This window comes from Solanum stenotomum, chromosome 6 (genome assembly GCF_019186545.1).
Source record: "Solanum stenotomum isolate F172 chromosome 6, ASM1918654v1, whole genome shotgun sequence".
Lineage (NCBI taxonomy): Eukaryota > Viridiplantae > Streptophyta > Magnoliopsida > Solanales > Solanaceae > Solanum > Solanum stenotomum.
In genome coordinates, this window is record NC_064287.1 from 39260521 (window position 1) to 39326093 (window position 65573).

Genomic DNA, 65573 nt, shown 5'->3' on the forward strand with positions numbered 1-65573 from the left:
GGGGGGGGGGGGGGGGGGGGGGGGGGGGTCGAGGTTAAGGGTGAAAAAATGAAATTTTGAAATTGAAAATATTTTTAAAAACAAACTTAAAAATTTTTTGGGAGGGGGTGTGGGTGGGGGTAGGGGTAGGGGTGAGGGTGGGGTAAAAATATTGAATTTAAAAACAAACTTTAAATTATTTTTTTTTGGGGGTGGTTGAGGGGGCTGGTTTGAGGGTAGGGATCAAATAAATTGATTTTTTCAACAATTTTGTTTTTAATTAGAAGTTGGAAGAGAGTTTTGAAAAATGTTTTCCTTAAGTTTTGAAGGGAAGTCATTTTCCTTAAATTTGAGGAAAATGAGTTGATTTGGAAAACATTTTCCAAAACATTTAACCCAACCAAACATGAGAAAATTGGAAAACATTTTCCGAAAAATGTTTTCCTTCATACCAAACACACCCTAAGGCTCTATTTGAAAAGTCATTTTTACTCGATAGTACTCTCTCTATTCGATATTAACTAAATTGTGAGGTAATATACACTTATTAAGAAAAACATTCAACGACATATTTAAAACTATATTTTCTACTAGGGGAAATGCATAAGTATCCCCCCAGCCTATGCCCAAAATCCCTGAGACACACATAACATTTACTAAGGTCCTATTATCCCCCCTCCCCCCCGAACTTATTTTATATATAATTTTCTACCCCTTTTCGGCCTACATGGCACTATTCTTGAAAAAATTGTCAACACGCACTGAGCCCACAAGATAGTGCCACGTAAGCCGAAAAGGGGTAGAAAATTATATATAAAATAAGTTCAGGGGGGTAATAGGGCCTTAGTAAAGGTTAGGTGTGTCTCAGAGATTTTGGGCATAGGCTGGTGGGGTACTTATGCATTTTCCCTTTTCTACTGTTTTGTCATTTGTGAAATCTTAAATATAACTTTGTAAGTAGTGTGATTTATCTCCTAGAAAATATCAAATTTCATCAAAGAAAATGGCAAAGATAGAAGAAGGAAAATTCAAACAGTCATCTTGAACTTTGAAAAATTCAATTATTTTAAACAATGAATTAAGTCCTGAAAATTCAATTAATATGAAATAAAGGGAGTGACTACAAGGATCTATTTATTTGTCATAATGTAATTATAAATTACCGTATGATTGTTGAAGAATAATTTCCACATTTCAATTAAATATGTGTCTTTATAAAGATATTCAATTAGATATTAAGGGCGTGTTTGGAAATGCAATATGAAATTATAAGATGAAGTTGAAGTTTTGTTTGGACATGCAATTTGGACTTTTTATGTTGTAGGTTTTCTTATGAACATAAAAAAATCATAAGTTGTAAAACTATTAAAGTTGTCTCAATTCTTTATACTATCTTACCAAATAAGCAAAAGTTTATAAAAAAAAATCACATAATATACTATCACAAAGCTATTAAAAAAAAGTACAACATTTATTGATCAAACTTTAATTCAATAAAAAATATTGAACATAAGGTGTAGAGTTTTAAATATAATCATCTCACATAGTACGGTCAATCTTGTCATGTTGAACTTGTAGTTCTCGATCATATGACCGATAAGATGAACCTAGATTATTACGATGAGCCATTTGTTGGTTAATTTAGTTGGTAATAAATTTGATCAAAAATAAAGAATTTGGTGAATATAAATGGTAAAGTGAGAAATGATTTAAAGTAATAATAATTTTTATGTTGTTAAGGATAATCGTTATAAGAGTATAAATGGTTTAAATAATATGATATAAATTATAACTTTTATTTACAATAGATTTTTTTCGAGTTTGGTAGCTCCATTTTGGTAATTTTGGAGTAAGAATGGCTCATTTTATCTTGGAGTAAGAATCTATCTCTAAATTTGGTATTGCGTTTATTATATTGTTTTTTTTTTATTTAATTCACATTTGGGTGTTAGAAATTAGAATTTTTTAACCTTAAATTGAGGAGTCATATTGTATTGATTAGGAAGGTTATTTTTGGTAATTTCGAACCATTCATTTAACTATAGTTAATTAATATGATTGTAATTTTCAGATAAATAATTTAGTTAATAATAAAGGGCCAAGTTTAAAATTTGGTTTCCGTATACCACTTGGCCCATTATATTAAAATAAGTTAGTAGAGTTTAGTCACTTTTAGTACATAATTATTTTAGAAAAAAAATGCAGAAAGTAACATAGTTTTTTAAGTCATTTTAAACTTATTTTAAGTTATTTTAACTTTGTCAAACATTCTCAAAGACTAAAAATGATTTAAATGCAAATTTGACAAATTTTAAAGTCAATACAAATAGGCTCTTAATCACTGGGTGGGAAACAACGCTATCAAATTGCTCTACAAATACTTTTTATTAATCACTAAAAATTGGAGCACATGTTTTAATCACTAAAAATGGGTCTATTATTATTATTATTATTATTCCAACAAAGATCAACAGGACTTAAATGATTCCTGTAAATGTCATGGTGATATCTGCAATTGCGAACATGGCGAGTTCTACAAATTTCAATCTCAGTTCGAGGATATGAACTTACTCACCATTATCGCAGAAAATGTTATAGAACTTCTTAAAGAAGTCACTGATAACACTCTTCGAGAAAAAATCATTCAGTTAGCAGCTAGCAAAATTAGCTTTTCGGCTAATAGCATTTCTGATGATAAAAGGGTTAAAGATGATTTTGTTTATTCTGCTCCATATTCTTTGTCTGAAGTTCATAATAGACTTTCATCTAAACAAACCATGGTAGTTCGCGATTCTTCTTTTGATGACTTAAAAGGAGAAATAGAATATTTAAAAGAAGAAATTAAATTTCTTAAACAAAATCATATTATTTGTGATCACCGTCTTCCTAAAATTGAGTCTGCTAATAGCAAAGGAAAAACTAAAATTGATGATTTTCCAGTTGAAGAAAATACTCTTGCTAAACCTGTAACTATTGACCCTAAACAAAATATGTTTTTGGGAATGATACAAGTGGTTACAGCTCATAAATGGTATGTTAAATGTACTATTTTAATTGATAATTCTTTTTCTATATCTAATATTGCCATGATTGATAGTGGAGCTGATGTAAGTTGCATTCAAGAAGGTTTAGTACCTACTAAATATTTTGAGAAAACTACTCATATGGTTAAATCCGCTTCTGGACATGCTTTAGATATAAAGTATAAATTATCCAACACTCGTATTTGCCAAAATAAAGTTTGTATTCCTCACTTCTTTTTCTTGGTGAAAAATCAGTTATACCCTCCTATCATTTTAGGAACTCCTTTTATAAATGTTATATATCCTTTCACCAATATAAATGCTAAAGGATTTTCAGCCACTTATAAAGATCGTGATATTAGTTATACTTTTATCACTGAACCTGTTTCTCGTGATATTAATGTTTTGATTGAAATGAAACAAAAGCATATTAATTATCTACAGCTTGAAATTTTTAGTATGAATATATTCGATACTTTGAAAGCTACTAAAGTACAGGAGAAGATTAAAATAATCTCTGAGCAAATGGCCATTGATATTTGTGCTGATCATCCTAGTGCTTTCTGGAAAAGAAAAAAGCACATTGTAACTCTTCCATATGAAGACGATTTCTCTGAGGAAAATATTCCTACGAAATTCCGTCCTTGCCAAATGAATTCCGAGTTGGTTGAATTCTGCAAAAAGGAGATTGATAATTTGTTACAAAAGGATTTGATAAAATCTTCCAAGTCACCTTGGTCTTGTACTGATTTTTATGTTAATAATGCAGCAGAGAAAGAACGTGGTGTCCCCAGGTTAGTTATAAATTACAAACCTTTAAACAAATATTTGAAATGGATTAGATATCCTATTCCAAATAAAAGAGATTTACTATCAAGGTTATATGACGTCAATATATTTTCAACATTTGATTTAAAATCAGGGTATTGGCAAATTCAAATATTTAAAGAGCATTCTTATAAAACTGCTTTTAATGTCCCGTTTGGACAATACGAATGGAATGTTATGCTATTTGGTTTAAAAAACGCCCCTTCTGAATTTCAAAAAATTATGAATGATATTTTTAATCCTTATATGGATTTCATTATAGTCTATATTGATGATATTTTGATTTATTCAAAGACTCTTGAAATGCACATCAAGCATTTGGATATTTTCAAGAAAATTGTTATTCAAAATGGTTTGGTAATATCTAAACCTAAAATGAGTTTTTTCCAAACAGAAGTAAGATTCTTGGGACATCTTATTTGCCAGGGAAAAATCACTCCTATCCAGCGATCTATTGAATTGGCATCAAAATTTCCTGATATAATTACTGATAGAACGCAGTTACAGCGTTTTTTGAATTATATTTCTCCCTTCTACAAGAACTTGTCTCATGATCTGGCTCCGTTATACGACAGGCTGAAAAAGGAGCATAAAAAATCGTGGACTGATAGTCTCACAAATCTTGTTAAAGCAATCAAAGAAAGAGTTAAGTATTTACCTTGCTTAACCCTTGCCAATCCCGCTTGGCCTAAAATAGTAGAGACAGATGCGTCCAACATGGGTTATGGTGGAATTTTGAAACAAATTGACCCTCATGATAAGCACGAATACCTTATTTGGTTTCATTCAGGAAAATGGAGCGATGCTCAACGAAAATATGCAACGGTAGCTCATGAAATGCTAACTATCGTAAAATGTGTTTTAAAATTTCAGGATGACCTTTACAACCAGAAATTTATGATAAAAACAGATGCTCAATTAGTCAAGTATATGTTTGACAAATATTTTAAACATGATGCGTCAAAATTAATGTTTGCAAGGTGGCAAGCACAATTGGCACCTTTTGATTTTGAGATTCTATATAAGAAAGGAAGTGATAACTCCCTCCTAGACTTCTTATCAAAAGAATACATTCAAAATGAGTGATTATAGTAGTTTCTCAGAAAGAGATAATGATATTCCCATCTCTATGTTTTTTACTGAAAAAAGATTGATAACTATTTTAAAGATTCTTCCTTTTAATCAAGATATAAAGGAACTTATTTGCTAGAAAATTATAGATGGAATGTTGATAGATCTATTCCAATCAATAGAAGAATCAAACACTTATTATGACGCAAATTGGGTTTAAAACTTGTTGTTTCATTTGCAGAATGGAACACCCTTGGATGACTAAGGTAGAGGCAGAGGAAGATCATCCTCAGTCTCATCAAGATCGTCATACGGATCTTCGTCATCATCCAGCACTCCTATTATACAGAGAGGAGGAATGAGTTTAGTTAAACTAAATTCAAAAACACAAGAGAAAACCTCTTCGTCAATACATCTGGAAGATATTCCAAAAAGCGATCCGTTATATGCTAAGTTACAAGAATATATAAACCAAAAGCAAAGTAATACTTTTGCTTCAATAGCCAAAGAAGATACTATTGATGATATGAAAACCTATGAAAAGGTAGAAAAAAGAGAAATGATATTTCTCTTAGAAAATGCTGATATACAGAGGAGAGAAGAACCTTGGAAGATATTCCGGAGGTACTTACTTAATGGGGCTATACTTCCCGGGGGAGTCATACAAAACTCAGAAGTACTATGAAACTTTGCTAATAAGCACGGGTGTTGAATTCCAACACTTTGCATGATACAATACAGGTGAGAATGTTTATAACTTCTCCAAAATGATTATCAAACAAATCATTCACATCGAAGATTGGGGTATTTCCTCAATGACTGAAAGACAGATTAGTCTTAACAATGTTAAAATGAGTTTCACATATTGGGATTATATCCAGGCCTTCGATAAAGTCCTATGTTATAACAATGAGAGACATAATTACGCATACTTGGTTCATAAAGGTATGTGCAAAGATATTTGCGAATCCTATACCTAATTGGTTTTTAAATTGGTGGTCATACCACGGGCCAACAATAAAAATATTGTCCGAATCATTTCTTAAGTTATACAAAGAATGGGTAAAGATTTCCCTAGATCTTAACAGATTATATCAGCAAGATCATATTTCTTATTTACGCAGATTGAACAGATATGTTTCTTTATAGAATTCTCTGTTCCATGGATCCACAAATGGGTTCCAGAGGTGGATTTTACAGAAGAACAAATCCCCTATTTATATCTCACTTATTATAATAACTTCTGGGATAAGTTAATGAAAAAAGATCCGCAAACAAAGTCAATATATGGACAAGAACTGTTGGATCAAATTGCAGCAACAATCAAAGAATATAAATCGATTCCTAATAAAGGAATTGTAACTGATGAGTCAACTTCGGTAAAACATATGGCGCGAAGGATTTCTAATCATGATGAAGAGGAGCAAAATAAAATGATTTTGGATTACCTAGAAGAGGTAAAAAAGACCCTTCTTTCAAATTTAAATCAATATGCAAAATCAGATTCCTCAATGCGTAGTGAGGCTAGTGAAGATATGCACGAAGCCCAACAAATTGAAGAAGAAGAAGAACCAGCAGATGCGCTGAAAAGGGCTGAAGAACTTTTGGCAAAGCTAAGAGACAAAGCTTAGTGGATAAAAGCACTTCCAGCAGTGATAAGACGCCAACAGTGGATGTACTATTTAGGCCCCACATAAGGGACTCTTTTTACTATTCCTAGATGCCTTTTTCTATCTATAAATAGGGGCATTTTATTTTGTTAAGAGGCAGGTTTTAGAAACCAACTCTTCTCTCTACTTTCTCTCCCTCTCTCTTTTGTAAAGTTTGAAGTATTGTGAGTTTGCCGGACTTTGGCCGGAGAATAAAAGTGTGTTGTTTGTTCCTAAGGTAATTTATCTTCTTCTTATTTCTTTATTACTCCCCTATTTAAGCCGTGACTATGTCCGGCTAAAGACTTATATCTATGCCGGATAACTAAATTCGCTTTTATATCTACCATGAAAGATCTAGACTTTATTTAAGTATGCACAAATTCATATATAATTTTTGACTTGGTTCCGAGATGGTGGTACAGTCAGATTTAATACAACAAGTTAATGGCTTTGTCTTAGTGACTCAGTCTAGCCAGCCGTGGTCTTAGCCCGCAAAATGAGTTAAAAGGGCGTGTCATACCCGGTTAGAACTGCTAGACACATGGGCTCATTAACAATATGTATTTAAATCTGGACAGATCCCTTGCTTGGGTAAAAGGATTGGATCCTTCCATACAGTCATTATTATCTAAGAATTTATATGTATTTCGATTCGAATTTATTCCTTGAATTCAGATGTTAACAAGCTAGATTGAAGTTTGTAGAACTCACCATGTTCGCAATTGCAGATATCACCATGACATTTACAGGAATCATTTAAGTCCTGTTGATCTTTGTTGGAAGACTCGGGTTGATCATCTTCTGTATAATAACTTGCTTCAGACTCCTCGTAGTCTGTCTCGGAACCAGAAGTGTATAGGAAACTATAAACCTTCTCATGAATATCGTCATCCAGTTCTAAAGCTTTAAGCTTTTCTAGTTTGCAGTTTGGAGCTATATGTCTAAATTTTCCGCACTTGTAACATTTAATCTTATCAAGATCTCTTTTTGACCTGTTCTTAGTAAATCTATGAGATTTACGATGAGCCTTACGCTCTTCTCTTTCTTCTTTAGATCTTCTCCTAGATCTTCTTCTTTTTCGATGAGATCTATAGTGTTCAGACTTAGAAGTTTCATGTTTGGTACCTTTAGAAGCGTCTGGTAAGCCAAACTGTGTACAAAAATCTCCTAATTGAGATTTTTCTCTCAGCTTGTCCATTTTAAGCTGTCTAGAGAGTTTTAACTCATTGCATAAATTTATGCCTTCTTGAGTACAAGCTCCAATGAGCTTTCCATAAGTATAATTGTTATAAGGAAGAATCCCTTGAGGGTCTCTTAGAGTTTTCTTAACTCTTTCGGCAAATAAGGATGGTAAGCCATCTATGAATTTGGCTTTCCAGTATTCTAATCCATTTTTATTTTTATTATTATTATTATTATTATTATTATTATTATCATTATTATTATTATTACGTTACAGGATCACTGACCTGGCGGTGGTCCGCCCAGTCATAGATCAAGCAAGTCAATATTCTTAGAGGTAGTCCAACTACATAAGAATCAAAATACACAAGAATTTTAACATAGTTTCTCAGACTGCATGATTTTATTATTTTACCCAAGTAAAGGGCCTGTCAAGAAGCTAATACATACTTTTATTAAACTCATGTGTCTGATAGTTTTAATCGAGTATGAGGCGCCCTACTTAAATTTTGGGCTAAAAACCACGGCTCATCAGAAGGAGTCATAAAGACAAAGCCAATAAAAGTAGTACTAGATCTGACTGTACCTCAATCTCAGAACCAAGTCGAGAAGCCATACTAAAATCCTTTTATATTTAAATAAAGCTTAGATCCGTTCATGGTCTATATCAAAGAGAAGTTAGTTATCCGACATAGATATAATTTCTTAGCCGGACATAGTCACGGCTTAACTCAAAAATAAAAACTGAATATAAAAGGAAGTACCTTGTAGCAAACAGCACACTTTATTATTCCTTCGGCCAAAGTCCGGTAAGCTTACAATACTTGAAAATATTTTACAATTGGGGAGAGAGAAAGTAGAAAGAGGAGAGAGGGGTCCTAAAAACCTGCTCTCAATTAAAGAAAAACAGACATATTTATAGAAAACGAAAAGCATCTTTGTACAGGATACTGGCCCCCTATCTGGGTCTTGGTAACAGTGTATTTACTATTGGTGAACAGTGTTGCTACAGTAGCGCGGGCCCGCTACCGACGCGCATAAGCTTTACACTTTGTCCTTTAATTTTGCCAAAAAATCTTCGGCTTTCTTCAGTGCATCCACTGAACTTTCTTCTTCATAGTGTTAGGCTTCGTGCACATCTTCACTTGTTTTACTACGCATTGATGAATCTGATTTTGCGTAATGACTTATATTTAGAAGAATCTTCTTTTTTACTTCTTCTAGATATCTCATAATCATTTCATTTTGTTCTCCTTCATCATGATTAGAAATTTTTCTAGCCATATGTTTTACGGAGGTTGAGTCATCAGTCATAATTCTTTTATTAGGAATTGAATTATAATCGTGTATGGTTTTCGTAATTAGATCCAGCAGTTCTTGTCCGTATATGAACTTTGTTTAGGATCTTTCTTCATCAACTTGTCCCAAAAATTATTATAATAAGTTCTGTATAGGCAAGGGATTTGTTCCTCAGTGAAATCTACTTCCGGAACCCATTTATGAATCCATGGAACAGAGAATTCTATAAAAAAGTATATATGTTCAATTTGTTGAAAATAACAAATATGTTCTTGATGATATAACTTGTTGAGATCTGGGGAAACCTTGATCCATTCTTTGTATAACTTGAGAAATGGTTCGGGCAATATTTTTATTATTGGCCCGTGGTATGACCACCAGTTTAAAAACCAATTTGGTATAGGATTCGCAAATATCTTGGCACATACTTTTATAAACCAAGTATGTTTATGTCTCTCATTGTTATAACAGAGAACTTTATTAAATGCCTGAATATAATACCAATAGGTAAAGCTTACCATGACTTTGTTTAGACTGAATTGTCTTTCAGTCATTGAGGAAATACCCCAATCTTCAATATGAATGACGTGTTTTATAATCATTTTAGAGAAGTTATAAACATTCTCACTTGTATTATATCCAGAAATATGTTGTAATTCAACACCTGTGCTTATCTAATGGTTTCATATTGATTGGTAAATCTACCACTAAAATGTTCAAGAATAGTCAAAAATAAGTGTATACACAGCGTCTTTTCTATTTTGAACAAGGGCAAAGCCTAAATTATCAACTTCTTCATTTACTGCCTTAGCATTAATTACTGTTGCTCTCGCATCAGAGGGTATATAATTATCCCACCATCCTCTTAGTTGACCGGTAAATCCTGCAATAATCATCTTGCAAATGATCTTGTCAGTGTTACTAACACTTTTGCAGATAGTAGCATACATAAGCATCCTATGAACCATAATCGTCAACTGCCTATCAATTAGCCCATCGAGATTCCATTCACAAATCTCACTTCCACTATAAGAAGTGTTAGTTTGATTCCAATCTCTTTCCTCTATTAAAACATCTTGAGGAGTAGGCATGGGATAGTAATATGTTTGCATGCTAGGTTTTCTAGCATAAGCAGTATTACCACTATTCATTTTTGGATACCCATGAAGTTTATTAACTTCCATTTTCATTTGAGTTTTGAAATCAAAAGTGACTTCCATCTCATCTGCAAAATCTTCAGCGAGACTTATCGGTTTCACACTTGCACCAAATTGAGAAAACTTTTTATCAAGAAGATTTTCAAGGTCGTGCAAAGGTCTAAGAATAAAATCCTGAATCTCAGGAGGCCTTTGAATATGAACGTCAGGCTGTTTTGACGACGAAGCCTGTTCCGAAACTTGTTTCACAAATTTTAGTTTATTATCAATTTGAACAATCAGATTAGACAGGCTATCTAATTTTTTGTCTAGAGAACAAATATGTTCACCAATAACTTTAACATATTGACCCAAATAATTATTTTGAGAAATAATACGATTAATTTCATTTATACTTAATGCGGTGACTTCATTATCAATAAATTTATGAAAAGCAGTAAAAGTAATACCAGTATTATTTGGTAAAATAAACGGAGCTTGAGGAGGATAAATGAATTGAATAATATTACCTGATTCATCTTTGTAAGATCGTTCAAGAACGTTGATGAATAAAGGCAAATAAGTGGTTATAAACCAAGGCACAAAAAACATAATATGATTATGTAATGCACAAGTTTCATAAAACTCTTGAGAAATATTATTTAAATCTTTTTTACTATAAGTGTCAAAAAACAAAGTTTTAAATCGGTTCCATTTTTCATTTAAAAATTCGTTTTGAATATATTTTCTTGCCAGCGAACCTGGACTAAAATCAATTTGATGTTCACTCATCATTAAGTATCATTAATTTTTGCATATTGGCATGGTTCAAATTGCTTTTAAACCTTTAACTCTTAAAGGGTTACCAGAAACTTTCTTAGCTTCTCTACGAGATGCGAGGAATTTAAATTTTCGTCAATCCTTGATGGGTTCAATAGAATCTACGGTGGCTTATGGTCCAGTTTATTTTAATGCTCAGCCCAATTTGCAGTTATCTTTGACTGATTCTAATATATTAGATGTTTTAATCTTGAATGTTAAAACGCATTGTTATAACTATGCACCTAGATCTGAGTTAATTTGCTTGTCGTATAGAATCTATTATAAATTACTTGCTACTTTGAATCCTAGATGTAAGTTATATGATATATCTGATCAAACTATTTTAGTAGAAACTAATTTCACCAGATCTAAGGTCACTACTAGAAGACCTATAAAATGGGAAGAAATTAATTTTCCTACCACTTGGATTTTAGATTCTGTTATACCCCCTGAGCAAATGACCGATGCTGTCACTAATTCTGAATATTCTCATATTAGTCAAAATTCCGATGGAAAAATTTGTATACAGTTTGATGAAAACACTGTTCCTTATAGTAGACATTCTTTTGCTTCTGATAGAAGACTGGCTATTCAACATATTTCTCCGATAGAACCTTGTTATGGTCCAGCTAGAAATCGTGCTGCTTCTTTACATACTTTATCAACTGTTATATCTGCAGAAAAACAAAAAATAAAAATTGATCCTCGGTTAAAAATTGTTCAAACGAATGATAAAGCATCCGATATTTATGATAAGGATATTCCTTCTGTATCCGAGATGGATCTTAATCTTAATGATACCAACGTTACAGGATCACTAACCTGGCGGTGGTCCACCCAGTCATAGATCAAGCAAGTCAATATTCTTAGAGGTTATTATAAAACTTGGTTTTCTGACACTTACAGTAAAGAAGATTTAAATAATATTTCTCAAGAGTTTTATGAAACTTGTGCATTACATAATCATATTATGTTTTTTGTGCCTTGGTTTATAACCACTTATTTGCCTTTATTCATCAACGTTCTTGAACGATCTTACAAAGATGAATCAGGTAATATTATTCAATCATTTATCCTCCTCAAGCTCCGTTTATTTTACCAAATAATATTGGTATTACTTTTACTGCGTTTCATAAATTTATTGATAATGAAGTCGCCGCAGTAAGTATAAATGAAATTAATCGTCTTATTTCTCAAAATAATTATTTGGGTCTATATGTTAAAGTTATTGGTGAACATATTTGTTCTCTAGACAAAAAATTTAGATAGCCTGTCTAATCTGATTGTTCAAATTGATAATAAGCTAAAATCTGTGAAACAAGTTTCGAAACAGGGTTCTTCGTCAAAACAACCTGATGTTCATATTCAAAGGCCTCTTGAGATTCAGGATTTTATTCTTTGACCTCTACATGACCTTGAAAATCTTCTTGATAAAAAGTTCTCAATTTGGTGCAAGTGCGAAACCGATAAGTCTCGCTGAAGATTTTGCAGATGAGATGGAAGCCACTTTTGATTTCAAAACTCAAATGGAAATGGAAGTTAATAAACTTCATGGGTATCCAAAGAAGAATAGTGGTAATACTGCTTATGCTAGAAAACCTAGCATGCAAACATATTACTATCCCAGGCCTACTCCTCAAGATGTTTTAATAGAGGAAAGAGATTGGAATCAAACTAACACTTCTTATAGTGGAAGTGAGATTTATGAATGGAATCTCAATAGGCTAACTGATAAGCAGTTAACGATTATGGTTCATAGGATACTTATGTATGCTACTATCTGCAAAAGTGTTAGTAACACTGACAAGACTATTTGCAAGATGATTATTGCAGGATTTACCGGTCAACTAAGAGGATGGTGGGATAATTATATGCCCTCTGATGCGAGAGCAGCAGTAATTAATGCTAAGGCAGTAAATGAAGGAGTTGATAATTTAGGCTTTTCCCTTGTTCAAAATAGAGAAGATGTTATGTATACACTTATTTTGACTATTCTTGAACATTTTAGTGGTAAATTTACCAATCAATATGAAACCATTAGATCTCTACTAAATGGTCTTAGATGTAGACATTTAGATAAGTTTAGATGGTATAAAGACACTTATTTAAGTCGGGTAATGGAACTTTCCAAAAATGGTTTAAAATTCTGGAAAGCCAAATTTATTGATGGCTTACCTTCTTTATTTGCAGAAAGAGTAAAGAAGACTCTTAGAAATCCACAAGGAATTATTCCCTATAATGATTTTACTTATGAAAAGCTTATTGGGGCTTGTACGCAAGAAGGCATAAATTTGTGCAATGAGTTAAAACTCTCAAGACAGCTTAAAATGGATAAGCTTAGAGAAAAGTCTCAATTAGGAGATTTTTGTACTCAATTCGGTTTACCGGATGCTTCAAAAAGCACCAACCGAGAAACTTCTAAATCAGAATCTCATAGATTTCATCATAAGAAAAGAAGATCTGGAAGAAGGACTAGAGAAGAAAGAGATAAGCGTAGGGCTTATCGTAAATCCCATAGATTTACTAGGAATAGGTCAAGGCGAAATCTTGATAAGATTAAGTGTTATAAATGTAGAAAATTTGGGCATATAGCTCCAAATTGTAAGCTAGAAAAGCTTAAGACTTTAAAACTTGATGATGATATTCAAGAGAAGATTTATAGTTTTCTATATACTTTTGGTTCCGAATCAGATTATGATGATTCTGAAGCAAGTTATGCAACAGAGGATGAGCAACCTGAGTCATCTAGTAAGGTTCAACAAGATTCAAATGATGCTTGCAAATGTCGGGGTGATAGTTGTCACTGCGAACATGATGAATTCTACAAGCTACAATCTCAGTTCGAAGACATGAATATGTTCACTATCACTGCAGACAATGTGATAGAACTTCTAAAAGAAGTTACCAATAATACTCTTCGTGAAAAGATCATTCAATTGGCTGCTGGTAAAACTAGCTCTTCATCTAATATTCCTAATGATAAAATGGTTAAAGATGAGTTTAATTATTCTGCTCCTTACTCCATGTCTGAAGTTCATAATAGACTCTTTTCTAAACAAACTATGATTATTCGTGATACCTCTTTTAATGATTTAAAAGGAGAAATTGAACATTTGAAGGAAGAAATTAAATTTCTTAAACAAAATCATATTATTTATGATCACCGTCTTACTCAGATTGAGTCTGCTAATAGCAAAGGAAAAAATAAAGTTGATGATTCTACTGCTGAAGAAAATACTCTTGCCAACACTTTGAATATTGATCCGAAACAAAATATGTTTTTAGGAATGATGCAAATTGTTACAGCTCATAAATGGTATGTTAAATGTACTATATTAATTGATAATACTTTTTCTATAACTAACATTGCTATGATTGATAGTGGCGCTGATGTGAGTTGCATTCAAGAAGGTCTAGTACCTACTAAATATTTTGAAAAAACCACTCATATGGTTAAATCTGCATCTGGTTATGCTTTAGATATAAAGTATAAATTATCTAATACTCGTATTTCCCAGAATAAAGTTTGTATTCCTCACTTCTTTTTCTTAGTAAAAAATCAGTTATGCCCTCCTATTATTCTAGGAACTCCTTTTATAAATGCAATTTATCCTTTTACTAATATAAATGCTAAAGGATTTTCTGCTACTTATAAAAATCAAGATATTAGTTATACTTTTATCACTGAGCCTATTTCTAGAGATATTAATGCTCTAATTGAAATAAAACAAAAGCATGTTGATTATTTACAGCTTGAGATATTTAGTATGAATATATTCGATACTTTAAAATCTGCTAAAGTACAGGAAAAGATTAAACTCATTTCTAAAAAAATGGCCATTGATATTTGTGTTGATCATCCTAGTGCCTTTTGGAATCGGAAAAAGCATATTGTAACTCTTCCATATGAAGATGATTTCTCTGAGGAAAATATCCCTACCAAATCACGTCCTTGTTAGATGAATACCGAATTGGTTGAATTCTGCAAAAAGGAAATTGATAATTTATTACAAAAAGGTTTGATAAAGCCTTCTAAATCACCATGGTCGTGTACTGCTTTTTATGTTAATAACGCAGCAGAAAAAGAACGAGGTGTTCCCATGTTAGTTATAAATTAGGGAAAATACATAAAAACCCCCCCGAACTTGGCACGAAAACTTACTTTAGTACTTAAACTACACGGGTGTTTATATACCCCCCTTAACATTTTTTATGTGAATTATTTTCAACCCTCCGAACATCAGCCCAGTTGAAGGCTGGGCATTGTTACCCACGCGTGTTTTCATTGGTCCACGTCGCAAAGGGTTTTAAAAATATCTTACCCGTTTTTTATAACCCACCCGTTCCCAAAATACAACCCAACCCATTTTTAAACAAATATCCCTAAATCTCTCTCAAATCTAAAGACCTAATCTGAAGAATAACAAGTCATTAGCGTGAAGGATTTGCTGAGTTTAGGATTTTCGTGAAGAAACAAAGGAATTGCGTGAAGAAACAAAGTTACCAGGTTAGTAATCTTCGTTTAGATGATTGTAATATTTGACCGAGTTTAGGGTTTTCGTAAAACTTAGTTTTTTTTTATCTTTTCAGTTTGACGATGGATGTGTACGTTACCTTAAGGTTTCACCATGGTGGAAAACTACAACAAAAACCTCGTATTAAGTATGAAGGAGGTATTGTCACTGATTGTTTTGATGTAGATGTTGATAAATTGTCCTACTTTGAATTTGTTGATATAGTTAAAGAAATTGGCTATAACTGTTCTGCTTGTGTTGTTTATATTAAACCACCTAAATGTCGACGTGTTGTTGAAGTTAAAAGTGATAGGGATATTATGGGTATTGTACATAAATTAAAAAATGGAGATATTGTTGAACTTTATGTGACTCATTTAGTTGAAGAAGCTGTTGTGGCCCCCCCCGAAATTGGATATCTAAATGATGTGGGTGGGGAATCTAGTACTACTTTTGATAAGGAATCTAGTCAAACTTTTGAGAGTAGTAAAGGTTTAGGATTTGAAGAGGCTGCACAACCTGCACAACCTGAAGAACCTATTGTGGGTGAAGAGTTGGATGAAGTGTTAGGTAGGACTTCTGCTAGTGTTGGAGAGGACTTGGGTAGGGCTTCTGCTGGTGTTGGAGAGGACTTGGGTAGGGATTTTGTTAGTGTTGGAGAAGACTTGGGTGGTACTTCTTCTGCTGCTGCTGCTGCATCTGATATTCCAGAAGTTGGGTCTGATTGGGAAAGTGAAACAGAAGCAAGTGATGATTCAGACAATGCAGATTTGTCTGATGAAGGAGAAGATGAGTATGGTAGTGATGTTCATGAGGAGGTTATAAATCTTAGGAAAGAGAAAAGGGCTGCTAAAATAAAAAAGAGAAAAGAAAAGGGCCCTAGATCTGAAGGAGTTGATTTAGGAAAAAAAGGAGTTGATTTGGGATTTGATGAATATTTATCCAAGAAACAAACTACTTTTGAGGATAAGATAGCTGGAGATGAGCCTTACTTTGATTCAGATGAAGCTGTTAGTTTTGAAATAGATACTGATGAAGATGTTAATGAGGAAGATGAGGTTGAACAACCTATAAGAAGACAAAGAAAAGCAAGAAGAGCAAAAAGAAATAAAAAGAAAGTTGTATTTGATCCTACCTGTCAGTTAATAGTTTGGGAGACTGGTCTTGCTTTTGAAAGTGTTAAGCAATTTAGAGAAGCTATTACTAGATATGCAGTTCAAGAACATGTTGAATTAGATAAATATGTTAATGATGCAACTAGAGTGAGGGTAAAGTGTACTGCTGGTTGTCCATGGTTGTTGTTTGGAAGTATTGATTCAAGAACAGGAGATTTTGTGGTGAAGAATTATAATCCAGTACATAAATGCAATGGCACAACCAAAAATAAATTGGTGAATTCAAAGTACTTATCAGAAAGGTACAAGGACAGAATTATTTCTGAGCCTGGCATTAGAGTTTTTCAGTTTCAAATTTTAGTGAAGAAAGAGTTGAATGTGTATGTAGGGAGGACTGTAGCAAGGAAAGCTAGAAACATTGTGTTGAAACAAATTATGGGTGATCATGTGGAGGAGTTTAAAAGAATTTTAGATTATAGAGATGAGCTCTTAAAGACTAATCCAGGCAGCACATGTGTGGTGAGACTTAGTGAAGAAACTTTTGAAGGTGACAGAAAAATGTTTCAATCATTTTACATATGCTTTGATGCTTTAAAGAAGGCATTCAAAGCTGGAGCTAGAAGATGTATAGGATTTGATGGTTGCTTCTTGAAAGGTGTTTCTAGAGGTCAATTACTTGTGGCTGTTTGTAAGGATGGGAACAACCAAATGCTACCACTAGCATGGGCAGTTGTTGAGGTTGAAAACACATTCACTTGGAAATGGTTTATCAAGCTTGTAAGACATGATCTTGAGCTAGGAGATGGAACAGAATTGACAACCATTACTGATATGCAGAAGGTATTTTTGTTTTCTTTTTTATTTATTCATTTATTTTCTTTTTAATTTATTCATTAAGTTAGATCTCATGTTATTCTAAATGTTGTTGTTTAAAGGGTCTTGACAAAGCTATTCAAGATCTTCTGCCAAATGCAGAACAAAGAATGTGTGCAAGACATGTTCTAGCCAACTGGTCTAAGAATTGGAAAGGCATTGAAAGAAGAAATTGTTTTTGGAGATGTGCCAAATCTACATATGAACAAGAATTGAAAAGAAATTTGGATCATATGGAGAAGTTAGGCACTGGAATATGTGATGACTTATTGTGGTACAATATAGAGAGGTGGTCTAAATTATACTTTAAGTTTTTCAGCTGTTGTGATAGTGTTGACAACAACATGGCTGAAAGCTTTAATTCATGGATTTTGGGGCCAAGACACAAAACTATCATCACAATGCTTGAAGAAATAAGGATCAAAGTGATGAGAAGAATAGGACAATTGAGGGAGTTCTGTGATACTTGGATAACAAACATATCTCCAATGGCCCTAAAGGTATTGACAGAGAACACAACAAAGTCAATGAAGTGTAACCTTGAATGGAATGGTGAATATGGTTTTGAGGTTAAAGACAGCTGGGATAACACATTTGTTGTGAACCTAGGCAATCAAACATGTACTTGTAGATCTTGGATGCTAAGAGGTATACCTTGTTGTCATGTTATAGCTGCACTTCATTTTAGAAAATTGGAGCCCATTAACTATGTTGCACATTGGTATAGCAAGGAGACTTATCTCAAGGTCTATAGTCACTACATTCAACCAGTTACTAACATGAAAATGTGGCCACAGTCGGCCAACCCTTCTGTTATTCCACCTGTTATAAAAACACTACCAGGAAGGCCTAGAAAGTGTAGGAGAAAGGAGCAGAATGAAAACAAAACAGGAAAATTGTCCAAGAGAGGTGTTGAGATGACCTGCAGTCTTTGTCATGCAAAGGGTCATAATAAGAGGGGTTGTCATTTGAATAATCAAGCTAATGCAGGCAGAGGAAGAGGAATGGGGAAAGGATGTGAGCCTAGTTCAACAAGGTCAAGTGTTGGTTCTTCTAAAGCACCAACTGAATCACAATCAAGCACAAAGAGAGGAAGAGGTCGACCAAGAGGTTCTACAAAACAGGTAATGTTTATAGTAATTCATTTAGTTGTTAATTTACATCTTAATCAGTCTAATATTTTTGTTGATCAACTTATGTTATAGGCTAGTGCTACTGGAAGGGGAAGAGGAACTGCAACTGGTAATGGAACAGGGATTGGTGTTGCTGCTGATAGTTCTGGTGCCACTGGAAGGGGAAGAGGAACTGGAACTGGTTTAGCTGGAAGGGGAAGAAGAACTAGTGTAGTTGCTACTACTACTGATGTTCCTGGTGCTACTGGAAGAGGGAAGAGGCCAAGAATGGTTGGAATGGGGATACTACATACACAGAGTGGTTTTACAATCCACAATGTAAGTTGTCTTAATTATTTACACACTTTTTAATTTTAACTTATGAAGCATCTAAGACAACATATTTTTGTGAATCTAGCCTGGAATGCCTATGAACTCTTCAGTAGTGACTGGAAATCTTGGGCATCATAAACCAAAATCAGGCTTAAAATGGAAAGGAAAGGCTGCTGTAACTCAACAAGGTCTTCAAGAGATGAGAGAAAACAAAAGAATGAGAACAAGGTCCAATGCTGCTGAAGTTTGATATGGAGACTGCTTTAGTTTGATATTTTAGCTGTTTTTGGAACAATTATGCAGCTGTGACTGCATTAGTTTGATCTGTTTGTTTTTGAAACAATTATGTTGCAATTGTGACTGCATAGTTTGATCTATGTTTGTTTTTGAAACAATTATGCAGTTGTGACTGCATTAGTTTGATATTTTAGTTGTCTCTTTTTGAAACAATTATGCAGCCAGTTTTGCATTACTTTTATGTGTACAATTATGCAATTGTGACTGCAATTTAGCGAATGCAGTTGTAAATAAAACACAAACAAATACACAAACCACCAAATTACATTAAGAAAATAAGAAAACTCATTACAAAAGAGTTTTGCACCTAATTGGTTACAACATAAACAGTGCTACACTACACCAACATTGGATCTCACTACATCAACAACTTAAGGTAACTTCATTGAACATTTCTTCATATTTATCACCCAGAACCAATAGCTTATAGCTATAACCATAACGCAACAACAAGCTACAGCAAAAAAGAGCACATTCTGCCATGTTCTTCTCCATTTATTCTGCATCACTTTCATCTTCTCAACCTCTTCTTGCAACATTTTCAATTTCATACCTAGACCATCATCATCTTGTTTGAAATCTCCCGGCTTGTCAACTTCTTCAGTAACCTCAATCAATTCAAATGCAGTGGCTGAGGTTTGAGAGGATTCTACTATATTCTCAAGCTCACCCAATTTCTGTATTAGTTTAGGAATCACAAATTTCGACCTTGAATCAATATTTTCTTTATCCTTCCAACACCAAAAGTTGCAAGATCTAGGACTCTTCAATAATGAAAAAGGATGAAGGAATTAGTGGTTAATCAAATTCTTAATCGGCTAAAAAAATTTAAACAAAAATGATCTTTACCCCATAATAAGGACATGACCAATATCTTCTTCCGGGGTTATTTGAAGTCCAAGATGTTTTCAAACGCACCACAAGTCCATGATTACAATAAACTTTTTTCTTCGTAGTATAATCATCTTCTTCCATACAAAGATTTGTCAAATTAATTGATCGCATTGTGTGCTAAAATTTTGTGCAAGAATTAACGAATATCTGGAAAAAACAGAAAATAAGAAAAAGAGAGGAAAGAAAAATCAAAATAATAGATGAAGAAGAGTAGGTTTGAATCTTACATTTTGAAGAACACTTCCTTCAAAGATTCAACTTTTAGGTTTAAATCTTACATTTTGAAGAACAATTCCTTTAAACATTCAACTTTTAGGTTTGAAGAGCTAAGATTTGAGAAAAATAATGAATTAAGTCGCCATTTTTTGGATGATTGGGTTGGTGAGGGAGAAGAGGTATTTAGGGTTCTTCAAAAATGAAGATTGTTCTTCAAATGGGTAATGGGTCGGATATTACCGTTGGAGGGGTAAATTTAATTTTTAAAAAATGTTAAAAGATGACTAACGCGCCGTTCTAAGCTGTAACAACACGCGCACAAGGTTGGTGTTCGGAGGGTTGAAAATAATTCACATAAAAGATGTTAAGGGGGGTATATAAACACCCGTGTAGTTTAAGTACTAAAGTAAGTTTTCGTGCCAAGTTCAGGGGGGTTTTTATGTATTTTCCCTATAAATTATAAACCTTTAAATAAATTTTTAAAATGGATTAGGTATCCTATTCCAAACAAAAGGGATTTATTATCAAGATTATATAATGCTAATATCTTTTCAAAATTTGATTTAAAATCTGGATATTGGCAAATTCAAATATTTAAAGACCATTCTTATAGAACGGCATTTAATGTTCCATTTGGACAATACGAATGGAATGTAATGCCCTTTGGTTTAAAATATGCTCCCTCAGAATTTTAAAAGATTATGAATGATATTTTTAATCCTTATTTGGATTTCTTCATAGTTTATATTGATGATATTTTGGTTTACTCAAAGACTCTTGAAATGCATATTAAGCATCTAGACATTTTTAAGAAAATAGTTATTCAAAATGGTTTGGTCATATCTAAACCTAAAATGAGTTTTTTTCAAACAGAAGTTAGATTTTTGGGTCATTTGATTTGTCAAGGAAAAATGACTCCTATTCAGCGATCTATTGAATTCGCATCAAAATTCCCTGATATTATTACAGATAGGACGCAATTGCAACGGTTTTTGGGAAGTTTAAATTATATTTCCCCCTTCTACAAAAATTTGTCTCAAGATTTAGCTCCGTTATACGACAGGCTAAAAAAAGATCATAAGAAGCCTTGGACTAATAGTCTCACAGATCTTGTAAAGACTATTAAAGAAAGAGTTCAATCTTTGCCTTGTTTAACCCTTGCTAATCCTGTTTGGCCAAAGATCGTTGAGACAGATGCATCCAATATGAGTTATGGTGCAATATTAAAACAGATTAACCCGCATGATAAAAATGAATACCTTATTCGGTTTCATTCAGGAAAATGGAGCGATGCTCAAAAAAAATATGCAACGGTAGCTCATGAAATGTTAACTATCGTTAAATGTGTTTTAAAATTTCAGAATGATCTTTACAATCAGAAATTTGTGATAAAAACAGATGCTCAATCAGTCAAATATATGTTTGATAAAGATTTTAAACATGATGCATCAAAATTAATATTTGTTAGGTGGCAGGCACAATTAGCCCCTTTTGATTTCGAAATTCATTATAAGAAGGGAAGTGATAATTCCCTCCCAGACTTCTTATCTAGAGAATATCTTTCTTCTTAAAAAAAATTGGGTTTTCTTGACTTCCTTACTGATATTACTTTGGTTACAATTTTGAAGGCAGTTCCTCTTAATAGAGATTTACAGGAACGTATTTTATGGAGAATTATAGACGGAATTGTGATGGATATCGTCGCTAATTACATGATTGAACAAGAACTTTATGAAAGATTTTATTGTTCTGAAGTTTATGACCTTTTAGATGATTAAAACTAAATGCTATGTTTGCAAGATGGATCCTCCTTGGGCAACCAAGGCTAGAGGTAAGGGCAGTTATACTTACGGAAGGGGAAGATCCTCCTCCTCAAAAACATCAGGATCGGCATACGGATCCTCATCCAGCTCTGCAATTATACAAAGGGGAGGAATGAGCTTGGTAAAACTAACAAGCTTTTCAAAAGAAGCTACTTCTTCGATACATCTGGATGATATTCTAGAAAATAATCCATTATACGCCCAACTGAGAGCATATTTATCTCAAAAGCAAAGTGATACTTTTGCATCGGTGGCGAAAGAAGAGGTTGATGATATTAGATCCTATGAAAGGGTAGTAAAGAAAGAAATGATATTTCTTATTGAAAACTCTGAGATACAAAGAAAAGAAGAACCCTGGAAGATATTCCAACGATATTTACTTAACGGATTATACTTCCCAGGAGAGTCATACAAAACCCGCCTATATTACGAGACCATTTTAACGAATACAGATAGTGTTGAATTTCAACACTTCTCAGGTTATAACACCAGCGAGAACGTTTATAACTTCTCCAAAATGATCATAAAGCAGATTATATCAATTGAAGATTGGGGTATATCCTCGATGAAAGAAAGGCAGATCAGCCTCAATAAAATCCCTACCAATTTCACTTATTGGGATTATATTAACGCTTTCATCAAAGTCCTTTACTATAACAATGAAAGGCATAAACATACTTGGTTTATCAAGGTATGTGCAAAGATATTTGTTGACCCAATTCCTAACTGGTTCTTGAACTGATGGTCATACCACGGACCGACGGTAAAGATTTTACCTGATCCCTTTTTAAAGTTATACAAAAACTGGGTTAAGTTTTCACCAGACCTTGATGATTTATACCACTCAAATCATGTTTGTTATATAGAACAAATTGAACAAATTTATTTCTTCATAGAATTCTCGATTCCATGGATCCATAAATGGACCCCGGAAGTAGGTTTTACTGAAGAACACATTTCATGCTTATATCGAAATTATTATAATTTCTGGGATAAATTAATGAAGAAGGATCCCATGACTAAATCATTATATGGCCAAGAATTATTGGACTCTATTTCTCAAAGAATCCAAGACTATGGTACTATTCCTCACAAAGGAATAATTGCTGACAACTCCGTCAAATATATTGCCAGAAGAATTTCCATTCAAGATGGAAATAAAGAAGAAATGATAAAGGAGTATTTGGATGAAATAAGAAGGAATCTACTCCTCAATATCACTCACTATGAAAAATCAGACACTTCAATGAGAAGTGAAACAAGTGATGATATCGCAGATGATGCTCAAGAGGCTCAGCCTTGTGAATCGGCGAAACCCATGGTCACTGTAGATCACTGTAGATCGGTCATTGTAGATCGCTATAGATCACTGTAGATCGGTCACTGTAGATCATTGTAGATCACTGTAGATAGACGCTTTTTTCTTCTATAAATAAGGTCTTTTGTAGTTTGAAGGAGGGGCGTTGAAAAACACTCTCTCTTCAAAAGTTTTTTTTTTTAAGTTGTTTATTTCTCTTAGTTTGTAAAACTCTCGGTTTGCTGGAGGTTCGCCAGAAGTAATAAAGTTGTTGATACTAGGTAATTTAATTCTCTACTTATATTTATAAATCTTTTTATATTTCCGATCTGGAAGCTGTGATTATGTCCGGCTAAAAATTTATATCTATGCCGGATAACTAACTTCTCTTTTATATAGACCATGAACGGATCTAAGCTTTATTTAAATATAGAAGAATTTTAGTATGACTTCTCGACTTGGTTTTGAGATTGAGGTACAGTCAGATCTAGTACTACTTTTATTGGCTTTGTCTTTATGACTCCGTCTGATGAACCGTGGTTTTTAGCCCTAAATTGAGTTTGATAAGTAGGGCGCCTCATACCCGGTTAGAACTATCAGACACATGGGCTTAATAAAAATATGTATTAGCTTCTTGACATGCCCTTTGCTTGGGTAAAATAATTAAACCATGCAGTCTGAGAAACTATGTTAAAATTCTTGTGTATTTCGATTCTTATGTAGTTGGACTACCTCTAAGGATATTGACTTGCTTGATCTATGACTGGGCGGACCACCGCCAGGTCAGTGATCCTGTATTGTTATTATTTTTATTATTATTATTATTATTATTATTATTATTATTATGGGTGTTAAACGCCAAATGAAATTGCCACGTCATTTTTACATTACTACGTGGCATTGGAAAAGAGTCAAATATACCCCTAAACTATTTGAAAAGGTCTAGATATACCCCCCCCCCTTTTTAAATAAACTACCCGACACGTTTTCAACGTTTTTTTAAAAAATTTTATTTTTTTTCGGTAAATCCCGAAAATGAGTAATTGACTAATAAAAAAATAGGAAAAATATGAAAAAAAATATAAAATTAACGCCAAAAATTCGCGAATAAATATAGTAACCTTAAATTCAACAATTTCAACAAATTTTTTTTATTTTTTATTTTTTTCGATAAATCACGAAAATGAGTAATTGATTAATAAAAAAATATGAAAAAGACTTTATGCTGAATTTTTAGGTTATATTTTTCATATTTTTTTATTAATCAATTACTCATTTTCGGGATTTATCAAAAAAAATAAAAATTTCAAAAAAATTGTTGAAATTGTTGAATTAAGGTTACTACATTTATTTGTGAATTTTTGACGTTAATTTTTTATATATTTTTCCTATTTTTTATTAGTCAATTACTCATTTTCGAGATTTACCAAAAAAAAAAATTAAAAAAAAAATTGTTGAAAATGGGTCGGGTAATTTATTAAAAAGGGGTCTACCCTTTTCCAATGTCACGTGGTAATGTAAAAATAACGTGGCAATTTCATTTGGCGTTTAACGCCCATAAGGGTATATCTAGATAAAAAATTGAACGGCAAAGACACGAGTGAGCCAAACTTTAAACGGGAGGTATATCTAGACCTTTTCAAATAGTTTAGGGGCATATTTAATCCTTTTCTCTTAAAAATAAGAAAAAGGGTTTGTAGATTGAAGAGCGGCCCACCAATCGAGAATAGAAAGGGCCCAAATTTCAAGACAGAGGTTGTGTGTAAAACCCGCCATTGACTTGCTCTACTATTTTATTCCTCTATTACAATGTCTCTATAGTTTGGTGTACCTACCAATACCATTACCAAACCCAAAATCCCATTACAACAAGTGTTGTAGGCACGGCACGCCTTGGGAAAGAACAAGAAAGCAAGCATGGCTGCTTCATTAGAAGATGTTCCTTCAGAAAGCCTCATGTCTGAAGTTCTCCGCCGTCTGAGATGTTCTTCTAAGCCTAACAAACGACTCATTCTCATAGGTACTTCTTCAATTCAACTTTTCAATACTCTAATTCGTTTACTGTTATCAAATGGATCCGCTTCGCCTCTTTCAGTATAGCATATATATTTGTGATTTTTCTTTCTAAGCTAAGAATCAGTCAGAAGAACAATTGTTGATATTTTGTGGGATTGGACTAGTTACATATGATTTTTAATTTGACTTAGATATTACATTTGTGATAGTTGAAAAATATATATATTATAGTAATGGTTGAATGTAAGTTTGATTGAGAAAATACTGCATTAAAGTTAAAATTTGAATGTTTGAAGGTGTGAAAGTTGCATAGAAATTGAAAAGTGTTGGACATCAAGTGGAAAAATTTCCGGGTTAGTTGGAACAGAGGGAGTATTTAGTATTGAAATGAAATTGATATGAATAGAGTATGAAGGGATACATAGGATTTGTATCGAAGGATTCAACCTAATTTCTGATTATACTTGCTTGATGGGGACTTTAAACTGTATCTTATTGAATGTGCCAGAGTATTTTAGCTGGATGAATTTGGTAATGCAGTGTACAAATGAATAAAGCTGCATCTTTTAAAATAAAATTGAGTAAAGGCTGTAGAGCATGAAGAAAGCTTCCATTTTGAGTTTCTTGTTTTCACACCACCGACCCCAACTAGTTTAGAAAGTTTAGAATTGACACATTGGTGTTTTATGCGTCAAACACTACTTGGTACCTAGCAAAGGATAGATCAGATCATTGCGATGAACCGATGCAAAACGAGGAGTTATTGCGTCATGGGTGATTCAGAAAGGTGTGCACTTCAAACAATATGTGCAAAGTGATTTAAATGAGAATCTATTATTCTTTGAATCTCAACTTTGAATAGTTTGGATTGTTATTGTATATTGGAGGTTGAAATTAGTTTTTTAATTTTGCAATTTGATTGTTATATTACTAAAATTCATATACTTTTGGTATTATTTTATTTTTTGTAAATTGAGTGCTTCATTTCTCACCTGAAGTCCTGAAGTCCTGAACTCCATGGACCTTGTTGTTTTTATGCACTTTTTGCTGTTGAAAACACTGATATTTACAGCTTGCGTTGATATCCAAATGGGCAGCAGAAACTTGTTTTTGTTGAAAAGTTAGCTTCAATCCGTTTAAAGCAACTATTTTTGTTAATTTTGTGCTTTTATTAGCACAAATGGGAAGTTCTATAAATGCAGCTACTGTATTAAAATGCAAGATCAAGAACAAGTGTTGTTTTTTGACTTATACTTTCACAATCTTGCGCAAAATGTTTCATAATATGTATCTCGTGTAATATTCTCCTTGCAAATCATTGATGTTGTTGACAAAGTGTTCACCTGGCTTCTTTGACATTGCTATGTTGCCTGTTCTCGGTTCAAATTTTCATGATATCTACTCCTTCAGGGAGTTCTACATTGATACTGAATGAAAAAATATTGTTATCAATTCTATTTCAAAAAAAAATAAAATATTGTTATCAATCGTGGTGATGAAGTGATTTGTGAAGTTCAAAGCTAGTGCTAACAATGTGAAACTAATGGCAGGTCCACCGGGATCCGGAAAAGGTACACAATCTCCTATCATAAAGGATGAATACTGCTTGTGCCATTTGGCCACCGGTGATATGCTCAGAGCTGCTGTTGCTGCTAAAACTCCACTCGGGATTAAGGCCAAGGAGGCTATGAACAATGTAAGTGGCAGTCAGTTTTTGGGGATGGGCAACAAACTTCGTAATGTTATTTCAAGTACTTTTTCTCTGTTTGGTGAATGATGTCCTTTTTGGGTGATTTTTACAGGGTGAACTTGTGTCTGATGACTTAGTTGTTGGTATAATTGATGAAGCAATGAAGAAACCTTCATGTCAAAAAGGCTTCATTCTTGATGGTTTCCCAAGGACAGTGGTTCAAGCAGAAAAGGTTGTCCAAAACTATGAAAATTTTGCATCGTGACTTCTCATCCTATTAGTGGTCTTACTTTTAATTGTGACGTGATACAGCTAGATGAGATGCTTCAGAAGCAGGGGGCCAAGATTGATAAGGTGCTCAATTTTGCAATTGATGATGCAATCTTGGAAGAGCGGATCACAGGCCGGTGGATTCACCCTTCAAGTGGTAGATCTTATCACACCAAATTCCAACCCCCAAAAGTCCCTGGCGTTGATGATGTAAGTTTGCTAAGTTGCCATTAGTTTTACGGATTGTCTTCTGTGTAATGGCAAAGTATGGTTGTCATACCTCTAGTGGCTGTAGTTTCTTTATCGCTTTACATACATTTGCTGAAAACAAATTATCCTTATTGGTAATTAACATTGACCTCTCTATTGTTTCTAAACTGCGGAGAAATTTTCTGGGAGTTCAGCTTCCTAAACCAGAAAGTGGTGGTAATTAACTACCATTTTCCTTATTTAGTTTCTAAAAATAATATTTGGGAAGTTTAGGCGCGTTATTATGAGTCTCCCAATTTTATTTACTTGCTTAGGAAGTTCTTTCTCAAGGCACCTTTAACTTGTTCAATAATTAGCTGAAGGACGGAAGTTTCTGACCCTTAAAGTTTTCCAACGAAGTACCTGGTAAGATGGCTTAGTTTGGCTTAAAACTAGTTGTTGGTCTTATGTCTTACATTTCCAACGGGATCAGTGTTGTAAAAGCCATTGCTTGGTCGTGTAAACTGTTAAGTAATGAAGCAATGCAAAGGGAGGGGTTATCGCTTTCTGGTGAAGCCATGCAGTTCAGAGAAATGGGTGCTTCAAAACATTGACACACATAGGTACTTTACATTTATAAAAAAACAATGAGACACATAGGGGGTTGTTTGGTAAGGATACATTAGAGAAAATAATGCATGTATTAGTTATGTATATTACCAACACCTTGTTTGGTACACTTTTTCAACCTATGTATGACTAATAGAAGCATTATACACTCTATTTGGTATTATGCTATGCTATGCTGTTTGGGTTCTCCAAAAAGGATGCCGCTCCGTGTCGGATCCTTCGAAAATGAACTACTTTTCAAGGATCCGACATGTACTTGTCGATATTTTTGAAAAGTCCGATCAACAAAACTGCTATGTATAACTAATACATGAAAAACTATGGTATTAGCGATGCAAGAGTTTTTAATGCATGCATTAGAAGGGTTAAAGACTCAATTGCCCCTCAAAACCATTTCCACATCCTCTCCACGATATTTGTGGAGGATATTTTTGTAAACAAATAGTTTGTTTTAGTAATTATGCAATACATGTTATTTTTAATACACCAAATCAAACAATGCATTAACAGTGTTCTTAGCATAACAAATGTTAGTATTATTGATACACCCTATTTAACACTATTCTTATACACCCTACCAAACAACCCCCCAAAAGAGAAGCTGTCAATTTTTTGAATCTAACTCTCAGAGGTTAGGACTGATGTTGGCATAACTATAAATTTGATGCTGAAATTAGTAATTTTAATTGCAATTTGATTATTATATTATTAACTTAATATGTGTTGGATATATTTTTATTTTCCGTAAATTGTGCGCTTTATGTCAAAGAAGCTTTGTGCTTACTTCTGGCTATTTGTTACAAGTATAAACCTCGTCGCTTTTTGGTGCTTTTCGCTTTTAGAAACATTGCCAACAATTAACCATTTCCCTATCAAGAGCTCGATTTCTCAAAACAAACAAAAAGGAAACAAAAGATGTCGAGACAGTCTCAAGCCTTCAGTTATGTTGCATGGGCACAGATATGTATGTAATGGACAAATTGCGTACAGCCGATATCCTTTGCCAGTGTATATGGATATATTAACGATTTGGAGTTCATAAATTCAAACTAACATAGAGCAACCTAGTCACAGTAAAGGAAAAATAATCATCAAAATCAATTCCGAATCTCAAATTTTAATCCGGGACCCGTCGTTCTTTAGTATTTCCTGTGAAGAAACAATAGTGTATTTGAATTCATGTTGTAGCTAAAGATGATCAATGATATTAGTTATTCAAAAATATCATTGAGTGGTTTACTGATGTATCTTTCTGCATGCAGGTCACTGGAGAGCCTTTAATTCAACGGAAAGATGATACTGCTGAGGTTCTCAAATCAAGGCTAGACGCATTTCACCGTCAAACTGAGCCGGTTTGTATTTACAGTTCATTCTTACTTTCTCTTAGTATTATAACTTGTATGTTTTATACTTTACCATAAGGATGTTCAGGATTTTAAAATTCGTTTTTAACTGTGAAGAAAAATTATCTAGTTCTTATTTCTAGACAAACAATTACTTCTGATATCCTCGACAGTAGGATAACTATTCTGATTAAGATGTGTTATTTGAGTGCGCTTAAAGTGTCTATTGAAACAAAGATGTAGAATTACTTGACCGTGAAATAGTGGATTAACAATTGTGGCAGTTAACCGAGCAGCAATAAACGCACAAGTATCTTACGATAACCTATCCATTTGAGTATGAAAAACTTTGCTATATGAGCTCGTATCAGCATTTTATGATATGACGGATAAATATTTCTACTTGTATCTGCGTTATGCGTGCAAAAGGAAGTCAAGTTTATGTGTGACCTTTTAAAATTGTTTGATAATGCAGGTAATCAATTATTATTCCACCAAAGGTGTTGTTGCAAGCCTTCATGCTGAGAAACCACCAAAGGAAGTTACTTCTGAGGTTAAAAATGTGTTATCTTCTTGAAAAAGATCATCTATCACAAGAAAATTGAGACATTTTTTTTTGTATTATCGGAAAAAAAATCTTTCTGATTTTTTGTTGTGTTATCTGCGGCTTTTTGTGCATGTCCCTGAGGAATTCTTGTTTGTATGGGGAATTTTCGCTAATAATTTTAGAAATAACTTCATTGGAATAATGATCCATATAAGCCAAATCTTGATTTGGGATTTGAGCATAGTTAATTGATATGTGATTTGATAATTATGTTTGGTTGTTGTAAAATGTAGATTATGTATCACCTTGATTAATGCTTCAAGAGGATTTTTTTTCTTTCGAAATTAATTAATTGCTTGATAATATCTATTCCTTTTCCGGAAAGTTTGGTGGTATTAGAGGCGTTGGTTATGAAAATATTTGGAAAAATTTCATAGTGTAGCAAATATATGTGTTATGTATTTACTATATATAAGTATAGTTAAAATAATTACGATTTGCAGATATATTATTTATTTAATAGCTATTATCCAATTTAGAAGCATATCTTCCAACAATTAATGCATCCAACCCAAATTCACACAAATCAACATATATTTACTTTTTCAAGCTCAATCTAAAGGTCGAAAAATTATAGCCTACCTCAAAGCAGATTGCGCGCTCCAAATTCACAAGTCTGGAGCTTTTTCTCTGTTGTACGGCCTCCGAACGTTGTCAAGCTGTCAAAAATAGTATCACAACGTCAACACGGTCGTTTAAACGCCAAAAACACATTAATTAGAAATGTATCAAAATTTGAGTCAAAATGAAAATGTGAGACTTGAGCCAGAAATTTCAAAATTGACTTAGTCAAAAGGTCGGTTTAAGCCCTGGACTCATACTCCAAAACGGGACACAATTCGGGACTCGAAACAACACGAAACACAGACATGCAATAAATTCACAAATTAAGCATAAATAAAGAGAGTTGACAACCCTTCGAGGCAAAGTTTACCTCAAACAAGAGGTCCACGACAATAAGCACTCCAACGCATAATCCCGAACTTCCTGACCACACCAACCAGTCTTGAAATCACCTCAAACGGTCTCCCACAGCTCAAGAAAATCAATTTTGAAGTTTTTAGCCAAAGCCAATCGTGTTTGGTCTATAGAAATTTTTAGGATAAGAAAAATAAAAAAAATTAAAAAGTAAGCCGCTTGTAATTACACCATGTAATTACCAATAATTCACAGCCCCTCCCTGAGAATTGGAGTGTGTAATTACCCTCTACCAATTACACTCAATTACCAGCTGATCAAGTAATTATATGGCCAACCAAACACGCCAGACAGTGTAACTACACCAAATCCAATTACCAATGTGACTTTCCAAACAAGCCCTAAGCGTCTGGAACCACTAGGCTACACAATTTTGTTATTTCAATGGTATCCAAAATGTCTTATTTAATCATTTAAAGTATCATTTTACTTATATATATAGTGTAATTTTTCGACGAAGAATCTCCACCTGGCCATCCTTATTATAGTGTAGCTCCGCCCTGGGTTTTATGTTTGTGTACTTTGTAGTTTAAATTTCAAGTCAAAGAGAGAAAAAAACTTCCTATTTAGCATGGATTTAATGCTTAATTTGTGAGCAAATATGAAGAACATAGCTATTATAAATTATAAAATTGGGAAAAGTGACCTATTTGATTTTTTTTATTTTTTAAAATATTTAAAAATAACGTAAAATATCATATATAATCAATTCTATTACACACTAATCGAATAAGAATTTTTTTTAGGAAAGCCCAAGTGACAAATGAAGGGGAGTACAAAAGTTGTGTCAACTCATTTCGCCTAAAATCTTTCCACTAAAGTAATAAGGGAAAATTTTCAAAATGTCAATATTTTAGCATTTAATAGAATCTCTCAGCAATATTTTCAATATTTACTAAAAGTTTCAATATTTTAGTTTGTTATATATCTGATTTATGTATTTTTTTTAAATTTGTTTAATTTGAAAGAATATAATTATTTAATAACAGAAGGGAGAAAATCAAGGGAGAGAATATTTCAAAAAAAGTAAATATCACTTAATTTTCTCATCAGTTACATTTTCCAAGAAAACTCAAGCGTGTGTCTTTCTCACAATGTATTTTTATTTTTATTTTCCAGAAGTTTGTAACCTTTTTAAAATTGTTTACATTCCAATATGTATACTATTTGTATTCATTCTAGTTTTCATGTTGTATTTTGTATAATGATCAAACTTGTATTTTTTATTAGTTTGTATTCATTCCAATAGGTATGCCAAATGAATCTTGTAACATCACGCACCTAGAAACGATTATAAAGAGTTTAAATTATGAAAATATTGATTTTTGGAAAGAATAAGGAAATCTGGAAATTTTTGTCGGAGTTCAAAAAGTGAGTTTTAGCCATTTTCAAACGGTCATAACTCCTAGCTCAGGATGAGTTAGGAGCAGATCTTGATATGGTTGGAAATAACTTGGAGAGATCTTTCCAACGCTGCCAGGTTTGCACAATTTCGACAATGTATAAGTGAGTTATGCCTTTCGGAAGTTGGGTTGTTGGATTGAGGAAAGTCCAAATCCGGATTTAAGGAAGGGCAAACTTGCCTTTTCTCTAATTAATTTCCTAATTCATTTTTAGGAATTTATTGGGGGTAAAAACAGAACTTAATTTAGTTTTGAGAAATTAGAATACGTTTAGGGCTTGGAGAAAAGAGAAAAGAAGAAAGAAAGGGAGAAAAGCCAAGATTTCGCCAAGAACGTCAAGCGTTTGGAGTGGAATTCGTCGAGGGTGATCCCTATTAAGGTATGTGAGATCTTTTATTGATGGGTTAGTTCACCCACACACCAACTTGTTTCAATTCAGCGATTTTGAGTTGTTTACATGTTAAAAAAGTGAAGTTCTTGAAGAACATTGGTGGATTCTTGTTGGTTGATTGTTGAATGCTTAGTGTTGATTTGATTCGTGGTTCCGGGTTATTTTTCGAGTTAAATCTATTGAGTATTGAGGGTACTAATGATCCTAAGTGTTTGGGGAAAGAACCATATTGGAAGTTATGAGGGTTTAGAGATGAAAAACGGAGAAGAAAAATGGTCAAAAACCTGGGGAAGATGGTGGGGCGTCGCGCTAGCCAGCGCTCCCTAAAAGGGGCTCTGAAGTTCACCCTCTGGGGCGACGCGCCAGGCAGCGCGCCCCAGCAACTCCTCTAAAGTTTGAGGGATGGCGCCCCGCGCCTCTCAGAGCGCTAGGGATGCCAGTTCTCCCTATTCGTTCCCCACCTTTTTGTACTTGTTCCTAAGCGATGTACCTATGTTTTCTAGTTGATTCCAACACTCTAAGGTACATTTAAACATCATGAAATCATCCATAAACATGAGATCATGAACCTTGAATCCATAATCCAATTCAAGGAAAGTTAAGATCCAAGTCATAGAAGCTAAGAGTCAAAGTCTAGAAGTTAAGAAGCAAGTCAAAGCAAAGTTTCTTAAAGTTTTCAAGAGTCTTTAACAAACATTTTAACTTCGTTTTAAGGCTCAAGTTTCAAGTTAAGCAAAGAGTAAAGAGTCGAGTTCATTTCTCAAAAGCTATAAGGGAACTAAGTATTCCCAAAGAGTTTATAAATGTTTTTACACATTTGAGCAAGAAAAGGGAACGTAACATCGATTCCAAGAGAGCTTTTAAGCTAAGTTTTGAGTAATTACCTCAATTCAAAGAAAGAGTTCTGTTTTTACAAACATATGAGCTAAGTATATTTTGGGAGTAGTATTGAGCACCGATATGGAGATGCGAGTTCATATTAACTCAAGTTTCCATAAACCATGTAGCCATCATGGGTAGTAAATGATCATACTTTTTAGATGACTCCTTAAGATGCTTTTAACATAGACTAGTGGATCCACTAAGTTAAGCGTTCTATATGATGGCAAAGTATAGGACAGTTCTGGCAGCGTGAGCAAGACGTTGTATCACCACTTAGGCTCATAGTGGTGGTTGTCGATTAGAGAATCTCCCACAAAACTTATATTACTTTTATATATAAGTAAAGTTGAGTTTGTTATTACTTTATCTTTAGCGAACTAAGTTGTTTACACTGTTTTACAAGTTATATATATATATATATATATATATATATATATATATATATATTGCATGTGTCTTATTGCTTTATTTTGAGTTCAGTTATTCATAAGTTGTACAGAGCCAAGGTAAGTGTTCCTCCTTACTCTTTTCAAGCTTAAGTTATTGTTTAGCATTCCAACTCGCATACTCGTACATTCAATGTACTGATGTCAGTTGGTCTGCATCGTCTTATGATGCAGACACAGGTAACCAAGATCAGTATCCAGCACCTCGTTGATCCAGTTGATCACTCAGAGTCAGTGGTGAGCCTCCTTGCATTCCGAGGACTCTTTTATTCGCTTTTAGTCTTTCATTATTAGGATGTTATGGGGTTTGTCCCATCATCCATCTCAGTATTATAGAGGCTTCATAGACAGACAGACAGTTAGTTATGAGTCTCTCAGTATTTGCAGATACTTAGTTTTGAGACAGAAGTTGTCAATTTGGCTAAGATGTTATCATTTGAACTATTACATGAGTTTATCTTTTTGAGTTAAGTCTTCTGCTGAGTTAAGTAAGCCAGGCCAAGGGTTCGCTTGGGGTCAACAATGGTCTCCGAGTGCCGGCCACATCCAGGGTGTAGGCTCGGGGCGTGACAAATCTGTAGTTATTTAAGAAACATATTTGTATTCATGTATTTTTTTCACTGTGTATTTTTTTTCTCTTCAGAATCTTGTATCCTTTCTTAAGTCGTTTTCATTTCAATATGTATTTTATTTGTATTTGTATTCATTCTAGTTTTTATGTAGTATTTTGTATAATAATATATAAAATACAAAAAATAGTATGATGAAAAAGTGAAAATGAAATATAAAACTGAAAAGGAATAAGTGAATATTTGTTGCAATTATTCTTAAATAAAATACATAACTAGTTGACATACCTTTAGAATGAATACAAATTAGGAATAAATACCAGATTCATAAACTATGCAACATAATTTTTGAAAAAATACAAATATTAATAGCATACATACGGTTTGGAATACAAATTGAGAAATGATACAAAATTCTGAAAAAATTATAAAAAAAAAAAAAACTAATAGGAAGTTGTTCTTCCTATAAATAAAATACATATCTAGTTGACATACCTTTGGGGTGAATTCAAATTAGGAACAAATATAAGATTCATAAACTATGCAACATGAGATTTTGAATGAATACAAATATTAATAGCATACATATTGATTTGAATATTAATTGAGAAAGGATACAATTTTTTTAAAAAAACCTATAAATACGTACAAAACAAACTAATATGAAACTATTCTTCCTCAACTTGGTCTTCAACAAGTTATTCGAAATCTTTAGCACCCAATTTTTAATTTATTTATTTTATTAATAGTGTCTTTACATAATAGAGGGAAATCTCAAAAGATACTTGGTGAAAATGTATTAACCTTTATCAGTGGGTGAAAATATTTTGAAGAAATTGTGAGATTTCTTGAACAAATTGGAGGAAAATAGAAGAGGTGATTTTCTTAGACAAGGAAAAGGAAAGGAGAGAACAATGGTGAAAAACTCAAGAAAGAGAAAGGGGGATTTTGGGTTAAAAACCTAGAAAGAGGGGAAAGTGGGTAATGCAAGTTTTTTTCTTCTTTTTCACGTATAGGGGGAGTAAAATTAGTCCAATGTGGGGCCTGATTTAAGAAATAAAAGGAAAGAAAATTAATTATATTATGATACATTTTATTTGCTAAAATTTTTCAATAATTATTTTAAAGTGTAGATGTTTTTAATAATTATGTTAGAGAGTTTAACTAGTTTGCTAATTTTTCCAAGTAAAATAACTCACTTGCCTCTTAAATATACTTTCTCTCTTCAATAATAGTTGTCCATTATATTATTTTAAAATGTCCAATAATACTTATCCATTTTATAAAATCAATAAATAATTTTATACATAGTTCCTAATTTATCTTTACCATTAATCATAATCATTTCTATATTACATTTATTAAGACATTGTATTTATAATATTTAAAGAGTGATATAGTAAAATTACTTTCTATTCGTAGTTTCTTAAGAACAAGTAGGGCTGAGCATAAAATACCGAAAATCAAATTGAATCGAAATCTTTGGTAATTTGATATTCGGTAATTCGGTATTTGATATGACATTCAGGAGTAAAATATTGGTATTATGGTTTTTAGATTTGGATTTGGTACGAGACATTAGTAGAGAAAAAGCCCAAAATAATTCCTTATTTTTGGGTTAGGATTCAAAGTCATCCTTGAGTTTTCATATGGAGCAGTAATAGTCACCCATGTTTATAATATGGAAAAATTACTTAAATACACAACACTTCTTTACCTATTCTCAATATTTCCCTACTCTTTTACTAAAATACAAAAATCCCTTATTTCCCCTCAATTCAACTTAACCGGATACTTTGTTAGTTTAAGTATTCGTCCATTATTAATTAAAGTATCCGTCCATTATTAATTAAAGTATCTGTCCGTTAATTAAGTATCTGTGCTGCTAACAACTTAATAATTTAAGTATCCGCCCGTTATTAATTAAAGTATCCGCGCTGTTATATTATGCATCCGCCTGTTAATTAAGTATCCGTGCTGCTAACAACTTAATAATTTAAGTATCCGCCCATTATTAATTAAAGTATCCACGCTGCTATATTAAGTATCCACACTGCTATATTATGTATCCGAAAAACACTAAAAAAAAGGGATTTTTGGTAATTAATGAAAGAGTAGGGAAAGGAAATAGTTTCTTTCTTATACTATGTCATTTGCCTAATTTTTACTTATAATATTAGTGCATTTTTGAACCTTCCAAAAACTTTTGCCTATTTTTTAATATTGATTTTTGTCCACAATTTTATGTATGGAATATTCAATCGCCTTTTTATATATTTAATAAAAATAATAGCTCCATGTGAGAGAAAATTAGAAGAAGAGCATCCTGTTTTATTCGGTAGAAATATTATTGCAGCTAAACTAACAACATCTTAACATATGACGTTGCAAGAAAAGAAAAAATTGTACAATAGCACATGAAAATTATGTGATGAACCTCTCGATTTTAGCTACAATATATTTCTACTAAACAAAACAAGGTGTTACTCTTCTCACCTTCTCTCACATAAAGTTATTGTTTCTACTATATATATAAATAAACAATTGAACATTTCATACATAAAAATTGTGGATAAAATCCTTGTTGAAAAATAGACAAACATTTGGGGGAGGACCACAAGTGCACTAATATTGCAAACATGAGGGACTATTACCGCTCCATGTGAAAACTCAAGAATGACTTTGGATCCTAATCCAAAGATAAGGGACTATTTTGAGCTTTTTCACCATTTGGTATTCGATATTTCCCGAATACCAAATTATTTACTTAATGAAGGTCATATATCAACATATTCATTACTTATTAGTACCAGTTCAAAGAGAAAATTATAGAATAAGCATAAACAATTCAAATATATATGTTTTTTTATTTGTATCAATTTGTTTTTCTTGATGTCTTTTTACTTGTTGATCTTCTATAATATTGTAGCTCCACTGAAAAATAAAATAGAAATGATTGGAGAAATACTAGTAACTTTGTAATACAATCGGCTATAACTTCAATACGGTATTACTGAGATCAAATCGAAGTTTAATTTAGGTCGACCGATTTACCAAACCAAAATTTAAAAAATTGATATATGATATATATTTTTAACTACCCAATTATCAAATCCGAAATTTGAATATGGAATAATAAACACATAGTAGGGAAATATAGGAGGGTAAAGATTGCAGTTATTTCCCCTTGAAAAATGGGATATTCGTTTTTTAATCAACCCGTCAATGGCTTCCTCGTGTGCTTTTGTTATTGTTCATCTTGAGGGCTGCTGCTATTGATTCGTGAGCCGAAAAAATGAAGTTGGCTCCAAGAGAAATAGAGAAATTGATGCTCCATAATGCTGGTTATCTTGCTCAAAAACGTCTTGCTCGAGCTCAACTTCTTAATTATACTGAAGCCGTTGCTCTTATTGCAACTCAGGTATCCTATAATCCAAACAATTTTTTATTTATTTATGTTTTTGAATGAAATCGACGTGAATGATACAGAATTTGTATAGAGGATTGAGTATAGTTGATTGAAAATGTCACTTGTGTTATTTCCAATGATATGAGAATTTACAGAGCCGATTTCTATGGGATTGAGGTATGGTTGAATGATTGATTGATTTGGTTGCCGTTTTTTGTAAATCTAATGGTAAAGGTTCTAACTTTTAGTTGAAATTGGTGTTGACTTTCTCAATATATGGGGACTATATGATTCATCTACTATTTTATATGCTGATTATGCTTAAAAAGTTGTAATATACTGTTGGAAGCTTATCTGTTATTGTGTCTTATTAGGTCTTAGAATTTGTCCGTGATGGAGATAAGAGTGTGGCTGAGCTGATGGACATTGGGCGACAATTACTTGGAAGGTATACTGCACCTGACAGTAGATAGTATGTAGTTTAATGATCTTCTATGAGATTAATGCAACCCTTGCTATGTAAAGAAGAGCTTATAATTAATTGGAGAACACTTTGCAAACAGGCCGATTGCATTGTTCTCTATTTTATAGGGTGTCATCAAGCGAAAAAAACACTTCAAAGTTCCACCTGCCCATGTAAGAAAGCAAACAGTGTGAACTGACACAGGAAAGAGGTTGCAGGAAATAGAATAATTTGAGCATAGCAGTATCGTATGCATCAGCATTCAGATTGTTAAGTGTGACTTCTTGCAGAAAGGCTTGTTTGGGGTGTTTATTTCTTGGTAAAAGAACATGACTACCTAGGCACCAGGAAGTAAAAAAGTCATGCACCTAGAAAATGGAAGAAGGGAATCAATTAATAAACATGGATGATGTAAAGAGTGCATCGTGAGAACTGTGCATGTTAACCGATCGTAGGTGAAATCAATATGAGTGGACTGAAATGCCTCAAAGAATATATTAATTTGAATGACTGCATGCTTTTGACGAAGATCAATGGGCTTACAATTAACTTTTTCGTTTTCAGGAGACAAGTTCTTCCAACTGTTCCTCATCTGTTGGATTGTGTTCAGGTACTACATATGTCCCATTTTCTCTGTCTTTGATGATTCTTGTTGTCATGTTCATCTACAGTTCAAGGTAGTTGGTGACTATTCAGTGGTAGTGTAATTTAGGTAGAGGGGACCTTTCCAGATGGAACAAAATTAATCACCATCCATGACCCTATAGCATGTGAAAATGGGAATCTGGATCTAGCTCTGCACGGTTCTTTCCTTCCTGGTAATCATCTCATATACTTTTTTTAGTATCTTCAACTGTAATTTTCTTCATTAGCAAGAAGTGTGGTTTCACTCTTCTCTATAGAAATAAATCTTATGGAAGAGGTACTCTTTGTACATAAATTGTGTTGCAAACCTTATTTGACTAGTTAAAGAAAAAGGTTATATGACTAGAGTTTGAATTTGGTGGAAGAATTATTTCACTTGTATGAATAAGGTCCTCTAAATTGAGTTTGATGCTTGCTGACACACATGGCCCATCGTTGATTTGAATTTCCAAATTTCAAAGTTAAGTTGTTTTAGATCAATTGCCCAAAGCTCATTTCTAATTGAATTTGGTGGGTATTCTGCCCTAATCTTAGAGTTTCTATTCACTGGCTCATCCCGCTGAATTCTCTGGCCGACCCCCGTTCTGTCTCTCAGGACATGGTTTGGGAGTGCCTGACTGTCATCTAGAACAATTCTTCATGGACTAAGAATTTCCCTCCTGCTGTGTGCAAAAATTTAGTGGTACTTCTTGCAAATAAAAATTCTGATCCTTTTAGACCCATATGATACCTAAACCTAGGTGTACTTGTAGCTGCTTCATTTGAGCTACCCTTTGTAATCTCTGAGCAAGTTTTGCCATAAAGTGATTTCACCACCAAACTCTGGTAATTTCAGGAATATATTTAGCATTATGCTGTTCTGTAAGTGAATTATATTCGATAAGAATCTATACTTTCACATACTTATTGTTTGAAAGGTATCATTTTGCAGTTCCTCCTCAGGAAAAGTTTCCGGTGATTGAAGATAGCAAAATTCCTGGCCAGATGTGCTTTGGAGGTGGACTTATTGTCCTTAATCCTCAAAGAAAGGCAGTAATTCTCAAAGTCACTAATACAGGTGACAGACCAATTCAGGTGTTTGTCTTTATTGAATTTCTTCCCTCCTTTATGCTTTACAACATTCCGCTACTTGACCCTGTAAGTCCACTCCTGACCCTCCTAAATGAATAATGAAAAGAAAAAAAATCTGGAAAGATAGATAAGACATTATTGGGAGAGAAATATTTGAGTGTCCTGTTAGATTCTGAGTTATGCCGAAGGTATCCTGCACGACTTACTAAAGTATAGAAGGGGACATAGCTAGGGTAGTGATGCTACATCTGTTGCTGAAACGAGTTTCATATTATTTGACATAAATTGTTAAGTTTTCTGCTTATTAGGTGACTGTAAGTTGCTAACTTCTGGATCATGTGCTTAGCCTGTTCCAAGTGCATGATCATGTTTCTCTCTTTAGAGATTTAGTATATTCAGTATCCAGATATACAATGGGGTTGACTGTCTTGAATGTATTTCTAATGAGTCAATCTAAAGCTCCCAATCCCTCTTATTTGAAATGGAAAATGCGGAAAAGAGGTAACTGTACCATAATATTTACAGGTTGGCAGCCACTACCACTTTATCGAGGTCAATCCATCCTTGATATTTGATCGATTGAGAGCACATGGTATGCGTCTAAATATACCTGCAGGAGCAGCCACGAGATTTGAAGTAAGACTTCTGACCCTTTTAGCTTTGAAGCAACACTTAACTTCATCTATGTCTTGCTTTTGCAAGGATGGGAAAAGTGTTGCAAAAGCAACAAACACATATCTTTCTTTTTCTGAAAATCTCTTCTGCCTGTAGTAATCACTTTTTTAATATGGAAATATACATGGAATGGTGGAGTTACATACAACCATGCTTCTTGAGTTTGGTTCTGAATTAAGGTTTTCCTGAATTGTCTTGGGCATTGATTTGTGGGAGAGATTAATGCATTGGGGACATATTACTTTATCAGGAACACTAAACGAAAAAAAGGGATGTGTACAGGAGTCAAGCCACTCGTCTTGTTTGTGATTAAGCATCTAAAGATAGAGTAAATGAGCTTGTTAGAGTGGGTTAGGGTCCCACATTGGTTGGGGAATGGACCGGTGGTTTGCTTATATGGACTTGGGCAATCCTTTCCCTCATGAACTAGTTTTTGGGGTTGAGTTAGGCTCAAGTACCATATCTTACATGGTATCAAAGCCAAGTCCTTCCATGTCTGGGCCCAGACATGTTATATTTTCCACGCTCCAATTGGGTCTTGGCGGTGTTAGAGCCTCAAATTGGTTGGGAAATAGACTAGTGGTCTGTTATATGGACTTGAACAATTCTCCCCTCATGAGCTAGTTTTTGGGGTTGAGTTAGGCTCAAGTGTCATATCTTTACAAAGCTAATGGCTCCACATAGTAAATTTGTGGAGAAAGATACCTGTAAGAATAGGCTACCTACCTTTTATAGAGCATGTACCTGAGATGTCTAAAAAGCTAGTTTATGTTATAGTTTCATCAAATTTTTGATTTGGAACTAAAAAGCTCCTTGATGAAGAACAACAAATTGACATAATACCCCAGGTTAAAGTAGTCTAAAAAGGCATCAATATTGAACAGAGAACTTGTCAAATATTTGATTGACAGAAAATTAACAGTATTGTTTGAGAGTAATTGAAGAAGATTCTTTCCATTGGATGTCTTTCCATTTCCAGTACTGGTTAGAAATGAAATAGCGTGCATAAATTAAGCAGTCACCTATCCATGCTTAGATGCTTTTATATTTGCTCATCTCCAGTCATGTCCTTTATCTTGTGAAGTACTGGTGCTCAAACATGTTAATCAAATTTGACATTTCTCTTCCATTTCTGCTGGCTTATGATTGGAGTTGACAAATGTTCATCACTTTTTTAGCCAGGAGAAACAAGAAGTGTTGTTCTTATTGGGATTAGTGGCAAAAAAGTGATCAGAGGAGGTAATGCAATTGCTGATTGTCCCGTTGATGATGCAAAAGTTATGACATTAATGGGAGCTCTAAGTGAAGGAGGATTTGGTCATTTGGAAGAGCCAAATCCAAGGTCTGGTAGTATTGTTAACTTTTTTCTCTTGGAACTTCCCTGAGAATTTTTGTTGCTTAATTAATGTAGCTGCGAGAAAAAGGGATATCTTAGCTTGAAAAATATTTTGCAGGGAAGGTGTTGTAGGAGAAGAATCTTGCTTTTCGTTTTCGATGACTCATGAGGAATATGCCAACATGTTTGGCCCCACTACTGGAGACAGAATACGTCTGGGTGACACAGACCTGTTTGCTGAAATTGAGAAAGACTTTGGTATCTTTGGTGATGAGTGCGTGTTTGGGGGTGGAAAAGTTCTACGAGATGGAATGGGTCAGGCGTGTGGATATCCTCCAGCAGATTGTTTGGATACTGTTATAACAAATGCTGTAGTGATTGACTATACAGGAATTTTCAAGTGTGATATTGGAATTAAAGATGGTCATATTGTTTCCCTTAGTAAGGCAGGTAATCCAGATATCATGGATAGTGATGCGATAATTGGGGTAAGTCAGGAGTATTATGATGATAAGTTGCCAGAAGGCACTAGAATGTGAAGCTAATGACTCGTGATCTTTCAGGTTAACACTGAGGTTATTGCAGGCGAAGGAATGATTGTAACAGCAGGAGCTATAGATTGTCATGTGCACTTTATATGCCCTCAACTGGCATATGAGGCAATATCAAGTGGTAAATTTTATAATTTATATTGTATTTTTAGAATTCCCTTCGAAAATTGCCAATACTATTTTTGTTTTTACGTTTTTGTAGAATGTTTATGTAACAACTGTGTATAGCTAGATCTGTAAACAATAGGATACCCCATGCTCTTGTAGTGTTCCAAAATTATGTAATTAACTCCTGTCTTTGATAGGTGCGATCACTACCAAACTGAGCATATTTTCTCTCGTGTTTGGTGTTCTTCTGGAGATTCAATTTGATCGAATGTTGGAGACTATTGTTGCTTTTTTTTTTTTCTCTCCCTTCCTTTTTTGTGTGATATGGTCTTAACTCACCTTCAGAAGAGACCTCAAAGATTTTGGCAGCTGTAAGTTATTATTCATCTGCAATGAAAAATGTACATATGCTGGGATGCAGTGTAAATGCTGATAGTCATTCTAAGTATGAGATTTAATGTTAGATGATGTTGGTTGGTTGATGCTCTACTTTTGGATCTAAGCTAGTGATGAAAAAGGGTTAGTAATCCGAGGTTTTGGCAGTCCATCCATAAACTAATTTGTTTAACTGTCTTAATATTGACGGAACCACATGCATTCGGATGCTATAAGGATCATTTTGTCATATGGGCAATCAGATCTGCAAGCTGAAGTAGACGAGGCTTTATATGAGCTGTTTCCCCAACAGGCAGAGTCTTAAGCTTGCTTTTTGTAGTTCTATAAGTGGCTTAATTTTATGTAAGACAAACTTAATCTATTGTGTTTTAGGAAAGAGGAGTGAAGTGATAGATTGCTAGTCTTTGTGTTTAACTTCTCGTCGTGTTTCCTTCTTTACGGTCCTTGTAGGAATCACTACAATGGTGGGAGGTGGTACAGGGCCTGCTCATGGGACACGTGCAACCACTTGTACACCGGGGCATGTGCACATGGAATTGATGTTGCAGTCAACAGACGAAATTCCCCTAAATTTTGGTTTCACTGGAAAAGTATACTTATTTGCTCGCTTGTTTTACTGATGAAAAAAATATGCTTATTTTCTGAGATTTACTGTAAGAGGGTAACTGTGTGTAGCTTCAGATTTCCGAACCATGTTTCACTTGCTTGTAAGCTCAACTGGCATAACCTAGCACTTCACAGAGACAGAACTAGATGTCCTCACCCTTTTTGCTACTATTGGGACCAACAAATTGTAACAAAAGACCTTTGTTTCTGTGTTTGCTGTGTTGGGCATAAATAGATAATTTTATGCTGATTTCTGTAGCGTAACACATTGGTGATTTCCTACTTGAAGTCCATAGGAAGATGTTTCTTCTTAAAACAATGTGGAATGCATGTTGTGGTGCATTTATTTCTTTGCCCAATTGTATTGCAGGTAGAGGACGACCTACATTGGGATTGACTTTGGATTTTTTTTATATATACAAGTGTATATACCTTATATATGGTCTATATTAGCTCTTGGGCACCCTAAACTATGATTGCTGTTTGGGGGCAATGGTCAAGGCCCCTGCCAGTGTGCTTTGAAAGCTGGATCTGAATCCTCTGAGCCTACAATTATTCTTTTACGTTTTTGAGTTGAACAAATTCTATGGTTAAAAATGTCCTAGAAAAACAAAAAAGATTCAAGAATTGCGGCAAGCTGAATTTGAACTCAGAACCTTGTTAGGAAAATATAACAGGAAAAAACAAAATATATATAGCATTTCGCCAGTGGCACCTAAGGGGCTCTTATTAACTTTAGTTCCATTTTAGTTGATTTATTTGTTTGGTTTTGACCTTGGTGTGTAGGTGCCATTGCACCCCCTCCCTCTTTGATAGATTTGCACGCCAAATTTTTGTAGCTAGTAATTGGCATGATTGTGTTAAAGATAGTGGTGCGCACCTTGAGAATCCTGGGTTCGCCTGTGATTGCAGGGCAACAGTTCCAAGCCTGATGGCCTACATGAAATAATCAAAGCTGGAGCAATGGGACTAAAGCTTCATGAGGATTGGGGAACTACTCCTGCTGCTATAGATATGTGCCTAACTGTTGCAGATCAATATGATATTCAGGTGCTCGTTCCTTTCAGAGTTTGCAGATTTAACCAAGTTTTACTAATTAAAAGGTGATTATGACTTCTGAAATGCAGGTCAACATCCATACTGACACCTTGAACGAATCTGGATTTGTTGAGCATACAATTGCTGCTTTTAAAGGTCGCACCATACATACATATCACAGGTAAACACTTACATACCTTCTCCCTCCAACTCTGAAGGAATACAGGAAAAAGAAGAAATAGAGAGCCAAGAATGACGAATTGAGAAAAAAAGATTAGAAAGCACTGCTGCTTACCTGTAAGATCAATAAACAGAATTCTTCTATTTCATATCTGTAACATGTATTCTATAGTGAAGGTGCTGGTGGTGGACATGCTCCGGATATAATCAAAGTTTGTGGTGTAAAGAATGTAATTCCCTCATCAACCAATCCAACACGTCCATTCACTTTGAATACTGTGGACGAGCACCTTGACATGCTGGTAAGAGAAGCTTATATTGAGGTGAAGTTTCTATGCTCCTGAATAGTAGATTGTCCTGATACCTCTATTTGCAGATGGTATGCCATCATCTCTGCAAGAACTCCCGAGAGGATGTAGCTTTTGCTGAATCCCGGATTCGGGCTGAAACAATTGCTGCAGAAGACATTTTGCATGATATGGGGGCAATTAGCATTATATCTTCTGATTCACAAGCCATGGGTCGAATTGGAGAGGTTTTCAGTAGTCTAATTTCCTATCAAATTTTTTGATTGAGAAACATCATATTGCAGGGAAACTTAACCAATTATATGATATTGCAGGCAAACTTAACCAATTATATGATATTGCAGGCAAACTTCACCAATTATATGATATTGCAGGCAAACTTAACCAATTATTAGTTTTTTTCAGGATATCATCTGTTATGTGCCAGTAAATAGAATGACTGGTTTTTGTATAATCACATCAGCATACTGCAGTATGCAGCTTGTACTTCGACGTTCTGAACGTCTACCTACAATAACCCAATGTTCTATTTATGTTGTTAGAATATTAAGTGAATATGTGTCTAGATTCATTGTATCATATAAGGAAAATCATATAGAATATTCTATAGGATACACTAGGATATTCTGAATCTAATTATAGAATATTTACTTACCTTTTGGCATAGGAATTGCTTACCTACACCATTTAATGTAGCCTAAGACTCCTATATAAGGAGCACCTCTTGTACACTGAAAATCAAGTCAATGAGCTTCTTTTCTATTTTCACATGGTATCAGAGTATTTCTATTTATGGTTTACTCAATATTGCCCCATATTATGTTGTCCAAGCTCCAAATGTCTAGTCTTGCCCCCTGGGTGGAGGGGGTGTTAAGTGTCTCACATTGGTAGATGAAATGAGTTGTAGTCTCCTTGTGTGGTCTTAGACAATCCTCACCTCTTGAGCTAACTTTGGGGATTGAGATAGACCCAAGGTCCATTTTATTATGGTACCAAAGTAGGTACAAGTCCTGGGTTTGAGTCTCACCACTACCACTATCAAAAAGAATTTCCATGTGCTTGAATCATCCAAAGTTCCAAACAATCAAGCCCACAAGTAAGGTGGCATGGTGAAGACATAATTAGGTAAATAAAACCGTAGTCTTTTTAATAGTTTAAGCTTTTATGTGAGATGGTCAAAACACTTCAACATAGGTTATAGTATGTATCCTGCTATTATGATTAGGGCTTCCCAGGAAAGCAATATCTGTCCTTTCTTACTTGTTAGTTGATATAATCTATGTTGCTTGGACTCTTCAAAAATGTCAACGGGCACGTATCAGATTCTCCAAATGTATAGTGTATTTTTGGAAAATCCAATAAGGGTGCGGCACCAATAGTGAAGAGTCCGCACAACTTAGGATATAATAAGCTCATGTCATGATTAAACCGAAAGTGCATATAAGAGAACTTTTTGTAAGACAAATCTCACTTACAATCCCATGTACCAGAAGTCCGGAACCTAATTAAGCTGAGGAAAATAAATGAAGAAGTAGAGGTGCCATCAAATATATAGTATAATTTATTTCTTTCCTGGCTATTGTTGTTTCTTGAAGGTGGAATATATAAAAAGAAAGTAATTGAGTAGGTCATATCCTAGACCTAATGCCCTGCAGTTACCAGATTTTGACGGGAGACTGCAATTTTCCTTGTGTGAGGAACTTACAAGCAGCAAGTAGTTTGGTCTGAAGGAGAGGCAGCGCCAAACTGATATCTCCTTCCAGCTCTCCTAAACTATTTTCTTTAGTTTTCCATCTCATAACACTTGAAAAGACTCTAAAATTGCTTTATCTCCTTTGTACAGTGAGTGCCATCCTTCATAAAATCATAATAATAACTTGATTGTAATCATCTTAAAAGCTCAAGGGAGAGATTCAGAACTCAGAAGTATATGATAAAGTTTAACTCTGTTGTTATCAATGTATATGTGTGTCTGCAGTGGACGTAGAAAAATGGACAGGGGATCTAATTGCAACAGGACAATTTATGTTGTCTAGTCAATATGAAAATATCAATTAACTGAGTAGTGTCAGGTTCTTCTGCTAAGCCTGTAATCAGCTACCTGCTGTGAGTTAGCACTGAATGTGATTGAGATGAATATATATTCTACGAAACTTGGCTGTATGATATAATATTGAACAGATACTTGTCTTACCAGGTCATTTGTAGAACATGGCAGACTGCCCACAAGATGAAGTCATTTAGAGGACCATTGGACATTGACGGATCAGACAATGACAATTTCCGGATCAAGCGATACATCGCAAAATACACTATAAATCCAGCAATTGCTAATGGGATCTCTCAATATGTCGGATCAGTTGAGGTCTGTCCTTATCATCACTGTTCATCTCATGTTTGTTTAATTCTTTACCGATTGTTTTACCTTTGACTTTCAATTCCAAATTCTCTAGAGAGATGCTTCTGTGATTCTATGAGTTGGACAAATTCTTCTGTGATTCTATGAATCAGACAAATTTTTCTTTACTTCTTTTTAGACGGTGGGGTTGCTTATTATACATGGACTCTTCATTTACCTAGATGTATTGAAGGTGTATGATAAGGGTATGGATATATTTTCTGCAAGTCCTTCAAAATACTCCAAAATGCCTATAAAAACATCGGACATGACCATGTTAGATCCCATATACAAACCTAATATCTGAGTCTATGTTAAGTTTGGGGTGCGGGAGGATTGACTAAATAAGGAAAAGATAGAGTTGAATTCATCTCGAAGGAGTACAAAGTAAACACGTTTAATATCATTTTTTAGCATAACATAAAGCGAAAGCCAAATCTCATCAATCACATATTAAGAAATTTTAGTACACTGAGTTTACTCCATTTGTTGAGATAAAGAAGGAGACCCTTCTATGGCTTTTAAAATGTAGAATAAGTTAATATCTGCTCTATGGCGATGATTTTGGAGTAACTTAATTTGGTAAAACAAGGAAGCTTCTAGTCTTTTTGCCGATAGATTTTTGTCTTTGATTTTATCAGTATGCTGCAGGTATGGAAATGACCGACTTTTATCAGATCCTATGATGTGGACTCACATACCTTTGTGTCATCAGTCAATGAAGGTTTCTTTTCTTTTTTCTTTGTTTGGGTGGGGTCGACAATCTAAATGTGGTATCATCCGGCCTTATTAAAGTTGGGCGGATCAAAATATGCAGTTTTCAGGAGCTCTAGGTAAAAACTATTAATCTCATTTTAATCAAACAGAGAAAGCCAAGGAGTTGATTTGATTAGCTCGAAACAAAATCACAATAATATAAACAACATACCCAGTGAAAATCACAATAATATAAACCATGTTAGAAAACTTAAAGCACGTCTAGTTCAACTAATTTCTAGAAACTTGCATTGCATAAAGCTATTAGAATCTTGAGATGTGATTATTCTATCCTTTATCATTGTAGTTCTGAAGGCATTGTCCTCTGAAAAGTCTAGCACTTCAACTCTCATTGTCATAGATTGCAGTTTCATTTATTGGATGTCTTGCAGGTAGGGAAATTAGCCGATCTTGTGGTGTGGAAACCCTCATTTTTCGGAGCAAAACCAGAAATGGTGATCAAAGGAGGCGTAATAGCTTGGTCAAACATGGGAGACCCAAATGCTAGTATCCCAACTCCTGAACCGGTAACTTTTTACATTGGCACTCTTTTTTATTCACAGTTTTGCTTGTAACCAGCTATTGGATCTAAGTTCTTGCATCCAAGAGATCCAACATCGGAGTAATGTTTCTGAAACAACTGTATAGTTTAATTCACTTTTTCAGCTTCATGTCTGAATCTTGAATTATTGCTTATGTTTTACTAATAGCCTCTGCCAATTAAACCTTTATTCGGGTTTGTCATCCCCTTGAAGTCAGAGTTGTTATCTGTATTTTCACTACTGAGAAGCACAAGGTGTCACAGGTGACAATGAGGCCTATGTTTGGAGCATTCTCCAAGGCTGCAAGTTCTAATTCAATTACTTTTGTCAGCAAGGCATGTCTCTCTCTCTCTCTCCCTCTCTCTCTCTCTCTCACACACACACACACACACACTCAGCCCCAAAAGTGTGTGGACACTTTCTTATATATTTAGAAGTTGGGATTTACTTTGTATACACTAACAGGGTAAAGGTTGTTTGCATAACCTGTTAAAATTACTATCTACTCTTTTAATTTCCAGATTACAATATTAGACTTGCTAATAGCTATTTTAGGTAACTTAACCTGATAAAATAATTATACAATGTCAGTCCACCATACTTAATAAGAGTCGACGTTGGGACAGTTAAAGTTTTAATGATGTTCTTGGTAGCCTTGCTAGACATAAGCTCTGCATCTACACAAAAATTGATCAAATAATTGGGGGGAAGTTGTACAAAATATGCTCTTAACTACTCTAAATGTAACAGGCAGCTTTGGATGCTGGAATAAAAGATTCATATAGACTAAACAAGAGGGTTGAAGCTGTAACTAATGTGAGAAATATCAGTAAACTAGATATGAAGCTCAATGATGCACTGCCTGACATCAAAGTCGATCCTGAGACATACACGGTGACTGCAGATGGAACAGCCCTTACATGCCCCCCGGCTACTACTGTACCACTCTCCAGGAACTATTTCCTCTTTTAGCAGTAACTAGTTGTACTCCAGTAGTTTTGGTTGTCCTCCAATTGGTTGTCTTATGTTAGCTTGGCTGGTAGAATTTAATTTTCTAAAATTCCACAGTTTCTTTGGCTGCATAATTCCTATAGAGTGCAAGTGAGAGAACAATAAAAGTGTTGTAACCTTGAATAGCTTAAATGCTGTAGCACTGTCATACAGGATTCATACCTTATTTAAGAACTTAAATTCTCGTTTCTGTAATAAATTTTGCACATGATAGTATGTTTATACAACCTAAAATTCTGGTAGCATTGTCACGTTTTCGCCACAATATGTTCAATTTGGTTGTAACTTAAAGGCACAAGTCATCAACGGTTACTTATTGTTCACATAATTCGTTTAGAAAGTTAGAGCTCTTAATGTTTCCATCTATGAAATTTGTGGGCTGAGAATATATATTCCATCTCTTTCCTAATATTCCTTTTACCATCACCTGAAAATATACATTAAAATTGTGTTTTTTTAGTTGTTGGGTGGGTTATATGAGTATATTTTGTTACTTGAATTGCTTTAATTGATTTCATCATGGGAGAACCTTATTCGATATTATTTATATTCTTACTTATGATGAAAACTGTGTGTCAGCACTCATTTATATAGATAAGGGCTATTAGAACGGCTAAATTAAACTAAAGAATTAGATTATACAACTGTTTGGACCAAACTTTATTGACTAAAGAATTCCACCTAGTTTTAATAAGAGGATTCTTTGCTTCATAGGATGCTAAAAATTAAATATTTTATGAATACTTCTTTCCTGAGTGTAAAATGTCCCTCATCAAGTTCTTGGATTTGAAAAAGTATTATGTTGGGATGAAATTTGTTGTAAGAAGGAATTCGATGAAGAGTAGAAGATGGAGAAGATATTAAGGTTTGGAGTGATCCTTAGATTCCTAATTCAATCGGTTTTTAACCCCTACAAGGACATACACAAATAAATCTAAAGTTGAGGGTAAGCGATCTTATAAATCAACACAATCATATATGGAATATTCAAGATCTTCATCACTAGTTTTGCCCTAATGTTATCAACTCTATTTTGTCTATCCCAATATTTAGTATTGAAAATTATGATAAAATTATCTGACATTATACAATTTAGGAAATGATTATCATCTAGCGAAAAGTCTAGCTAATAGTATTGATTCTAGAAGTGAAAGACTTCAAGCCAATGGTCCACCTTTTCTAGTCTTTGGATTTTTTTTGTATTCACTTATAATAAAAAACAAATATAAACATTTTCTTATAAAATGCATTCTTAATGTCCTTCATGTTAATGTATATATTTCTAAGAGATTGCATCAAAATTATGATGTTTGCAGGGTCTATGATTTAGAACTGAAATAATTGATCATATATTTTTTAGTTGCCCAGAAGCTCAATTAGTGTGGAAGTTAGCTCCCATCAATTGACCTAATTTAAAAGGTGTTATGAATTTTTCAATATGGTAGAATGACTTATTTTGTAATACATGTCAATATGTAGAATTTATTGAGCTACTAAGATAGAGTGTATTTCTTTTATGGCAAATGTGGAAAACGAGAAATTCGGTGTGCTTTAGTGGTGGTATATATGAACCTAATGACATTGTTAATAAGACTTTATTTGATTTACATGAATATAATGATCTTGTGCGAAATTCGGCAGCTTTGACTCCTATACATAACAAGATTTATGATGTTACTATTACTTTGCTTGAGATGGAATTGTTGTTTTCACAGATGTAGGTTTACAAAGAGGGAATAAAAAAGCAAGCATTGAAATGGTTGCTATGGATAGTTGTGGTTATTTGCTTCATGCCTTTTGACACTCTTGTTCAATTTGTAGGAAAGTTCATAATTGCTGAAGCACTAGCTATTCGTGAGTCTGTGGAAAAAGCATTGCAAAAAAGTTGGTCAAAGGTTCACATACTATCATATGCAAAGAATATTGTACAAATATTACAAAAGAATTTGTGATATCTTAGGAAATAGAGACTATTTGCAAAGATGTCTGGCGATTGATGAAGTCTTTTGAAGAAATCAAGATTATATATATTTCTCGAATATGGAATGTGTTAGCTCATAATTTAGCTAAATTCTCTATTTCATGTATAAATAGGATTTTTTGGGATTCTGCCTTCCCAAATTATGTTGTAACTAATACAATGATGTCTTATGAACATCTAAAACATATTTTAAAGTAATGCAATGAAATATTTCACTGATAATAAAATAAAATTCTATCTAGTTAAATCTAACCTACATCTCCTGGACCTAATTAAAAACTTAAAACATGAATACATTTTAAAAATATTTATCTATCATGTATTGGATGAACCATTACTTGACACTGAGAAACCTATTGATTTTCTAACTAATGATGGTATTTATGAGTCTGTTAACCTATTGATTTTGCTGATACAGAGGGTGAGTTACATATATATATATATATATATATACTACCTTAAAAGCATGAACTTCCTAGCCTTAATGTTAAATTACTATAATGCCCCCAACTTAAAACACCTAATTTAGTATATATTCTATACTTAATATTATATTTATTTACGCTATATTATATTAAAAGCATACACCTTTTCATATTAATGGGTAGTGATTTTTTCGAAGGGTTGTGATTTTGTCACGACCCGAGTCTACACCCTGAACGTGACCGGCACTTAAGAACCATTGCTGGTCCCCAAGCGAACCCTCATCCTGACTGACTACAAGCGGAAGACTAACTCAAGCATACAAAGCTTAAAACTGAATAAAAATTCATGAAAAACTTAAATACAAGCTTTAACTCAAAAGAAAACTCTGAATAATATAATATATTCAACTCGCCCCAAAATGGGCAACTTAAGTCTTTAAAACATTTAACAAAATAAATGAACAGACTTCTGAAACTCTATTGTCTATCTATGAAGCCTCTAACTGACAAAGATGGAAGTCGGGGCAAGACCCACGACCTCTTAATAATTGATATAACTGAAAGAAAAGTGGAACCCTTCGGAAGCAAGGAGGCTCACCATAGCTAACTCGAACTCCATGTGGTATGAATGAAGCTCATGTTGATGACCCTGAATACCTGTATTTGCATCATGAAAGGATGCAGGCCAAATGGCTCAGTACGTGGAATTACGTGGAATGTACGAGCATGTAAGGGTAATTCTAAAACATAAACATAAGCTTGAGCTTGATAAAAAGGAAACATACTTACCTCTTTTCAAACTTACTCAACTCAAGGAATACTATATGATACTCAAAACTACTCAAACTTACTCAATTCAGAGATTAGATACTCAACTCAAAGATATGATACTTGACTCTGGGTACTCAACTCTGGATGCTCAACTCTGGATACTCAACTAAATATAAAGCAACAATACATATGCAATAAATGGAAAGCTTTTAAAACAGTAGAATTAACTAAGTGTATTGAAGAATACAATAACAACTCAATTTATATATAATAAAATATAATATAATTCTGTGGGAGTTTCTCTAACCGACAACCATTACTATGAGCCAAAGTGATGATACAACTTCTTGCCCACACTGCCAGAACTGTCCTATACTTTGCCGTCATATAGAACGCCTTAACTAAGTGGATCCACTAGTCTATGCTAAAAAACACTAAGGAATCATCGAAAAAGTATGATCCTTTCTACCCATGATGGCTACATGGTTAATGGAGACGTGAGTTATCTGAACTAAAACTCGTCCCCATATCGGTGCTCAATACTACTCCCAGAATACTCAGCTCATATGTTTCAAAACACAACTTTTCTCAGCTCATATGTTTCAAAACACAACTTTTTCTTTGATTTGAGATAATTACTCAAAAATCTTTCTCTTAAAAGAGATGGTACTCAAACTGCTCAAAACTCATTTGGAAATCTCAGTTTCCTCTCATCTTAAATATGAAAACATTTACTCTTGGGAATACTTAGTTCCCATATATCATTTTTTTGAAAATGAACTTTACTCTTACTCTTTACTTAACTCAAAGCTTAAGTCTTAAAACAAAGTTAAACGTTTGTAAAAGACTTCTTAAAATATGGTTCATGTCGAATTATGGACGTGAACTACTCAATGCAAGGTTTTAAATAACTATAGGTAGAACTCAATACTTGGAACTCAAGAACTTCAATGATACTACTCATCTCAAGGTACTCAACTGATGCAGTTCATACGGAAGTTATGAACATGAACGACTCGACTAAAGGGTCAAAATATCAATAAGGAACCCATGTATACGACTCTTTTCATTCTCATACTTACTTACTCAAAACTTAACTCAAATCGATGATGGATCTCAAAAGATTCACAATTGAACTCAAAGACTTTCTTGAACTCTACTCTTAACTCTCTCTTGAATGTGAATTATGAATTCAAGAGTTATGGTTCATGATATGAAAGATCTCATGATGAAAAAATAGACCCATGAATACATTCTCCTCACTCTCATGATTACTTACTTGAGTCTTCAAACAAGTTACTAGAACTTGTAAAAAAACTCCACAAAAGGACTCAAAGAGACTTTCTTAGAGTGTTCGAAAGAATTCTCAAAAACTTAACTCTCAGCTCTACCTTGAATTTCTTTTATAAATTCAAGGTTGAGATTTGTGGTAGGAAAGATCTCATGATGTGTTAGATAGTTAAACATGAGAAACGATCAAGAAATCAATGTCTGGAAGCAAGTCCGCAATGCGGAGATGTATTTTAATATTTGGTCGCGAAATAACTTTTGAGTCACAACGATCCATGACCTCTCCGCTCCGCGAAGAAAAAATTTGTGAAATGGAGAGGCAGGTTCGCGACGCGGACTGGGTTGCCAGATTCGCCCGACTTTTTCCTTCTTCGTTTTCTAACCGCAATTCGCCTAAATTCGATGCTTTTTTGCAATCTCTCTTTAGATTTAGATACCCAGCTCAAGGACACAAGAACCTACTCATATACCACTCTAAAATCGACATGATTTCACCAAGAACTCACCAATCTCATCTAATCTCAAGAACTAAAGCCAATTTCGAGAACATAATTCAAGAACATCATACTTTCAACTTTCTAGAACGAATTTAACGCTGAAATTAACATGATTGGCATGTGGGTGAACAAACCCAACACTATGGAAGCTTACATATCTGAAAGAACCATCTTCTTGAAGAACTTGAAGGAAAATCCTTGAAGAAGAACCCTAGCCTAAGCATTTCTTGAATTCCTTGAGTGTTAGAATTTTTGGAGTGGATGGAGGGTTTGATTTATGAAAACTGAATTTTCTACACGTTTTGGGAAATTTAGATGAGCTCCTAAGGGTTTAGGACTAAAATACCCTTTAAGAAAGAAATAAAACGAGCTGAGAGTCGGAATAATTTTTCACCAGGCAGTGAGGTCCGTAGTTGGGGAGCCATCGCGGAGCTGCTGCCAGGTTTGTGTGTCGTTAGTAAATCAATCATAACGTTTTACTCAGAACTCAAAATTTAGCAAGCTCAGTGGTGTTGGAAAGATAATTCAAAGACCTTTCATTGAATACCTTGTAGCCCACCTAAATAATTCTGTACTGAGATTTATGGTTGTTTGAAGTTGACCCAAAACTTAAAGGAACTTAAGAATGATTTGAATGAACTCTCTTTAGTTCTTCTTGAAACTCAAGGTGCTACATCTAGTGACCTTAACACTCAAGAAAAATTTAAATTCCTTGGTAAAAACTTACTCACTATGAAGGATGGTTCGAGTCTTAGCTTAAAAAAATTCCAGGGTGTTACAATATCTCCCTCTTGGGATCATTCGTCTTCGAATGACGGCTGGACTGGGTATGGAATGGGGTTATTCTTACTAAGGTTTGAGTCTAATGGTATGATCTTACTATATTCAAGCTTAATTCAAATCCTTAAGTTCGGATTCTATACCTCTCTATAGGGAATCTCATCCTAAAACTATTACTCTTTACCGCCACATTGGGATCATATCCAGAACCACCTAATGTTTAACAACACCACATTCAAGCTTAGTACTCTAACAACTCCATGGACTCCTACTAACTAGCTCCTTAAGAAATTCTCAACACTTGACTTAATTTCTGATCTTATCATCTCCCCATTAGGTCTAAAGCTGGCTATGGACCTATTGCACATTGACAACACAATTATGCTATCTAGGTACACATGGAAAATTATAACTTAATTGGAACCTCATCTGGTAACATGCCATCTCGGCACACCTCTTAATTATCTTGTTACTCTTATGACTTAGCCACACTTCACTGCCCTTATCTAAACGTTAGGGTCACTCACTTGTACCACTCATATTTATTGCAGCTAATCACTTCAATTACTCACCTACTCTATGTCAAGTCTTCTAGATCAAATCTTAAGACTAACATTATCACCCTCATGTTGCCATTCTTTTGATCATGACACTCATCTCAAATTCAAGCTTAATGTTTATTACTAAACCCGAATATCAATATAATTGCTCACTTACTATACTAACTTACAACTACTAGATGCAAAGTTAATAATCATTCTCCCACTAAATATTCATGACAAACAGTCAATCCTCACCTCTTACTATTCATACTTACAATTTACTATCACATTTCCCTTCACGACTTGAATACTATTCACTCATCCACTATACATCAATGCCTAATTAGTTCTATAACACTTTGAACATTACGAGCTTTCCCTTAAGATCATAAGCCTAGCTTAGAGTTATCACCTCATGAATACTCTTGCTCTTCTATCCACCACTTACACTTGGTCATTACTAACACAATGACACCTCATCATAACCCCTTTCTAATTCAGGTATACTCTAACTCATCTTGACTTGCAACTCTTACTTTACCTCCTATCATGAGGTCTTCACAACTCATCACTTCTTAGTTTACCCATAAGGGAAAACTCTTCATTAGTAACTTACTAGGTGCATGGCTATAATAACATAGCTTGCCTCATCACTATCTCCCTTTCTCGGATTACTAAACCTCTGCATACTTTCCTCTAACTCTGGGCACTTTCTTATACTACTACTTATATAATCATAACTCATACTATCTCTTTGGATGAAAATCTTACCCAAGCTCTAAACATACCCTCACAAGGACCTCAACTGAAACCAGGCTTAGGGAAGGGAGTACAACTTGCTTTTAGCTCAAATGCACGATTCATATGAAGGCATTACTTTGAAACTCAACACTTAACTCACTCATGGGCTTCTATCAATCCCCTCTGGAGTCTCATGACTTTCTCAAGATTTTGCTAAGAGTAACTCATCGATAAAGGATTGACTTTGCTTTTCAACCACCTCTAGTATAAGGGGTAGTTGAATGAATATGAGAACGCACAAGTTAGAATAAGTCTCTATGACATAACTCTATTGCACAATTAAGAGTATGAAAGAAGGGAAACTTTCCTTAAATGTCTGTAGTTCCTCATTTCTAGAAGTGGGACCCTCACAACCATAAACAAGATCCTACTAACACGGCTTCATAGACACCCTAAGACACTTGAACTGTGTGCTCTGATACCAAGTTTGTCACGACCCAAGTCTACACCTTGGACGTGGCCGACACTCAAGAACCATTGCTGGTCCCCAAGCGAACCCTCATCCTAGCTGACTACAAGAGGAAGACTAACTCAAGCATACAAAGCTTAAAACTGAATAAAAACTCATGAAAAAACTTAAATACAAGCTTTAACTCAAAAGAAAACTCTGAATAATATAATATATTCAACTCGTCCTAAAATGGGCAACTTAAGTCTTTAAAACATTTAACAAAATAAATGAACAGACTTCTTAAACTATACTGTCTATCAATGAAGCCTCTAATTGACAAGGATGGAAGTCGGAACAAGACCCACGACCTCCTAACAATTGATATAACTGAAAGTAAAATTGGAACCCCCCGGAAGCAAGGAGACTCACCATAGCTAACTCGAACTACATATTGTATCAATGAAGCTCCTGTTGATGACCCTGAATACCTGTATCTGCATCATGGAAAGATGCTGGCCAAATGGCTCAGTACGTAGAATGTACGAGCATGTAAGGGAAATTCTAAAACATAAACATAAGCTTGAACTTGATAAAAAGGAAACATACTTACCTCTTTTCAAACTTACTCAACTCAAGGAATACTATATGATACTCCAAACTACTCAAACTTACTCAATTCAGAAGTACTCAAGGATAAGATACTCACCTCAGATTTTAGATACTCAATTCAAATATATGATAGTCGACTCTGGGTACTCAACTCTGGATACTCAACATATAAAGCAACAATACACATGCAATATATGGAAGGCTTTTAAAACAGTTAAATCAACTCAGTGTATTGAAGAATACAATAGCAACTCAATTTATATATAATGAAATATAATATAACTCTGTGGGAGTTTCTCTAACCGACAACTACCACTATGAGCCTAAGTGATGATACAACGTATTGCCCATTCTGCTAGAACTATCCTATACTTTACTGTCATATAGAACGCCTTAACTAAGTGGATCCACTAGTCTATGCCAAAAAGCACTAATGAGTCATCTAAAAAGTATGATCCTTTCTACCCATGATGACTAAATAGTTTATGGAGATGTGAGTTATTTGAACTCAAACTTGTTCCTATATCGGTGCTCAATACTACTCCCAAAATACTCAGCTCACATGTTTAAAAACATAACGTTTTCTTTGATTTGAGATAATTATTCAAAAATCTTTCTCTTAAAAGAGATGGTACTCAAACTGCTCAAAACTCATTTGAAAATCTCAGTTTCCTCTCATCGATAATATGAAAACATTTACTCTTGGGAATACTTAGTTCCCATATATCATTTTTTTGAAAATGAACTTTACTCTTACTCTTTACTCAACTCAAAGCTTAAGTCTTAAAATAAAGTTAAACGTTTGTAAAAAACTTCTTAAAATATGGTTCATGTCGAATTATGGACGTGAACGAATCAATGCAAGGTTTTCAATAAACATAGGTAGAACTCAATACTTGGAACTCAAGAACTTCAATGATACTACTCATCTCAAAGGTACTCAACTGATGTAGTTCATGCGAAAGTTATGGGCATGAACGACTCGACTAAAGAGTCAAAATATCAATAAGGAACCCATGTATACGAATCTTTTCATTCTCATACTTACTTACTCAAAACTTAACTCAAATCGATAATGGATCTCAAAGGATTCACAATTGAACTCAATGACTTTCTTGAACTCTACTCTTAACTCTCTCTTGAATGTGAATTATAAATTCAAGAGTTATGGTTTATGATATGAAAGATCTCATGATGACAAAGTAGACTCATGAATACATTCTCCTCACTCTCATGATTACTTACTTGATTCTTGAAACAAGTTACTAGAAGTTGTAGAAAACTCCACAAAAGGACTCAAAGAGACTTTCTTAGAGTGTTCGAAAGAATTCTCAAAAACTTAACTCCTAACTCTACCTTGAATTTGATTTATAAATTCAAGGTTGTGATTTGTGATAGGAAAGATCTCAGGATGTTTAGGAGTGTTTTTAGATAGTTAAACATGAGAATCAATCAAGAAATCACTTTCTGGAAGCATGCAAGTCCACAACGTGGTGATGCATTTTAATATTTGGTCGCGAAATAACTTTTGAGGTAGAACGGTCCGTGACCGCTCCACTCCGCGAAGAAAAATTTTGTGAAATGGGGAGGCAGATCCGGGATGCGGACTGGGTTGCCAGATTCACCCGACTTTTTCCTTCTTCGTTTTCTAACCCCAATTCGCCTAAATTTGATGCTTTTTCGCAATCCCTCTTTAGATTTAGATATCAGCTCAAGGATAGAAGAACCTACTCATATACCACTCTAAAATTGACATGATTTCACCTAGAATTCACCAATCTCATCTAATCTCAAGAACTAAAGCCAATTTCGAGAACATAATTCAAGAACATCATACTTTCAAATTTCTAGAACAAATTTAACACTGATATTAACATGATTGGCATGTGGGTGAACAAACCCAATACTTTGGAAGCTTACATACCTGAAAGAACTATCTTCTTGAAGAATTTGAAGGAAAATCCTTATAGAAGAACCCTAGCCTTAGCGTTTCTTGAATTCCTTGAGCGTTAGAATTTTTGGAGTGGATGAGAAGGTTTGATTTAGGAAAACTGGATTTTCTACACATTTAGGGAGATTTAGATGACCTTGTCACACCCCGAGCTACCCCCGAGACGCGGACACGGGACCTAGGATCACAAGTGATCCCAAGCTAACCCTGCTGGCATGATCATGAGCATACTAAAGATAATAAACTGATGCGGAAGCTAATTCATAAATAAATTTGAAAAGATGGGGAATACCCATATAGTATAACTGAGATATATCAAATCTGTGAGTTTAATACAAAAGAGATATCAAACTCAAAATACTAAGCTGAATCTAACTATGTCTGAATTAAGCCTCTAAACTGACTAGAAATGTTGGGACATGCCCCAACTAGATTTAGAAAAAAAACTGAAACTAAAGACTAAAAGCGATAAATATAAACATGTCACTAGTCCTCGAAGAATGAAGACTCACCACTGATGCTGCTGAACTGAAGATCGAGAATCGATGTAATCGTGATCTGGATGCTGAGAACCTGAACCTACATCATGAGAAGATGTAGTGCACATATGCGTCAGTACTTGAAGGGTACTGAGCATGCATGATAGTAAAGCTAAAATAACATATAACTGAACAAAGCAATGAAGCAATGAAATAATCTGAACATGATATAGATACTGAAAATACTGAATACTGAGCTAACTGATGCAATGACCAAATTTATAACATGATGAGACTGAATACTAACTGTACTGAAATATGGTCAATGCAATAGAGTCTGACTGAGGGAGCTACTAATAACCGACATAAAACCACATGAGCTAAATGTGGAGTCCGATGTATACGCCCCATCGAGAGGACCCAATATACCCTGCTAGAGGTATAGAGGCATGCTGGCGTGATCACTAAACTGATGTTGCCCACAGAGGGGACTTACACCTAGGTGGCTCGTAGTTCTGGGACTACATGGGTACGCTGAACCCTAGTCCAACTCGGTATTATGCTACTCCCAATGAATTAAGTAATTAATACATTATGACTGAATTTCTATAAGTTACTAGATAGCTCGAATTGAACATGCAAACTGAGAATGCAACAATTAATCTGATAATGATGCATTCATAAACTGAGGCATGTATAACTGAATACTGAAATATTTGGCCTAGCATGTGTAATTCAAGAACTAAAGAAATACATAGCTAGGGTTATAAAATTTATGCGATAAACTGAGCAATAACATGATAATCTGATTTGGAACATTGAAATAGTTAATTCATGATGATCTGTTCAAATTCTAGAAACCCTAAGTCTGTTCATAATTATGGAATCAAGAATCTGACTGAATTCTAGGGACCTAATGGGTGAAAGGAACTCACTAGTGAAATCCCACATACCTGGTGACGAATTCCACGGAGAAATCTTTCGATTTTGGGGCTGGAACTGAAGAAACCTCCCTGCGTTCTTGAACTAGGGTTCTTGACCTTTTTCTCCTCTCTTGATTCTAATTTTCTAAGATTTTGATTAATGAATTGACTTGGATAAGTTCTAGTTATGTTTCTAGGCTTAAACTGATTAAAACCTCATGATTTAGGGTTTAAACAACGTATCTAAGGGGTTAAATGAAATAGGAAAAGACCAAAAGACCCCTGCATTAATTGCTGTCGGAGTGACTGACGGAATGGACCTACCGTCCGTCAATCAATCGACGGTCCGTCGATTGGGTCCGTAGGTCGAGTCTGCCCGACAGGGCTTCACTAAAACGGGCATAAATTTTTACTCGGAGGTCAGAATTTAGTAAACTCGGTGGCGTTGGAAAGATAATTCAATTATATATCTAACCATAAGTCATGGTACACATAATTCTTTTTTTGCTAAGAGTTATGACCATCTGAAGTTGACCCATAAATATTTTTAAGCTAACTGGCTGCTGACCCTCATCTACGGTCAGACCTACGGACCGTGGATTGAATGACGGTCTGTGCTGGTCGACTGTAGTTTGTGTCAGAGGATGGGTAAGGGAAGTCTCGATCCACGGACACAGACCATGGACCGTGGTCTAATCTACGGACCGTGGGTCTGTCCGTGAGTCGGGACTTGGCCAAATTTTCTGACTGAGTTCTGGGGAAGTTTTCTGTCACGAACCACGTACCTGCAGGACGGACCGTGAGTCCATCTACGGTCTGTGGATGGTGTTCGTGAGTGCCATCTGTAACACCAGAAATCTGAAATCTCTATTTTCGGATACGGGGTGTTACATTATCTCCCCTTGGGACCATTCGTCCTCGAATGAAGACTAATCTAGCTGAAATAGAGGGAGAGGGCTGCAATCCCTACCACTAAACACTAAGAACTGAATTTCTAACTGAATTGAGTTCCAAAAACATGCAAATATGCTGAAAATGCAAGTACAAACTGAAGAAACATGATTCTAAGACTGAATTTTCGCATGAATTACTGAAAAAATGAAGAGGAACTATTACCTCAAGCTGGAATGGAATCGGAAGGAAAGAGGTGAGGATACTTGGACTTCATGGCTGCTTCTGCTTCCCAAGTAGCTCCCTCTACGGACTGACTCTTCACAAAACCTTGACTGAAGCGACTTCTTTATTCCTCAACCTTCTAACCTGACGATCGAGAATCTTAATTGGTACATCCTCATATGAAAGGCTATCTTTCACGGCCAAACTCTCTAATGGTACTATGGATGCTGGATCACCCACACACTTCTTCAAAAGAGAAATGTGAAAGACTGGATGTACTGCTGCTAAGTCAGTTGGCAACTCTAACTCATAAGTCACTTTACCAATCCTTTTCAAGATCCGGTAAGGGCCTACATATCTGGAATTGAGCTTCCCTTTCTTGCCAAATCTCATCCCTTTCATAGGTGACACTTTCAGGAAAACCCAATCATCAACTTGGAACTCTAGTTCCCTTTTTCTCACATCGGCATAAGACTTCTGGCGACTTTGAGCAGTCTTAAGTCTCTCTCTAATGAGTTGCACTTTTTCCATGGCATCAAGGACTGAATCTGGTCCTATCAAGGCTGCTTCACCTACTTCAAACCAACCAATTGGAGATCTACATCTACGCCCCATACAATGCCTCATAAGGGGCCATCTGAATGCTGGAATGGTAACTATTGTTGTAGGTGAACTCAATCAGAGAAAGGTGATCATCCCAACTACCCTTAAAGTCGATCACACAAGCTCTCGACATATCCTCTAAGGTCTGAATGGTACGCTCTGCCTGGACGTCCCTGTCGGGGGACGCTGCATTTCATGCTGCAGCCACAGGTACTCCAGCTAGTAGACCTCCCCAGTAGGAGCACAGGACACTCAGCTGCTATTGGTGAGCTCCAAGTTGATTCGGGGCTTAATCGAGTCTTTGGCATCTATTTTGTTACCGTATAGTAGTTAAGGGTAAGGCGGGGCCTTGTCCCGACCTAAACTAAGGTTGTCTATCTTGTAGAGGCTCTGTAGACTAATGTATAAAGTTTGGTTGTGTCTTGTCTCTTAACAATTGTGGCCTCAACGGCCAAGTGTTGTACATAAGTTTTGGGCCTGTCTATGTCGGTCTTTTATCACTACAGGGCATATAAACTTGTCATAGCTTCATAGTTATCATAGTTAAATGTATGGTAAGTGCAGGTTGTAAGTTGGTTCTCCCGGGCGATGTAATGACCCGAAAGGTCATTTTGGTAATTTTTCGTGGAAATGACTATTTTGCCCTTTCGGTAGTTGCCCCGAGTCCCATGTTTTGTGGTTGTAAAGTTAGTTTGAGGAAAAGTTGGTAAAAAGTTGAGTTTTTGAAAAGTTGAGTTTTTATGAGTTAAAGTTGGTTAAAAAGTGTTTTTTCGAGTTATTTGGAGTTTCGGGACTTGGATCGGATTTCCGTCGATTCCGGCAGTTTTAGAATGTCGAAACGGGTCTGTGTGAAGTTACGGAGTTGAATTTGGAGTTGAAACGAAGAATTGAGGTCCTAAGTTGCTAAAGTTGTGAAATTTTGATAAAGAGTTGACTTTGGTCAACATATGAGGTTCTGAGGCTCAGATTGAAATTCCGAGAGTATCGTTGGTTTCGTGAGGCGATTCTAAGTCTAGAATGAGTCTTGGTTGAATTTTTAGACGCTCCGTTTGAGTTTCAAATTTTTTTGGCTTTAAACTAGTTTCTTGGCATCTTATTGAATTTCGGGTCAAGGAGTCCTCGAATTCAAATTCCAACGGTTCCATTGAGTCTGGAACGTCGAATTTAGTGGGGGTACATATTTAGTTTGTGTGCATGAGATTCCGAACGAATCCCGAGGATCCAACGGGGACTTAAACTTTGGTGTTATTGTTGTTTCAGCTGCTGTGTTTTTTTAGCTACAACAACAATTTTTTTTCTTTTTTTAAAGCCAAAATCAGTAACTAAATTTCCACAAACTTGAAAATACCCATTTCTCCATTTTTAGACTTTGAAAGCTCGAAAATAGGCGATTTCAAGTGGTTTTTCGCAAGGAATTCATTGGGTAAGTTATTTCCAACTTATATCTTTGATTTCCATCGATTATTTATGGATTTTAACATAAAAAATTTGAGATCTCAACTGTAAAATTTGGGGTTTTTTGGCTAATCCGAATTTAATAGAAAATTTGAGTTTGTGAACTCATTTCAACTCCTTTTTCGAAACGGTTTTTACTATTGGATTCTAAATTTCTTGGGGAACATTTTTCACTAAAAATTTCCAGATTTCGAGAATATTTTCCGAAACGAGATTTTTTGACCATTTTACCCTTTTCTCCAAATTTCACGATATTGGTGTTGTTAGATTCGTATTGATTGTGGGATTCCATTTATGAATAGATTGTGGTGATTTGGAGCGTGCTCGGAAGGGTAAAACTCAGATTTGAGTTACTAGTTGAAGTGTTTTGAGGCAAGTGACTTCTAAACTTTGTTAAACTCTTAGACTACACATGACTACTTTCCTAATTGTGTTGGGGAGTAATGGGGATTGAGGATGAGTTTTATTTGTTGATTGAAATTGTTGTAATTGAAAGATGGGGAATAAAACGAGCTAAATGTGTTATATGTGACTTGAATTTGTTGAATAAGTCATGTGATAACTGATATTGAGGGGATAGAAGAGC

General features: G+C 34.5%; 3 protein-coding genes and 1 pseudogene across 4 annotated transcripts; all 4 read left to right on the top strand.

The window, feature by feature from the left end:
• The first annotated feature begins 17024 nt into the window (after positions 1–17024).
• On the top strand, positions 17025–18415 carry LOC125868724 (uncharacterized). Its single transcript, XM_049549309.1, has 3 exons — positions 17025–17461; positions 17557–18240; positions 18338–18415. The coding sequence occupies exons 1-3, from the start codon at positions 17057–17059 to the stop codon at positions 18413–18415; spliced, it is 1167 nt and encodes a 388-aa protein (XP_049405266.1). The 5' UTR covers positions 17025–17056.
• A 63-nt stretch (positions 18416–18478) lies between these two features.
• Positions 18479–19189, top strand: LOC125868725 (uncharacterized; annotated as a pseudogene).
• Positions 19190–25275: 6086 nt separating this feature from the next.
• Positions 25276–30221, top strand: LOC125866843 (adenylate kinase 4). The gene is made up of 6 exons (XM_049547210.1): positions 25276–25486; positions 27033–27178; positions 27285–27404; positions 27485–27652; positions 29524–29613; positions 30080–30221. Exons 1-6 carry the CDS (start codon positions 25384–25386, stop codon positions 30179–30181), a joined length of 729 nt encoding a protein of 242 aa, XP_049403167.1. The 5' UTR covers positions 25276–25383; the 3' UTR covers positions 30182–30221.
• A 7855-nt stretch (positions 30222–38076) lies between these two features.
• On the top strand, positions 38077–50618 carry LOC125866834 (urease). 2 transcript variants are annotated; one of them, XM_049547199.1, is made up of 18 exons: positions 38077–38301; positions 38664–38737; positions 39317–39362; positions 39465–39570; positions 40329–40471; positions 40994–41104; positions 42322–42485; positions 42598–42967; positions 43043–43151; positions 43985–44124; positions 45053–45190; positions 45268–45359; positions 45531–45660; positions 45735–45893; positions 47864–48031; positions 49213–49347; positions 49626–49701; positions 50117–50618. In XM_049547199.1, the coding sequence occupies exons 1-18, from the start codon at positions 38176–38178 to the stop codon at positions 50332–50334; spliced, it is 2505 nt and encodes an 834-aa protein (XP_049403156.1). In that variant the 5' UTR covers positions 38077–38175; the 3' UTR covers positions 50335–50618. The 2 variants fall into 2 exon arrangements, with proteins under 2 accessions (XP_049403156.1, XP_049403157.1); XM_049547200.1 differs by lacking the exon at positions 38077–38301 and having other exon boundaries at positions 39449–39570.
• The last annotated feature ends 14955 nt before the right edge of the window (positions 50619–65573 follow it).

Excerpts from the sequence above, each read along its gene's own strand:
- LOC125868724 (XM_049549309.1), top strand. The coding sequence starts at position 17,057 with ATGGGTGATCATGTGGAGGAGTTTAAAAGAATTTTAGATTATAGAGAT. Across the intron at positions 17,462-17,556 it reads CCATTACTGATATGCAGAAG|GGTCTTGACAAAGCTATTCA; the intron begins GTATTTTTGTTT and ends TGTTGTTTAAAG. Across the intron at positions 18,241-18,337 it reads GCAAGGAGACTTATCTCAAG|GAAGGCCTAGAAAGTGTAGG; the intron begins GTCTATAGTCAC and ends AAACACTACCAG.
- LOC125866834 (XM_049547199.1), top strand. The coding sequence starts at position 38,176 with ATGAAGTTGGCTCCAAGAGAAATAGAGAAATTGATGCTCCATAATGCT. Across the intron at positions 40,472-40,993 it reads CAGGTGACAGACCAATTCAG|GTTGGCAGCCACTACCACTT; the intron begins GTGTTTGTCTTT and ends TAATATTTACAG. Across the intron at positions 45,360-45,530 it reads ACCATACATACATATCACAG|TGAAGGTGCTGGTGGTGGAC; the intron begins GTAAACACTTAC and ends TGTATTCTATAG.
- LOC125866843 (XM_049547210.1), top strand. The coding sequence starts at position 25,384 with ATGGCTGCTTCATTAGAAGATGTTCCTTCAGAAAGCCTCATGTCTGAA. Across the intron at positions 27,405-27,484 it reads CAGTGGTTCAAGCAGAAAAG|CTAGATGAGATGCTTCAGAA; the intron begins GTTGTCCAAAAC and ends GACGTGATACAG. Across the intron at positions 29,614-30,079 it reads TTCACCGTCAAACTGAGCCG|GTAATCAATTATTATTCCAC; the intron begins GTTTGTATTTAC and ends TTGATAATGCAG.